Source organism: Tinamus guttatus, unplaced genomic scaffold (assembly GCF_059628265.1).
Source record: "Tinamus guttatus ecotype Peru unplaced genomic scaffold, ASM5962826v1 Tinamus_guttatus_pri_ptg001087l, whole genome shotgun sequence".
Lineage (NCBI taxonomy): Eukaryota > Metazoa > Chordata > Aves > Tinamiformes > Tinamidae > Tinamus > Tinamus guttatus.
This window is the reverse complement of record NW_028289621.1, coordinates 1,584,520-1,648,144: the sequence shown is the minus strand read 5'-3', so window position 1 is coordinate 1,648,144 and position 63,625 is coordinate 1,584,520. Positions and strand designations below refer to the sequence as shown.

At 49.3% G+C, this 63,625-nt stretch overlaps 5 protein-coding genes across 5 annotated transcripts in view; 3 read left to right on the top strand and 2 right to left on the bottom strand.

Moving 5' to 3' along the window:
- Positions 1-7,705, bottom strand: part of FOXO4 (forkhead box O4) — a 15,037-nt gene extending 7,332 nt beyond the window's left edge. Inside the window, exon 1 of the mRNA XM_088538440.1 lies at positions 7,313-7,705. Coding sequence (XP_088394566.1) covers positions 7,313-7,705 — 393 coding nt within the window. The remainder of the gene's footprint in view (positions 1-7,312) is intronic.
- A 1,096-nt stretch (positions 7,706-8,801) lies between these two features.
- Positions 8,802-11,929, top strand: SNX12 (sorting nexin 12). The gene is made up of 4 exons (XM_088538436.1): positions 8,802-9,012; positions 10,284-10,379; positions 11,118-11,242; positions 11,737-11,929. The coding sequence occupies exons 1-4, from the start codon at positions 8,848-8,850 to the stop codon at positions 11,837-11,839; spliced, it is 489 nt and encodes a 162-aa protein (XP_088394562.1). The 5' UTR covers positions 8,802-8,847; the 3' UTR covers positions 11,840-11,929.
- A 3,752-nt stretch (positions 11,930-15,681) lies between these two features.
- Positions 15,682-19,002, top strand: SLC7A3 (solute carrier family 7 member 3). Its single transcript, XM_088538533.1, has 11 exons — positions 15,682-16,055; positions 16,281-16,439; positions 16,510-16,690; positions 16,762-16,874; positions 17,221-17,443; positions 17,522-17,661; positions 17,744-17,846; positions 17,931-18,142; positions 18,353-18,519; positions 18,639-18,747; positions 18,865-19,002. Exons 1-11 carry the CDS (start codon positions 15,686-15,688, stop codon positions 18,996-18,998), a joined length of 1,911 nt encoding a protein of 636 aa, XP_088394659.1. The 5' UTR covers positions 15,682-15,685; the 3' UTR covers positions 18,999-19,002.
- Positions 19,003-23,649: 4,647 nt separating this feature from the next.
- On the bottom strand, positions 23,650-26,112 carry LOC104567522 (nuclear cap-binding protein subunit 2). The gene is made up of 4 exons (XM_088538453.1): positions 25,943-26,112; positions 25,578-25,759; positions 24,654-24,792; positions 23,650-23,949 (listed from the first exon to the last, which is right to left on the bottom strand). The coding sequence occupies exons 1-4, from the start codon at positions 26,027-26,029 to the stop codon at positions 23,851-23,853; spliced, it is 507 nt and encodes a 168-aa protein (XP_088394579.1). The 5' UTR covers positions 26,030-26,112; the 3' UTR covers positions 23,650-23,850.
- TEX11 (testis expressed 11) lies at positions 26,028-57,445 on the top strand. The gene is made up of 28 exons (XM_088538466.1): positions 26,028-26,105; positions 26,412-26,609; positions 28,563-28,647; positions 29,821-29,900; positions 30,359-30,439; positions 30,522-30,641; positions 31,528-31,608; positions 32,910-32,995; positions 34,800-34,857; positions 35,608-35,703; positions 36,573-36,654; positions 38,440-38,518; positions 40,087-40,238; positions 40,912-40,997; positions 41,891-42,028; positions 42,736-42,838; positions 45,176-45,300; positions 46,079-46,164; positions 46,740-46,793; positions 47,491-47,531; positions 48,735-48,821; positions 50,274-50,344; positions 50,866-50,985; positions 51,843-51,915; positions 53,320-53,469; positions 54,321-54,429; positions 55,367-55,487; positions 56,925-57,445. The coding sequence occupies exons 1-28, from the start codon at positions 26,028-26,030 to the stop codon at positions 56,994-56,996; spliced, it is 2,712 nt and encodes a 903-aa protein (XP_088394592.1). The 3' UTR covers positions 56,997-57,445.
- Positions 57,446-63,625: the final 6,180 nt, after the last annotated feature.

The window sequence follows — 63,625 nt, the reverse complement described above, 5'->3', positions numbered from 1 at the left end:
GGTTCTGAATTTCAGATTCCATTTGCTGCTAGGTATCACTTATGGCTACGGCCAGGTTTTAAGTCCCCTGTTGTGATGACACTGCTGGAGTGCAGGCCTTTCAGGGGCACCAAAGCTTGAAGAAAAGGGACCATCACTTCTGGCATCATAAATGGAAGTTTTAGTAACCTATTTTCTAGTCTTCCAGCTGAAAAGAAGCTTGAAACAAGACATCTTGAAATCAAGCTGGCATTCACAGCAACACAGACATGGGAAGCCCAGAACTTTCACTCCGTGCAGAGTCTCAAAGTGCTTTTACTTGTTTCTGTTAAAGTGACATAATGGCTAATACCTGTAGAAACAGGTAATTGCTGTCTCTCTCCTTCCTTCCTCATCTCCTAAGCCTGCCTCCCACTAACACAAGCATTTGGCCAACTATAACCTGGTTCAGAGAGCCAAACCAACCCAAAAGGGGCCCTATCCCCTCCTTGAAAATTCCTTTTTCCTGCCTGCTTTAACATATCAAACTTGCTCCCAGGGGGGTCAACCGCCAAGAGGGAAGGAGGGAAGGGAACGTCTGGCATTGGTGGAGGAATGAGCAAAAAGCAGGAAACTTGGGGGAGCACAAGGGACTCCACGGAGCGGCTCTCGACACCAGGATGGGACCCACGGGTGCTGCCCGGTCACAGCAGGAAGACTCCTCTACTCCCAGCTTTCCCACACTAGCACACAGCTCTCCAACAAGAAATGCATCTGCTGCAATGGTCTAACACACCTCACGTACAGGGGACACCCGAATCTCCAAGTAAATGAAAAAAATAACTACACTAAAATAACGGCGCGGGCGCGAGTCACAGCTGACTGCAGGGGAAGTGACAGAGCCGAGTCGTCCTGGCAACCCTGACGTATTTCCCTTCCCAACGTTAGGCAACTGGAGCTGCAAATCTAGGCGCAGCTTTTCGCAGGCCCAGCTCGGCTCCGGCTGGGATCTACCCGCACTGCCGGGCCTCGGCCACGCTCCAAATTTTAGCCGGCAACATCCAGCCACAGGGAAGCGTGGCTGGAAGGCAGGAGGCTCCGTTCCAACCCTCAGGAGCCCCTTCGGTGAGCGGACAGGACTGCTGCCTCTTAGAATCATAGAATAGAATAGAATCATAGAATGCTTAGGGTTGGAAGGGACCTCTAGAGATCATCTAGTCCAACCCCTGCACACGCAGGGTCACCTAGAGCACGTGGCACAGGGCTGCGTCCAAGCGGGTTTGAAGATCTCCAGAGAAGGAGACTCCACAACCTCTCTGGGCAGCCTGTTCCAGTGCTCTGGCACCCTCACTGTTAAGAAATTTTTCCTTAAGTTCCTGTGGAACTTTTGGTGCTTCAGTTTCCAGCCATATCCTCTTCAGACTTTTCTGATGTTCTGGAGGCCCAATCGTTCCTCTGAGCTTGTTGTGGGGACGCGGCGTGCCAAGTGCTGTGATGAAGAAACACCCGCCTGGGCCTCATCCGCCACGGATCAAAGACGATTCCCGAAAACCACATTTGGGCAGAACTTATGGAATTCATAGCAGATATTACACAGAGCTGAAGCTTGGCTGGAAACCTTCCCTCAGCCACTCACTTGACCCCTGCTCCCCATGCAGAGAACAGGACACATGGCAGGGCCTGAGCACGTGCCCAACACACACACAAACCACCTCTAATTCCCAAGTAGCCACCACGGCCTTGCAGCTTCTTTGCTGAAGATCCCCTAGCCCTGTTTACTGGAGAGGATCGCTCCTTCCCGCTGTGAGAGGCACCCGGTGTCAGCAAGCAGGTCCCCACAACGTGGGCACGGGAAGATCTCAGGATGAAGAACGAGCCCCGGGAGCTGGCAGCACAACCGAGCAGGCAGCTCGGCCCCTCCGGGCCCTCAGGAGGATACGGGAATCCCTGCAGCAAACGGGTGCTCCACGTCCAGGCCGGCCGCGCGCGCAGGCCTCGGCTCGCCCGCCGCAAAGCCGCCGTTTTCCTCTCGGCAGATCCCGGGCTGCAGCCGATACCTTGATGGGATGGACGGGAGAAATGGGCCGAACCTCTGCCCGCGGCGGCAGGCCTTGCTCCAAGCACTGACGGGATCAGAGGGAATGGGGAGAAGGGTCTTTTTGTGCCTCGCGTGGAGCGGTGAACCAAGGGAGAGCTGCTATCCCTGGAAACTGCACGCATGCCCGCATCCGTCTGGATTCTCACGGGCAAAATTTCAGGCTCCTACAAAAACCCATGGAAGCACCAGGATCCCTGGCAAAACACCTCCCTCGAATTAACGACAGAAAACACTAGAAAATTCCACGGCACAACCGTGGCTGCTCCCTCCAACACGTTCCCGCTGCTCGGAGGCGCGCACAGGACACGCTCCCGTCCCGGCGAGGGCCGGCGTCCAGCGCGAGGCCTCTAATTGTGCTCAGTTACAATTTGCCCTGGCATTCCTGGGAGGCGGCGAGGAGGCCGCCCCGCCTCGCGCATTTGTCAGTGCCTGTCTCGGCACTCGATCCAAAGGCTCCAAGATTTTTTTTTTTTCCAGGAAAAACATCTTCGCTGCAGAGATTCTGCAAAGTTGCGCAGGGTAAACAAGGGCCGTGGAGGCAGGCGCTGCGCTCGGGACACAGAAAGCTGCAGCTTATCAAGAACATTTTCCTTTCGTAATCTCTGGATCCAAGGAGAGTTCAGAGGGGAAAAAAAATATCCTAGTTCTTTAAATAGAAAGACTGCAGCCACTTGCCAGTTTGCTAAAACATGCAAGCGCATACACCAAAACTACCCCGGCTTGGGGAGCAGAGCAAACCTGCTGGAACAAGTCACACGAGCGCCGCGCGGGCAAGGGCCCTCGCTGAGAACTGCCTGGAAAACCCATCTCAAAACAAGCTGCCAGGGCACAGCGAAGAGCAGCAGTGAAATCTTGAAGCAGTTTGTCTTGCATTGCACAGGGCAGGTAGGTTTGCAATAAAAGGGAGCACTGCAAACACCTACATTTAAATATATATATACACTTGCTCTCTTCCATGCTTATTCGGGGCAATACGCATGGAGGGGTTGACGAGGGCTCTGTCACACAAAATAGCAAAGGCTGAGAACATGTTATGGTTGATACACTCCTACTCCACATTTTTAGTTTAAGAAAGTTTAAAGCAGGATAGTGTTACTTCAGCTTTTCATTTCCTCTTGCTTTATGGATTCAGGGCCTAAAGTTGGCTACAACTCAGGGGAAAAAAAAAAAAAAAAGAGAAAAACACCTCGAGGATCTTCTCAAAGCAGCATCTTGAAACGCTGATTACCCAAAGCGCAAAGGGAGCCCATGAAAAGCCTTTACAATTAAAGACATTCATTTCTGCAGAAGGTTTCTGGGTGAAGTACAAGGAGCTCCTGCTACTGCTGTGGGTCTTTACCTGCCCGTGCTGAGAGGCTGCAATTTTGGTAAGTCTTAGCCAAAGATCTTCTGAGATCTGCAGAGCCCAGTGGAAATGAGCAAACAGCTCATGTGGTTATTCTAGAAACTGACCACTGCTTTTTGTAGATGCACCTACAAAACACGCAGCAGCTGATTGCACAGTAGCCAACAAGGAAACAAATGATCAACTTTTCACCTTTTCCAAGGGAAGTCTTCATTTAATTGTAGATCCACTGAGCTGGAACACGTTTGCAAGGCGTAAGGACAGCCCAGCCGATCCTACCAGCCCCAGCACAGTGAGCAGGGTCTAGAGCATGGATTAGTCTGGCTGGGTCTTCTGGGATGGCCTTGCAGGAGCAGCCAGTTCAACATGATGCAGCTCCGTGTGTGCTCTGCCAGAAGATCCAACACCGTCACTTCCAGGAGCTGCCCAGAGCCAGCACTATGCTGGGAAGCCAGGGAAGTTGCTCTAATCTTACCCAGAACCGCAGGCTACGTGTGGGGCATCGCCACGCGGCTCAGGTCTCCTGATCCCGCATCAGCTACGGGCAACGCTCAGGCAGCTCGAGGACGTGCTGCTGCCCAGCGAAACAGGGGCCACCACGGAGGTGACAGCTCCATTCACCCAAGCAGAGCACCCACGGGTGCCCAGCGAGCACCACGTACTTGAGTTAAAGTCACGTGAAGTACCTGAATGCAGGGATGGCAGCTAAACCGCCTGGGCCTGTCCTCCTGCTTTGCCTGCTGCGCAGCATAAAGGAAAAGGTGGGATTTTTGCTAAGGTGAAACTTCTCTGGTAGGCGGAAAGGCCAATTTACAAGTCTTTAAATTCCTATAAAGGTGAAGCAAGCAGTTTGGGGAGAGCATGAGGCACATGCCATGGAGAAGGACTAGCCCCGCCGTGCTCAGGATCCCATGGAAGCTGCTCCCGTTCCTGGGACCGGGCGCCGGCAAGCAGGGCACACAAACCGCTTCGGAACCGAATAGAGCACGGCTTTATTCCGAAACCCTAACACCTTCCTCCCCCAAACAACCCAAAAGCCAGGAAAAAATATCCTCTTATCCACAGAGCAGCTTGCAGGGTGCCAAGGAGAGGATTACCAAGAAGTCCAGGGCCGAACTCCTGCTGGGCTGGGACACTCCTGCCTTTCTGCCCAGTTAATCCTTAACAGCAGCTGAAACGTAGCAGAGAAAAGGTAGGGTCAACACCCAGCACAACTGTCACCTCACGGGGCACTTGAGCCCGGTCAAGAACAGCAAACACCACCTTCCTCGAAAACACAGATTTTCCGGAATTCACACAGGTTACGCCCTTACAGTTTAACAGTTCTATTTCCCTCAATTGTATATTGGAGCGAACGGCTGTAAGCTTGAAGTAACAAGGAGTTTATGCATTTTACATTAACAAAAGTGGACAAAATAGTGTTTCAAGGGTGCCCTCCTTTTAGTTGTCAATTTAAATTTCTATTAGAGCTACCCTAAGAGGGCAGACCAGCACAGTCCTTCAACAGTGATACAGAGTTGTAGGAGCTGCAGATCATCTTTGATGTCTTTAGAAAAATGCAGCTATTAAGTTCACTCAGTCACAGAATGAACCGACTCGACTCACCCAACACCTTTCAAACCATACGTTTCTAACCTATCAATCTCATGCATCTTGGTGCAAATCTCTTAAAAAACATTAATCCCAAAGATCACTTTTAGTGCAAGCAAATAAAAGGAAAGGCCTCCAAGGAGAGGAGGCCACACAAGCTGTGCCAGGACTGCAGGGAAGCAGGAAAACGGAGCACAGGGAGCTCCTTTTGCTTCTCCCGGACACACAACTGCAGAGCTAGCAGTAGACCCCCATACACAGAAGCAGACTTGAACATTTAAAATAAAACCAGTTTATAAGGAATTTCCCCATGTCTTTAAATAGCTTAAGTTGTATTTCCACCCTAGTTTTCTGCTTGCTGGATAAAGCCAACAGTTCGAAGCTCTACCCACACGGTCAGCCGATTCCAGGCACAGCTGCCTTCTCCCATCTTCCCTGCCTGGAATTTTGTTCTTTTCCCTTGCCAAAGCCAGCCTGACTCAGCCCATTCGCAGGCTGCCTGACCACAGCTGAACTTCACCACCAGAAAGTCAAAATACAGCAAAATAGCAGTGCCAGAGCAAGGCCCTCTCCTCTCATGCTTATGCACAGAGGATTCTTCTCTCTGCCTCTCTACAAGTTAAAACACACGCTGAAATCCTAGAGTAAAACCCAAGAGACAATTTCATATTAAGGACTATAACAAAAAAAAAATCATCTCGTGCTTAATCAAGTTTATCTATTTCAGCATCCAGCCCATAGGATACTTCACTAAACTCCTCGAGCTTCCCAAAGGACAGCCTGGCACCCATTTAAGATGCCATTTTTTGGTCTGTTACCTACACTCAGAGCTAGGCCTTGCAACACAGAGTCCCAGGCTCTGCTTAACTCCACGTGCCAGCTCCACCAGCCCGAGATGCAGCAGACTTTATCATTTCACGTTCGCAACAACCAAAAAGTCAGGAAAAGAGGACACAGGAGCATTCCTGCTGCAAACTCCGGGCTGCCAAAGCAGATAGAGACACTCCTGAAGGGGAAACACACCAATGCACCGAGCTGTTTGACAGAATAATACAATTCCATGCAGCAGCAGCAGGGCCAGCACAGCTTGCCTTAGCCTAAGGAAGGAAAAACCGCCTGCCAGCGACACCATCCCTTCTGCTAAAGGAAAGGCAAATATGTACGAGCTCTGTCTCAGCCCTTGTTAAAGGGAATTCAACCTGCATAAAGAAGAAGAATAAAAAACGCAGAGCCGATTTTAGTCAAACAACTTGCTCTCTCTAGGAACCTGCAGCGAGCTGGCCGAACGGGAAAGGCGAAGTGTTGTACGTGAACCAACGCCAGCCTCAACGGGGACAGCGCTCACACACTCCTACCTTCCCCCGAGCAGACACCACCGTTCAGGCAACCGCTGCGTGGGCCTCCCCAGAACACAGAGCCAAACGAGGGAATCTAACAGGGAAAACTACCCACTCGCTCTGAAACCCCAGCTCCGGGAGCTGACTTGCTGCGTGCTCAAGCAGGCCTCGGAATGCCCAGCTGGAACCACGGAAATCCCAAACCATATGGGCTCAAGCTGCCACCGCGCCGCGCGCGGAGACTGCAAACACGGGCGGCGAAGCGCCCGGGTAATTCCAGTCCGCAGCAACAGGTCACACGCTTGAGATTCCAGGCTCTCTGGCATCCACCGTGATATATTAGGACAGCACAAGGGACTATTTCACAAGCCAGTTCTCGCGTCTCCCTTTCTCGGCGCTCCAGCTCGCTCGGCTACGCGGAGCGGGGACGCCAGGCGGCCACCTGCAGAGGACGGAAATGGAAGGGAGCTCCCGCAGCAGCGCGGAGCACGTGCCTATTGCCGGAGCAACGGGAGGGGAGAATATTGGGATTCAGATCCGCACGTTCCCAGGGATGCGATGGGAATGAGGGATTTCCCTGCTCCCGGCCCCGGCAGGGACCCTCAGCCACTCCGCACAGGAGCTGCTTGGGGACACAGCAGCCCTTCTGCAGGGAGGTGCGGGACGCCAGGAGCGCCAGCCATGAAATGCTGATTTCTCCGGTGCTTTAGCACGGCTGCTGCAGAGCCGCAGCGCTGCATTTAAAAGCCCGTGCGCCCATGTGCCGTCACACGAAGCCGCCGAGCGCCCGGAGCCCCTGCCCTTTCCTGGACGGCTGGCGGGACACGGCGCCAACCAGGAGCCGCCGTTTGCAGCGAGGCCACCCGGGGCCGGCCACTATCCCGTGCCAGGACCCGGGCCGAGGCAGGGCCGGCACGGGGCGCACCGGGTACAGCCTGCGGGACCCCCCCGTCCAGGGCCGCCTCCCGCCGGGCCCCCGCGCACCTTCCAGCCGGCGGAGCTGTTGCTGTCGCCCTTGTCCTTGAAGTAGGGCACGGAGCGGACCATCCACTCGTAGATCTGCGCCAGCGTGAGCCGCTTCTCCGGGGCGCTCTCGATGGCCTGGCTGATGAGCTCGGCGTACGACTGGTTGCCCCAGGCGTTGCGCCGGGAGCCGCCCTTCCGCGCCGCCGCCGCGCGCGCCCCCTCGGCCCGGCCCGGCCCCGCCGCCGCGCCGCCCGCGCCCTCCTCCGCGCCGCCCGCCGCGCCGCCCGCCTCGGCCGCGGGCAGCTCGGGCCGCGGCAGCGGCCAAGTGCACGAGCGCGGCCGGCTCTGCGGCTCGAAGTCGGGGTCGATGTCCAGCCCCGCGGCGGCAGCGGCGCCGCCCGCCTCCGCCATGGGCGCCCGCCCTCAGCGCCGCCGGGCGCCGCCGCCGCCTCCGCGCATGGGCCCGGCCCGGCCCGCGGCCCCTTTGTGAGACCCGGGCCCGCGCCGCCGCCGCGCCGCTCTGTTTACCAGCGAGCGGCGCCGCGCTCTGCGCCTGCGCGCGCGGCGCCTGCCGGGAGCTGTAGTCCCGGCGCCGCGGTGACGCGTGGCGCGGCGCGCCCTCCGCACTACAACTCCCGGCGGTGCCCGCGCTCCCGAGGGGACGGGGGGGGGACGGAGAAGGCGGGGCGAGGCGCCCAAAGGCGAGTGCGGCCGGCGGCGCGCCCGGAGGACTACGGCTCCCGGCAGCCCCCGCGCGCGCCGCGCTTACATAACGGGGGCCCCGCCCACGCCGCGCCCCCTCCCTCCGCGCTGCCTCTGCCACCGCCCCCGGGAACCGCCCGGCCCCGCCGCTGTCGCCGTGGCCGAGCTCTGGGCTTGGGGCTCCTTCCTCTGCAGCTGGGGCCCTGCCCGCTTCCTCTTGGCTCCCTTGCCACGGCCGCCCGGGCGGCGCGCCGGGGTTCGCATGCAGGTTCCGGGGCTACGGCCTCACCGCTCCATACAGTTACGGGGATTGGCCCAGCCCAGGACACTGTATAACGGAAGCCTTGTAGCCTCCCTAGAGCCGTGCTCCGCCTCCGAGCACCGTTCCCCGCGCGGCCGCTCGGCCTCGGGCTCTGCCCGACCCCACGGGCCGAGGGGATCCCGATTGAGCAGCGCAGGCGGCGGGACTGCAGCGAGAGCCACTCCCGGCGCAGGTTCCGGGGCGGCGGCGCGGCCCCGCGCTCTGTATAAGCACCACCGTTTTGCAGGGCGGGGGCCCGGGAACCTGAATACGCAGCCTTGTTTTCCAGGTGGCCTGCAGGCGGCGTCATGCGCAGGCGGGGCGGCAGCGGCGGCACCCGGGACCCTGAATAGATGGCTCCGTTTTGCAGGCGGCCATAGAGCGAAGGCTGCGCCATGCGCAGGCGGGGCGGCAGCGGCGGCGGCCCGGGACCCTGAATACGCAGCAGAGTTTTGCAGGCGGCCTGCGGGCGGAGGCGGCGCCGCGCGCGGTCGGGGCGGCGGCGGCGGCTGCGGCAGCGGCCGGGCGGGGCGGCGGCGGCGGCGGCACCATGTCGGAGGCGGCGGTCGCCGACACCCGGCGCCTCAACGCGAAGCCGCAGGACCTGACGGACGCGTACGGGCCGCCCAGCAACTTCCTGGAGATCGACATCTTCAACCCGCAGACCGTGGGCATGGGCCGCGCCAGATACACCAGCTACGAGCTCCGCATGCGGGTGCGGCCCGCGGCGCCGCCGCCGCCTCCGCGCGCCCGCCCGCGGCCTGAGGGGACGGCGGGAGGCGGCGAGGGGGACCCTGCGGGTCGGGGGTCCCGCGGGCCGGGGCCGCAGGGCAGGGCCAGGCCGCGGGGCCGGGCTCAAGGTCAGGGCGCTGGGGGCAGCTCCGCGGCCGGGCTGCTTCCCCCGGCGGCGGCCGCGGGCCGGGAGGGCGAGCGGGGCCCGGGGGCCCCCTGCCCGGCCGCGCTCGGCCCCTTCCTCGAGGCCCTGCGGCGCTCGGGGCCGAGCCGGTGCCTCCTGCAGCGCTGAGACGAGCCGCTGACGCGCCGTGTTGTGGTACCGGCCTTGCCTCCCGTTCCGCTGCGTGCTTCCACCGCTAGCTCTCCGTGGCCATTCAGGAGCATTAGCGGGTTGCCTTTTTTCTCTCTTGATGTTCGGTTTCCTTCGAGCTGCCAAACGGTGCCGGGCAGAAAGCCGAGAGCCCCATAGCCTCCCAGACACGAGCTCTTGCGCAGGTGCTCCCAAAGCAAGTGGTTTGGTTTTGCAGCCCTCGTGAGGACGGAGCTGCGTGCGTGGAGCAGCAGCTGCGCACAGCGGGCGCTGCCCTGTCAGCGGGCTCGGCGGCCTCCGTTCCTGGGGAGTTTCGGGGGACCTGAGGGGTGTCTGTAGTGGGGAGGCTCCGTAGCTCCCAGGCTTCAGATGCCAGCATGAGGGGAAAGGGGGGTGAACTGCTGCGAGCTGCTATCATGGCCCAGGCTGGTTATGGAAAAAGCGCTTTTCCACTTGGGTGTCAGTGTGTTCTTTCGGGAAGATTTTAGCACAAGGTTTGGCCTTGGATGGTTGCTGGGACAAGATTTCCTCCCTTAGTTCTTCCATGGAAACGGCAGTGCCAGGTGGGAGGTTCCTTAGCCCTGCAAGCTGCTCCGAAGCCTCCTTGAGCACCAGTCCAAAATGCTGTGAAATGTTGGGGGGGGAAATGAGGCTTTTCTGTAGCAGGAGCCCTGGTTCCAGCGCGTGCCCCGGGAGGGGAGTGTTCCTGAAATAGCAGCCTGAGGGGGAGGGAACGGCCGGCTCCAAGCAGCCTGGCAAGGCCCTGCCTGGTTTTGAAGGGCTTCGCTGCTTGTGTTGCGGATAACGGAGCTGGGTGTTCCCGTGACGCGTCCTCCTCCGGGCCTTGGCTTTCCAAGCGCAGCTTCAGGTTCCAGCGACGTCTTGAAATGCTATCTGGCTCCCCAGCCAACCTGCAAATTAACTGCTTCTCTTCGTTACAGACAAACCTCCCCATCTTCAAACTGAAGGAGTCGTGTGTGAGGAGAAGATACAGTGACTTCGAATGGCTGAAGAATGAGCTGGAGCGAGACAGTAAGGTGAGGCCCCGCTCGAAGCCGCTCCTGCAGCGGGGACACACGGGAAGGGTCGGAGCAGAAGTCCTGTTGTTTGGTGCTGCCCCTCTCCTCAGCTCTGGTGAGGCTGCACCTGGGGCATTGGGCCCAGGACAAGAGGGACGTGGAGCTCCTAGAGAGGGTCCAGCGCAGAGCAACGGAGATGATGAAGGGACTGGAGCGTCTGTTGTATGAGGACAGACTAAGCGAGCTGGGCCTGGTTGGTCCGGAGAAGAGAAGGCTGAGGGGATCTGATCATTATGTGCAAAGACCTGAGAGGAGAATGTAAAGAGGACGGGGCTAAACTCTTCTTGGTGGTGGCCAGTGACAGGATGGGGATAATGGGTACAAATTGAAACACAGGCAGTTCCACCTCCATGTGAGGAAGAACTTCTTTGGTGTGAGGGTGCCAGAGCCCTGGCACAGGCTGCCCAGAGAGGCTGTGGAGGCTCCATCTCTGGAGATCTTCAACTCGCCTGGATGCCACCCTGTGCCCCTGCTCTGGGTGTCCCTGCTGGAGCAGGGGGCTGGACTAGGTGATCTCTAGAGGTCCCTGCCAACCTCAACCCTTCTGTGATCCTGTGCCTTGCCCAAGTAGAAGCTGTTTGGGCTGCTGCTGGGGCTTTATCTCTGCCAAATGCTGGTGCTAGAGGTCAGTCCTGCACAGGGCAGGGCCCTCTCTTGCAGGGGGCAGTTCTGCTCATGGCAGTTCTGTGCTTTCAGATTGTAGTGCCACCGCTGCCTGGAAAAGCTTTGAAACGACAGCTTCCCTTCCGAGGAGACGAAGGCATCTTTGAGGAGTCCTTCATCGAAGAGCGGAGACAGGGACTAGAACAGTTTATTAACAAGTAAGTTCGGTGCCCCGGCCACGCCGCGTGCCTGCCCTGTTGAGCAGGAAGGAACCTTGATCCAGGGCGTGAAGCGCCCTGCTGAAGGGCAGCTCGGTGACAGAGTGACGTTTCTGAAGCAAGTCCTGCCTCCAGGGAGGTGCTCTCAGCCCTCTGTGCTGCGGGTGAGGTGCACCTTAGCCGGGGAGATGCGCCGCAGAGACTCAGCGGTGTGTCGGGATGCCCAGCTCGCTAGCGGAGGGATCGCTCGAGTGACTCCTTCCCCAGTTTGTTACACACTGATGCAGTGACCTTGGCCTGACCTGTGGCTGTTTCAAGGCTTCAATTTGATGTTGAAAAGCTCAAGCCCCTGGGCTTGTTCCCCTCAGGCTGGTCAGGTGTCCCCAGGTGTGATCGTAAACTGGAGCCGCTCTCTGTCTTGCTTGCTCCAGCAAGTGGATTTGGGGAGAGTTTCCTGCTGATTCTGCTGATCTCCACTTCTGATTCTCTTCCAGAATTGCTGGACACCCCCTGGCACAGAACGAGCGCTGCTTACACATGTTCCTGCAAGAGGAGACTATCGATAGGAATTATGTCCCAGGAAAAGTGCGCCAGTAGGAGCACCTGGCACTGTCTTCCTTCATTCCACCCTCCCTCCTGCAAAAATGACATTTATTTTTACACTAAATCTGTCTCTTCTGAACCAGCTTTTCCTCTCGAACCTCCCAGTTTGTTCAGTATTTTCCTCTTCTGTAACTGGCAGCAGTCTGTTCTGCTGGGCTGTGCTCTTGGCCCAAAGGTATGAAGATGTTTGCAAGCGAGTGCGTTGTCCTGCGCCTGGCGGCAGGCGCGTAGGTTCGGAGCAGGAACTCGCTCGTGGCGTTACGGTGTGTGAGCTGCCGCGTCCCTGTGCGGAAAGGTGACCTCGGCTCCCCTGCCCACGCAGCCCCCCGCGGCTCTGCGGGCCGCTCTGTCACTCGTCACGTTGCTCCGAGGTTGCGCCGAGCGTTAGAGTTTCGGTGAGGCCGCTCCAGAACAGCGAGTAGGTGCCTGGGCTCCCGCGTCCACCCCGTCCGCCCTGCATGAAAGCCCCGTTCTCCGCGGCCTGGCCCGGCCCTGCTCCCGGCCTGGCGCGCCGCGGGCCCGCGCGGTGCTGTCCCCCTGTCCCTCCCGGGTGGCCCTGCTGGCACGGGCTGAGCAGCGAGCGCCGCGGTGCCCTGCCTGGCGTTCAAAAACGCTGCCGCGGCAGCCTTGCCCGTGCAATGAGCCACGGTGCCCCCCTGCTCCTGCGTGCAGAGGAGGAAGAGGCTGGTCTGGCTGAGGAAGAGCAGCAGGGGCGACGGCGGCGCCCGGGCGCGGGGTGAGGCCGCCCTCCTTACGGGGCCGGCAGGCAGTGCCGGGTCAGCGCGGGATTAGGCGCTTGCTTACGAAACGGGATGAGGGCTGATGATCCTTCCTGTCCCCCGCGCTGTCACCGGCCAGGCGGTTGTGTCAACAGGAGACACCAGGCTAGTCCAGGAACCTCTAGGAGCTTGAGAGGGACCCCGGGTTCTAGCACGACTGCCCTTTTGGGGACCTTGCCAGCTTTCTGAGTGTGGCCCGGCCTCTGCTGTGGGGTCTGTTGGCTCGTGGGCGGCTGCTGGGCCCTCTGTGAGCGCTTGGGGGCAGCTGAGCCCGTGCTGGGCGCAGGTCCCCGGCGGCTCCCCCGGCTCCTGCCGAGCGCGTCCCCTCGGCCGCGTCCGTGGCTCCTCCGGAGAGGAACTGGCACTTGCGGGCGAGAGGTGGGTCCGAGAGAGAAGGAGAAGTCGCTGAAACCAGGAGGGAGCTGCCCGCGGGGCCGGCTCGGATGCCGCCGCGGGCGCCTGGTCCGTGTATCCCGCTGCGGGGCTGTACTCCACCAAGCTGTCTGCACCCTGTCCAGTGTAACGTCCCGGTTCCGTTCGCATTAAACCACTGTGAAGCCACCCTGTGCCTCGGCCTGGTTCTGTGGGGAAGGGGCTCGCCGGGGGTGGCCGTGCGGGATGTGGAATGGGAAAGGGACGGGAGGGGGCAGTGTGTGCCCGGCCACGAGCCCCCATATCCCCGGCACCGGCCCTGCGGAGCAGCGGGAATCCTTTGGATTCCCGCTGCTCCGCAGGGCCGGTGCCGGGGGGGACGCTATGGGGCAGGCCCCACACGCAGGGGGCAGGCGAGGGGGTTTCTCGCCCGCTTCCTTGCGCTTCGTTTCCTTCCTGGCGGGCTGGCGGCGGCCGCGCTCGCGTCTGCGTCACAGCCAGGCCCTGCGGGACGTGGCCCGGCGCTTCCCGCCACCCCGAGCGCTCCGGCTCCGCGCGGGAAGCCTGTCCCTCCCTGCCAGCCCGCGCTCCGCTCGGGAGGAGGCCGGGACACGCTCCTGGCTCCGGGCCCGCTGCAAGCGGAGGCTGTTGCAGCGCCAGGCGCTTCCTCGCTGCCGGCATCTCCAGCCCCGGGAGCTGCCTGTTGCTCGCTGAGTTTCTCTCGCGAGCAGCACGATGCTGCCCGGCGCTCGCTGCGTGCCGAGCGCCAAGGAGATGGGCCCGTGTTGCTGTGCCCATGCGGGCCACCCCCGTGTCCCCCATCGCTCCAAGCCCCCAGGGTGGGTTACGTCCTCCCCACACAGAGCTGCCTCCGCAGGGACAACCTCTCCCTCCTCGTCCCTTCCTGGGGCTGCAGGAGGTGCCTCTGCCCTCATTCCCCTTCCCGTTGGACTCGGATGCTGCCGAGCGCCTTTCAGCGCTGCCCCGGCTGCCGGGCTCCGTGCCCTGGGCTGCCTTGAAGCGGGGCCAGGCATGGCTTGGAATAAAATTATATGTGAAAACGCATTTTTTGACTTAAAAGAGGGCGGGCTGTGGGCAGCAGCAATAGCGGTGCTGGCGGGAAGGGGGCAGCCCCGGTAGAGATGGGCGAGCCCGGAGCTGCTCTGCGTGGCCAGCCCGGAACCGGGATCGGAACCGGGGGCGGGGCGGGGCGGCGCGGGCCGAGCTGCGGGGAGCTGCGCATCCCTCCTGCCCCTCGCAGCCGCACGAGCGCAGCGCAGCGCAGCGCAGCGCGCGCCACCGAGACACGCGGCACCGGAGCGACCGCGCCGAGCCGAGCCGCGCCGAGCCGCGCCGAACCGCCGGTAAGTGGCGGCGGGCGCCGCTGCCGGGTGGCGCAACCGGTTCGGCGCTTGCATCAGCCGCACGTGGCCGCCCGGGGCTCCGCGCTGCTCCCCGGCGGCTCCCGCGCAGCCGTCGGAGGCGGCCGCGGGGCCGGTGCCCCCGGGACGGCGCTTCGGCCCCGGCCGCGCCCGCGCGGGGCCGCCGCGGGCGGGAAGCCCTGGCGGGACGCGGCGCTTGGAGCTTCCGCCTCGCGCTCGGCGCGCGCGGGGCCGCCGCGACATCGCGCGGGGACAGCGGGTGCGAAGGAGCCCCGGGCTCCGGCCCGCCGGGCGTCCCCTCCTGTGGCTCACGGACCCCGCGCGGGGACCAGCGCGGTGCGCGGGGCTTGGCCCGGCGGGGACACCGGGGGCCACTTGTTGTTTCCCTAAAACCTGGCAAAAATCTGGCCTGAGCTGGGGAGCTCGTGGCGCTTTTGCTGCCGAAGGGGAGAGTGGGCCCGTTCAGATGGAGATGGAGTCCTTGGATACGAGGCGCATCGCCGGCTACGGGAAAGCAGCCGAGCCGGTGGCTACCAAAGCACCTCCTGTATCCCTCTGCTCCGGGTGTGAGCTGCTGCGGGTGTTTTCACGCTGACGTGCACAACGCGACAGGTTGTCAGTGCTGCTACAGGCACCTGCCTGAGACACGTCGCCTTTCCCAGGCAGAATGGGGAATTAGCCATCGGGAAGAGCGTGCCGGGGCCGGCTGATGCCGAGCGGCTCCCTGGCGATGCAGCTCCGATGCCGGGAGCCGAGGACTCGCCGTGTCCTGGTGACTCAGCCGGCTGCCGGATCCTCGCCGTGGCTGCGGGACGCGCTGCCCGCTCCAGCCGCCGTGCCGGGATGCGGGATGCGCCGGTGCTCGCGTTTGGCCGCGGGGCTCGCCAGGGAGCGGGGAGGTGCTCGGAGGCAGCGGGTGAACGCCGGGACGTGCCCGAGGGGCTGGACCACACGGCCTGCTTGTGCAACCGGCCCCTTTCCGTGATGCCATCGTGTCCATCCCCTCCTCGTGCTTCTGGTGCCTGGGACTGACGTGGCGGCTGCAGTGAGACCTGGGAGGGCTGGGGACTCTGCAGCCCCCGGGTGGGCTGGAGCCATCCAGGCTCTGCCCTGCCAGATGTCCTTGGCTTGGTGCTAACGGTGCCACTGTGAGCAGCTCCTCCACACTGGCACTGCTGTCACCGCTCGTGTCCCAGTCCCTGGGTGCTGCTGCCCGAGGTCTGCACTGGGTGCCAAATTTCATGCTCTTGCGGTCCCTTCTCTTCTAGGGCTTTTGAGCAGCTGGGCACCACCTGCACGAGGACAAGATGTTTGGGGGCAAAATGAGCAGCATTGGGAGGAAGCTGATCCGCCGGCGGATGGTGGATCTGAGCTCCGAGGAGACGCGTTTCGCTCGCTGCCTCTCCACGCTGGACCTCATCGCGCTGGGGGTGGGCAGCACGCTGGGCGCCGGCGTCTACGTGCTGGCCGGGGAGGTGGCCAAGGACATGGCTGGTCCCTCCATTGTCCTCTGCTTCCTGGTGGCCGCGCTGTCCTCCGTGCTGGCCGGGCTCTGCTACGCCGAGTTCGGGGCGCGTGTCCCCAAGACGGGCTCTGCCTACCTGTACAGCTACGTCACCGTGGGCGAGATCTGGGCCTTCACCACCGGCTGGAACCTCATCCTCTCCTACGTGATAGGTATGCAGCACCGGTGGAGCTGCTGGGGTGGCCCAGGCACAGCGGGGCAGGGTGCTGGTGGCGTGTGCCCATGTCATCCCAGCGAGCATCGCGGTGGTGGCAGAGGCACATGCCCAGGGTTGTGCTTGGGTGTTGCTCATTGGTGACCCTTGGGAGCGTCGGGTCGGTGCCGGGGGCGGCCGCGCGGGCCGGTGTCTCGCCGGGGCTGACGTGCAGCCATGCCAGGCACGGCCAGCGTGGCCCGTTCGTGGAGCTCGTCCTTCGACAACATCATCGGCAACCACATCTCCACCTTCTTCATGAACAAGACCACGCTGCACGTGCCAGGGGTGCTGGCCGAGCGCCCTGACTTCTTCGCCGTCATCCTCATCGGGCTGCTCACGGGTGAGCGCGTGCGAATGGGCTTGCGGGGATGGGGCCCGGCGCTGCCCTGCTCACGGCCCCGTCCCCCCAGCGCTGCTGGCGTTCGGCGTCAGCGAGTCGGCCCTGGTGAACAAGATCTTCACGGCGGTCAACCTCATGGTGCTGGGCTTCGTCATCATCGCCGGCTTCGTGAAGGGCGACGTCAAGAACTGGCAGCTCACGGAGGAAGACTACGCAAACAGCTCGCACCGCGGCGCGGCGGAGGACACCAGGTGAGGAGCGCGGCCGGGCCGGCCCCTTGGGATGCCCCGTGGTGGTGGTGACCGTCGTCTCTCCCTTGCAGAAAAGGGGCCTTCGGATCGGGCGGTTTTGTCCCCTTTGGCCTGGAAGGGATCCTGACGGGCGCTGCCACCTGCTTCTACGCCTTCGTGGGCTTCGACTGCATCGCCACGACGGGTAAGGGCGAGAGAGCCGAGCGGCGCTCAGCCCGCCTCTCGCAGCCGCTCCGCTTGGGAATCCTGGAATCCGCCGCTCGGTTATTTCGCAGCCGCGGGCGATGTTTTCCTAAGGAGCCGCGTTCATGCAGAGCTGCCTTTCTGCAGCGCCGGAGCCTCTTAATTTCCTCCCGCTCCCTCAGGAATCTGCTCGGCAGGTTGCTGGTGCAGAGTGCTCGGCCCAAGGCCGTGTCTGCGCAGGGCTGGGCTCCCTCCCGCGCGGTGCCGAGCGCGCCGGGAGCTGCCGACCGGGAACGCGGGAGTCCCGTGGGGCTGCGAGCACCGACGGCACCGCGATCTCTTTGCAGGGGAGGAGGCCAGGAACCCGCAGCGCTCCATCCCCATCGGCATCATCGTGTCCCTCCTCATCTGCTTCGTGGCCTACTTCGGCGTCTCGGCCGCGCTCACCCTCATGGTGCCCTATTTCCTCCTCAACAAGGACAGCCCGCTGCCCGAGGCCTTCAAGGAGGTGGGCTGGGAGCCGGCGCGCTACGCCGTGGCCGTGGGCTCGCTCTGCGCGCTCTCCACCAGGTAGGGAGGGACGGGGCCGCGCGGCGGGGCCGGCCCTGCCGCCAGGGCGCCCGCCGAGCCCCCCGCTCCCCGCCGCAGCCTGCTGGGCTCCATGTTCCCCATGCCCCGCGTCATCTACGCCATGGCGGAGGACGGGCTGCTCTTCAAGTTCCTCGCCAGCATCAACGGCCGCACCAAGACGCCCCTTTCGGCCACCATCGCCTCGGGCGTCCTCGCCGGTAAGGCTCCCGTTGGCCACCGGGCTGCCGGCCCCGCGAGCGGCTGGGGGAGCCGTGCTGAGGCCGCGTGCGCTCCTTGCAGCGGTGATGGCCTTCCTGCTCAACCTGAAGGACCTGGTGGACCTCATGTCCATCGGCACGCTGCTCGCCTACTCGCTCGTGGCCGTGTGCGTGCTCATCCTGCGGTGAGTGGCGGCGGCGCCGCGGGCCGGGGAATCTGCGGCGGGCAGCGGGCGCCGAGCTCAGAGCCTCCGCGTGGGTCTGCTCAGGTACCAGCCCGGGCAGCTGAGCTCGCCCAAGGCTGTGGAGATGCTGGAGCTGAACGGGAACGAGGAGGAGAGGGCGGTTATGAACCCGGCTGCCCTCGCCATGGGAAGCAAGCGCGAGGAGAAGCTGTCCCTGGGGATGCTCTTCAAGCCGCCCTCGGACACCCCCACGGCGCTCTCGGGCCGCATCGTCTACGCGTGCGTCTCGGCCATCGGTGAGCGCGCCGGGGCAGAGCATCCTCGCGCCACCCCGCTGCACGCTCCGGATGGCTGCCCCGTTCCTGGAGAGCGGCCGCGGGGCGTCTCGGCACGTCCATGCGGAGCCGGGAGGGACTGTGGGCGCGCGGGATGCGGCGGGTGACCGGGGCGCGAGGACAGCGGGAGCGCGAGGTGGGTGAGTGTCCTGAGCGCCGCCTCTCCTGCAGCTGCGCTGGTCACCGTCGTCTGCGTGGTGGTGACGCTCAAGGTGGGCGCGCTGAAGGCCGCCAGCGCCGGCTGGATCGTGGCCCTCGCGCTGCTGCTCGTCGCGCTCTTCATCCCCACCGTCATCATTTGGAGGCAGCCGCAGAGCAACACGCGGCTGAACTTCAAAGTGAGTGCGGCCCTCGGGTGCCAGCGGGTCCGTCCTGTGGATGCTCATCCCGAGTGTCCCGCAGGAGCCATCCGGGGCCGGGAGCACACAGCTGACGCGGCGCCTCTTGTCCCTCGCAGGTCCCTTTCCTCCCGCTCCTGCCGCTCTTCAGCATCTTCGTTAACGTGCTGCTCATGGTGCAGCTGAGCGCCGGCACCTGGGTGCGCTTTGCGGTCTGGATGGCCGTGGGTAGGTGCCCCGCGCGCGCCGGCCTCCGCGCGCCTCCAGCTCTCCGTCGGGCTCCGCGCCCCACGGGGCTGGCTTTGGGACGCTGCCATCCGCCGCATGGCGCGAACTGTCTTGCAGGTTTCACGATTTACTTCGGCTACGGGATTCGGAACAGCGTGGAGGGGAAGAGCGCCAGGGAGCCCCGTGACGCGGGAGAAAAGCCCCCGCGCTGCCCCACCTTGGACCCGAGCCCCGGCGCTGCTGCGGTCTGAGCTGGCCCTGTGCCCCCCTGCCCCTATTTCTGCTCCGTGACGCGCGCAGGGAGCGAGTCCCGGAGACAGGAGTCCTCACGGCGGAGCCCGCGCGGGTGCTGCCCCTTCCCCTCGCGGGGCAGCGGGTCCCCAAGGGGCCGGGTGCCCCGGGGCTGCCCTCCGCCGGCCCCGCCGCGGGGGGACAGCGACCCCGGCTCGTCCCGCCGCCGCACGACCTGCTGTCCGACCCGCTGCTTCGCCCGCCCGCAGGACGCCCCATGCGATAATGCAGCTCTATTTATTCTGTGTGTCCGTGCGGCCGTGGTCACCTCCGTGTGTCCCCAAAGAGCTGGGGTCCGGCCAGGCACTCTGCGTCCCGGTCCTGCACCCCCGTGCGCCCTGCGCTGCCCCGTGCCCGGCGCCAGCACCCGGCTCCGGCATCCACGCAAGCCTTGGCCGTGTCGCTGCATCGGTGTCCAAGCTCGTCCGCCTCTGCATAATTGGTGTTTTAATGTTGACTTTTATACCTATTAAACTAAACTTGTGGGGTTTTGGAACGCTTGGCTCTGGGGCTCCTGCCACGGCTTGTTTCCCTGCCTCCGCTCCCGGGAGCCCGCGGCCACGGAGCCGGCGCAGGGAGCGGCGCAGCCGGAGCGGGCGCGCTGGGACAGGGCCCTGCCGGCCCTGGGGAGCTGCTGCTGCTGCTGCTGCCCGGGGTGCCTGGCCGTGGCCCCCAGTGCCCCCCGCCTTGGTGATACCTCCCGGGAGCTTCGACAGAGGAAGCGGGGCCAGGAGCCGGGGCGCATCCGCGCCAGGAGATGGTTTCCCATGTTCTGCTCTGGTCTAAATCAGCCCTGACAGCTGATTTTGCAGAATAAACTAATTTGGGGCAGATGGATCTTGGCTGCCTTTGGCATCTCTCCGGGTTTCCTGGCAGCCGCCGCAGGTCACGGCACGGTCAGCAGCGCGGCCAGCCGCTCCGCTCGCCCCCGGGGACCAGCCTGTCCCCACCGCCTTGCTGGTCCCGCGGCGCCGTGTGCCACCACGGCCACCCTTCAGCGGCCCCCACGCGCGCCCGCGGCTGCACCCGCCTGTGCATGCCCGTGCCCTCGGGCGCGCTCGCATGCACCCACGTCCCGGCGTGCACGCACGGGCGCTGCCGCCCGCGCACGGCACGGACGCTCCCGCGCCAGCCCCGGGGCGGCCTCGCTGCCTTTCATGGGCCTCTATTAACTTCTTTTTTTCTTTTGCACAACTCAGCACATCAGAGCGGGGTGAATAATGAGGCGCCAGAGCCCAAGCGCGTTGTAGGCGCAAGGGAGCTGCCGCTCCCACGGGTTTAACCGCTGCCGTGCCGGGCCCGCGGCCCCGTCCTGCAGGGAGACGTGGGGACCACGCGGGCTCTGGGCAAAGTGGCCTCGGCTCTGGGCATCAGGGACCCCAGCGTGGGCAAGGGGTCCAGAGGGTAAACGGGCACCCGAGTGGCTGCTGCTGCTCCCCGCTGTGCGGGTGCCAGGCGAGTTGGGCATGTGGCCCGGGTGCCTTGTGCTTCGCTGCTCTCCCTGCTCCTCCTGCTGCTCCTTCTCCTTCCACGCGGTGATGGGTAGGAGGCTGCGCGGTGCCATCCCAGCTGCAGCACGGTGGCGTGGGCCCTGCTATGCGGGGAATCCGCCCCGGGGCTCCCGGCGTGCCCGAGGACGCTCCCAGGCTCGAGATGCTGCTGCTCGCTGCAGCACCAAGCGTGGGCCGTGCTGGGCTGCCCTCTCCCGCGGCGCTCGGCTCCGGGCAGGTCCTGATCCCGCCGCTTCCCGGGGCAGCGGCTTAAGCGCAGGCCCCATCATGGGGCTAATCGGGCAGGATTAACGTCCCAGGCTCGGCCTGCGCGGGCCCGGCAGGAGGACTCGCTGCCGCGGGGTCGCCGCGCTCTTGCTGCCCTTCCTTGGCGGCTCTGCAGCCGCTGACCCCGCTCCCGCTCTCGTTCCCGCTCCGTGCTGTGGCGCGGCCCGTCCTGGCGTTGGCTACGTGCCGTGATGGAGCTTGTGCCCAAGGGGAGGCCACCTTGGTCCCCCAGGGGAGTCTGTTACAGGACAGTGCGCGGGGAGGGTGGCCTGGAGGAGGTGGTGGAGGCAGAGATTTACGGCACCGATGGGCAGTTCCCCATCCATGGGAACCGCCTCCTGATGGACCATCCTGCTCCCGCTGAGATGGTGTCCGAGCGGCGCGGCCTTCCCGCTGCATTCACCACAGCCAGGACCACGTGAAGGGGGGCACGAAGATCCAGGTGGTTCCCACCTGCAGTGCAGAGGGCTGTGAGCGGAGCAGAGCGGTGGCGATGCCCTGGGTGCAGTGCAGAGGTGCCCGAGGGCTGGATCGGGATCCCAGCGGGGTCGGCATGGACTGGAGCGTCACACATGGAGCTAGGGGTGGCTCCAGTGGAGAAGGTGGTTGGGAAGAGGATTCATTTCTTGGGCTGTGACAGGGACTGGTCAGCAGAGCTGGGCAGCACATGGGGGTCTGCACCACGTCCCAGCAAATTCCCCCACTGCTAACCCTCGCTAGCTTGGAAACTTTCTCACCAGTTTCGGTCTGTTTGGGATTGTTATCCTGCAGGGGAGGGACTCCAGCAGTTGTAGTATTTGAGCTGGATCCTTTTATGTACATATTTGAATAAAAAGTAACACAAATCAATCTCTTTGCAAAGGTCACGTGTGGAAGGGAGTGGTGCAGAGCTCACCAGACCTGCTGTGGGACTTGAAGGCTCTTTCCCCAACCTGAAGAGAGAGGGACAGGGAGACCTCCGTGTAAAACTGCAATCTGAATCTCTTTTGCAGAGACAACAAGACTGATGCCTTCCCCAGTAATAAAACAGTCCAGGTGCCTGTTCAGACTGCACAGGCTTCCACACTCTCTGGTTTGCACGTAGGATAGAGATGCCCAGCAGGCCATGCCAGGTTCTCCCAGGAGCGAGCTGAAGCTCTGCCTTATACAACCCTACTCAAGGGTCTCGAATCTAACAGTCTAATAGCAGATATCCCTCCTCATCTTCCTCATGTTTTGCCTTTTCCTTGCTGTGTTTGCCCAGGAAATTCTTCATCTGTAATTCATGTCATTCACCAAGCAGCTCTCGCAGATGCTGGACAGACGACAGCTTCTGTTTCTCCCTCCCAAGTCAACATCCTGCTCCTTCTCGCTGCATCCAAGGCACAGGCTGTATCACAGCCTTGTCGTGTCGTGTCATTGCTCACATCTGCTGAAGGCTTAACAGGCAGTTCCCTCAAAACCTGTGACAGCTGGACACACGCAGCAACCTGACTTGCACAAACAAGCAGGTAGGAGACATTTAAAAAAATTAAGTGCAGAACCTCACTCCTTATCCCAGTTGTCAGCACAAAGGATGCCAGGGTAACCCCAGGGTGGCTGTAATTTTCAGCGTATGCCTGGTCTACATATGGGTGTGCATAGAGCAGACTGCATCATCTTGGATAAAACAGCTCAAGAGAAATTGTGACTATAGGTTATTGGGCCAGCTGTTATTTGCATAATGTAAACCCTATTTGCAATCAGAGTTTAACTTGGGAAACAGAATTGCCTGACCCAAGAGGTGCGTGGGGCAGATCAGAAAGGTCCAGTTCCTCTCTGGTCCCTTGTTTAGACCTCAGGCACAAGCTGGAGTGTTGGCCAAGCCCTTTCCACCCCTCACAAAAGCAGAAGGTGGCTCTTCACAAGCAGAGCACAAGAGAGTTTCTGGTTCCTTCTTAAGTGCACCCTGGCCCTTTGCATTGCTTTCTTGGATTCTGGAACTACACAGAGGATAGAGAAAGATTTCCTAAAACCTCCTGGTGTGAAACTTAAGGACTTGCCTTATTTCAAGCAGCTATATACTTTTCATATAGAACTTCCCTCTCATTTCAGCCAACTCCCGTAGCAAAACATAATGGGAGAAGTGAAAGCCAGTACCAAGAGGGAGGCCAAGGGAAAGACAGCAAGATTTGTGCTCCCTTTGGTGTTTCTCTGTTCACAACTTTAAAATGCCACCAGGGTATAGAATGATGGAATCATAGAATGCTTAAGGTTGGAAGGGAACTCTAGAGGTCATCTAGTTCAAGCTCCCTGCACACGCAGGGTCACCTACAGCACATGGCACAGGACTGCGTCCAAGCGGGCACGCTCCCCTGCTCCTGCCACACAGCTAAGGCTTTGATGCATGAACTGCAGCAAGTACAGGACTCACTGTTTATTTAAAAAATTGAAATAAAATTTAACAAAATCACGCCGAACAGTGAGGATCTGAAAGCCAGGCAGCACTGGGGTCATCACAAACAAAAAGGCTCTGCAGGCCTGACCAAGCCACGGGCTAGACGTGCAGACAAGCACCTCCGAGTGGACAGTAAGACCGTGTTACACTTCTCTCATCTAACAGCAATACTGCTTTTTAAACAGATGGAGACTGTAAAGCGGAGATCTGAAACCCCGGTGCATCTCTGCAAGGTGCCCAGGCACCCGGAGGGCTCCGATGCGGGGCAGCTTCCCAGCTGTTCCGCTTGCGAGCGACCACGGCTGCAGCCACGAGGCCTGCAGGAGGCCGCGCGCTCGGCTGCGACGCGCAGCGCGTGTCGCGGCGCACGGTCGGTGTGACAGGCTGCATCTCTGCATCTCTTCTCACCAGGAACCCTGCAGAGCTGTCCGTTTTTTCCCTTGTTGCCCTGTATCAGCACAGAACATCCTCTCTAGCCCAGAAGGAAGGGGGAATGAACACATGTATATCCACAGTCTAAGGAGAGTCACCTTTTGCTGGAACTTGTATCTCACTCCCTACCCCAATCCAAAATGCAAGTGCAGGGCTAGCTCCTACGAGCTAGGACCCACGAGGCAATTAATAGATTGCAGGCTGATGATTTGCCTTCTGCATCTGAATGATCTTGCCAAAGCCGCCTCTTCCCATGTCGTAGTCTGTCCGGTATTCATCTCGCACCTGGGGCACAGCAGTGACACACGTTAGGACCCAGCAGTGACACACGTTCGCTCTCTGTACCATTTCCAGAGAGATTTCAGAATCAGCATCCCTTCCTTGATCCATTGGTGGGGAACTGGAATTTGGGCTACAAGCACTTTGCCTTGTTTTGACAACTCTTTAAAGGAACCACCAAAAAAACTGCTGGTGGTAGAGAGAATGACCAATGAGACTGTAATAGACGGCTAAGGCCTTTTTAAGTGAAAAATAATGAAAATCCCAAAATATTCCAATCCGATTTTGCAGTCAGCTTTCTGGATCAAGAGACACATTTATCCCCCTCACCCTCCAGGAATCTGCAAGGGCATCTTACCTTCTCCCTGGGACATGCTGCTGGATTTTGGGGTTGGCAAAGGAGCTACACTGCCGCCTCCTCCCACCCACCTCCTTCAAACCCTGCATCATTTTAATAGCACTAGCAGCAGAATGGGGCTCATTCTGCCTGCACAGCCTGAAAGACTGGAGTGCCAGCCAGAAAATGGCTTCAGCTCTACTCTTAGCTCTGAACATCAGCGTAGCTCAGTTACCAAAACAACCTGGGAGCAGCTAAAATTCCTTACTGGGTCTTTATAGCCTGTAGTTTACCTTGAATAAGGCAAAACTGGCAAAGCAGCAGCTGCTTTTAAGGAAACCAGATTCAAGCTCTGAACTAGTGATGTCTTTACCTGTCCTCCGGTCTTTCCTCTCCCATACTGTCGCCCTTCCTTAAATCCTGCGTCCCAGTCCGTCCGGATGATGCGGTCATCTAGCCGAGTGCCGTTGATAAATCGCATGGCGTGTTCAGCATCTGCTCTCGTGTAGTATCTGAGGCACAGTGTAAGGAAAGCTGAACTTGCTATTTTACTGCAGGAAAAAGGAAAAAAAAAGGGAGAACTATTCTATTTCACAGAGGGATCCTGCCTCACAGCCTAAACACCGCTCTTTTCTATGGAATCAAAAACTGCATTTATATAAATACAAGTTGAAAGCAGCTCCAAATTCTTCCTAAAATGCTGCACTCTAATATTAGTACCTGCACAGACAAGAAGTAGCATTGGATCACTTATTTCAGAAGCAGATGAAACAAATGTGCAAAAGCTTTGCTACAGGCAAGAAATCTGTAATATATCTTCTTAGATTATATGAAACTGGACTGAATTTGAACAAGATCAGCAGGCCTCACGGGAGAGCTTTGCAAAGGCAGCTCCCAGTACAACTTGTACAAGCGTGTACCCCGTGCTTGGGAACAGCGCCACGGATTATTCTGCTAGTTTGTTCAGGTGTGAAGTTAAGGCGAGGAAACCAACGTGTGCTCTTACTCTGGCCACACAAGAGGTCAATGCTTGTGATTTCTTCCAGAGAAACTACTGTGTTAAAGAAACTGATGAATTAAAGGTGCTCTCTGCCACCTCCAAAAACACCTGGAAGTGACAGTACTTTTCACTCTCAATGCTGCACTAAGACCTGTCTTGGAAAGAGGATGGAAGGGGAAAACAAAACAGAGAAGATGGAAGAAATGTGCCTGACAGGGAGAATAAAAGTTTTGCTCCGTTTCATGAGAGGAGCCACTGCCAGAGCCCCCGGCAGCAAGTGGGAACCGGGAAGGATACTCGACGAAGCAGAAGCCGCAGGGAGTTTTCTTGATCTTGTCCAGCCCCATGACGATCCTCTTGACGTCACCGCACTTGGAGAAGAGCTCCTGGATCTGCTCCTCGGTGGTGTAGAAGGACAAGTTGCCCACGTAGAGAGTGGAGGAGATTTTCAGCGACTTCTCCTGCAGCTGCCTGCTGCCCTGGGGGCAGAGCGCGGCCCGAAGCGGGGTGAGCGGTGGCCGGAGCCGCCCCTGCCCCTCGGGGGGCACCGTGACCCCATCCCGGCGCCTCCCCCAGTTCCGTTACTCAGGCCCCGCCGCCCTCCCCCCCGCATCGCCTCAGGCGCCGCCGCCCCCGCGCGCGCGCGCGCTGCCGTGTCGCACCCGGAAGTGCTGGTCGCGGTACTGGCTGATCTCGCAGTAGGAGTCGCTGTTGAGGCCGCTCAGCGTGGTGTGTAGCAGCCCCGACATGTCGCCGCCGCCGCCCGGCAGGGCCCTGCTCCGGGGATCCTTCCAGAACCGGCACGGCGCCTACCGGACACGGCGCGCAGGCAGGCCGCGCGCCGCCTCATTGGCCGAGCCGCCTGCCACTCGCGGCGGGGAGGCGGGGCGTCCGCGGCGGGCAGCCAATCATTAGGGCGCTGCGCCCCGCGCGGCGGCAACGGCGGCGACAGCGGCGGCCGTGGCGGCGCGGGGCCGCGCGCATGCGCAGCGGCGGCTTCGCGGGCGGGAGGGAGCAGCGCGCATGCGCAGCGGCGGCTGCGCGGGCGGCGGGAAGGCGTGAAAAGCGCGCATGCGCCATGGCGCCGGCGCCCCTTTAGGCGGTGGCGATGGCGGGCGCGGTAGCAGGTAGCGCCCGCCCTCGGGCACCCGTCCCGGTGCTGTCGGCCGTTGCCGCCGCCTCACGCCCGCCTCTCCGCCTTGTATTACAGGGCTGGTCCGCGAGCTGCTGAGCGAGGAGGTGCCGTCGCGCATCGCCGCCCTCACCGAGGAGCTCTACCGGGCGGCGGGCAGCGCGACGGCGGCGGCCGCGGAGGGCAGCGCGGCTGAGGTAGCGCCGCCTCGTCCCGCCGCTAGGGCGCCCAGCGGGGCGGAAAGTCCCCGGTTCAATCGCTGGCGTCACGAGGGAGCGCGGCCGGGGATGTCCCCGGCGGGGAGGGTGCGGGAAGCGGCCGCCCCCGGCTCCGTGTCCTCACGGCGCCTCAGCGTCATCGTATAAAAACCCGCCCTCGCTTCCGCGGGGGCGTAAAAACATCACGGTGGGGGTGTAAAAACATCATCGAGGGGCAAAACTGAGTCCGACCCATCCGGTGGGCGGCTTTGGTGCTGCTGGCAGGTACCAGAGCAGGAAAAAACCCGCCTAGGGAACCCAGTACTGAATATTTGGGATGAGTTTATTTTCACGCATTTGAACAGTGATTCGATTCCTTTTATAATGCTTTTATTGATAGGGTTTTTCTCCCTCAATATAGTCTTTGTGCAGGAGTACTTATTCATAAGTTACTAAACTTGTGCTTTGGGAGAAACCTCTACGTTGACTAGAGCTTCGTCCAAAATAATAATGATGAGAGATGAATAAATCTGGAATAAAGACAAGAATAACAGAGATTTTCCCCAACCTTTTCCTTGAAAATTGGGTGTTGCAGGGAAATTCTGCAGTGATTATCCTGCAAGGCGGATGGTGTTTTTGGCATCTTAAATCTGTGACGAGGAGCGAGGTGGGCTGGCCAGTGTCACAGCGGAAAATATTTTCCATGTTGTCTGTAAGGAAATACATTTGCATAAAACCAGTATCCTTCAGTTCTTCCTGTTGGACTAGATTATTTTTACAGAAAGGAGAAATCATTTTGTAATTTGCTCTCTTTAAAAGGGGTTGTAAAATTTTACTGTGTGATTCTTGTGCAAGGCCCAAAGTTCCTTGTTAAACACGGTCTTTTTTTAGAGAAACATTTGAATTCAATTTTATGGTTTGAAGTGATGAAAAGTATTGATTTGGGATTGTTCGAGGAGCTTACTGCTTTCACATAAGACTCCATTATCTTTATAACCTTTCTATATACATGCTTAACATACTCATTTTTTTTATATGTGAAGGAGGTACTGTAAATGTTTGCCAACCAGCTAAAATTCTCAGAGCTCTTTTCCCATCCCTTTTAATTTTCAACATCTGCTTCAATTGTAAATACTGTGTTCTTAAAGCTGGCACGGAATCAGCCATGTTTTGCACAGCGATGTACTATTTTTGTATGTTTGTTTGTGAGAAAACTTCATTCCATACACCTATAGAGTAAGTTATAACATGCTTTGATAAGTTTGCAGAAGGATTTGGTGGAATCCTATGTTAGGACATTTGAGTAACATGTTGAATAAGCGGATTTTTTTTTTTTAGGAATGTATTTTAATGATACCAAACAAAGGACTCGGGTTGTTTCTGAAGTCCATCACATCCCTTACAGAATTACTTGTGCACAGTTTCACATTAGAGCTGGAGGCACTGATGGATGATGCGACGTGTACGCGGGTGCTGCTATCTGTCTTATGATTAATAGTTCTTTTTTGTTCCAGTTCGTATCTGCCTCTCATTTACAATCCTCTTATCCTAGTTCCTCTTAGAAATGGTCTCAAATATTTAGGTGTGAGATAGTCTTTTGTACGACTAAGAAGTATATCTTCTGCCATATGCTTACGAAATTCCTGCCAGTCACTTCTACGTTTTCTGAAATGTCTGATTTGTTGAGTTTTAGAGCAAGAAAACCCCTGTGGCCTATTCAGCAAGCTTGTTTTTAGGTTACTGTCCTGGATCTCTTTGTGGAGACAGTCAGTTCATGTAATAGTTTCATGGAAATCTTGCCCCTTTGAATCCACTGTTACACAAGGAAGCTACACAAACATGTGCACAGGCCATTAAAATGAAATACATTAAAGATGGTTCTTATTCCACTCATTCATTTCAGTGTGATCCAAATGAAGGTGAAATTAAATCTAATGGAATTCTCCCCTTCAGGTGGAGGAGAGCGCAATAAACCTGTGGAACTGGGCAGTCACCAAGCACTCAGGTTCAGTCATCAGTGATGAGCAAAGAGCTAAATGTATGTATGTGTCTGTGTCTTCCTAAAGGTTTTTTTTTGTGCTGAAATTTGAAAGGGAAAAACTCTGTTGACAGATACATATATAATACTATAGATTTGTTTGCATTTTTTTTAGATAAGATATATACATAAACAGCTCAGGAAGGATCATCCTGGTGTAATAATGATCTCGTGACACAGAATCATTGTAGAAATGCATATCCCCCTTTCTGTGCCAAAGCATCAATAAAAACGTGACCAATGGAAACTAATTTGCCTTCCAGTGTTGGTTTTAATCTGAAATTTTATAGAAATGATATTGATGTATATTTTAAACTGTAAGTCACTTAATTGATATAAAGTGAGACAGTTACTTTAAAGAAACAATCTCCTCAATAATTGCACACGGAAAACTTCAAATTCTTTTTTCCTGCTTTGCTTTTAGCCCAGCACACAGCTAATGGCTTTGCCAAGAAGCAGGAGAGAGCTTGGGGGAAAGCGGGAATAAGCTTTTCATCATTTTTCTCATCCGTTTTTTTTATGTAGATCTGCAGGATTATAATATCTGGCCTACATTTTTGTCTTGAGGGATTGTTGTTGAAATTATATGTAATTTGCAGGGAAAAATGATGTCAGGCAAAGGGAAAAGGATAATTCTACACAAAATAACTAATAATTGTTGTATAGTATAATGTTCTCAGATCTTATATCACAGCTGAAGGGCCAGGGAGAGGCCATTTAAAATATATTAAATGGTGTCTTTTCTATCACTTATGTGTAATGAAGGCCTGAAAATATTTCTGCCTTTTACTTTGAAAATGTGAAGTTTATTAATCTTGATTTCCCTATTTTGCCAAGGGCTATTTTGAGGCTCTCAAGACATGTTACTGTCAGCACCTGCAATGCAATTAAGTTTTTGAATACTGTCTTCCACTTAAACTTTCTCTCGGGAGTTTATTAGGCATTTTGAAGAGATTTTTTTTCCTCTCGATGCTTAAAAAAGAGTGTAACTAGCTTGGCTAAAACCACTAACTGCTTCAACCCCTGAAGCTTTTGAATTTTTTATCTTTTGTGATTTCTAAACAGCAAACAGTCTTTCAGATAGGTAAGGCTTGACATTCTTAAAAAAAAAAAAAAATCAAACAAGTTACAGAGTAATGGGAGCTTACAAATGTCTGCACTGTTCTCCTGCAGTGAGATTTGTTGCATGTAGGCTGGTGTGCCTGTGTGAAGGCAATGATCCTCCGGAGGGAACTATTCGAAGACAAATTTTGGTAAGAGAAATAATGGCAGGTGAGCAAGGGAAGTACAGAGGATCATCAAGGGAAATCTTCAAAGCCTGTTAAAATTGTTTAGAAGATAGGTCTGAATATAATTCAGAGGGATATCCATACTGAAGGTGGGCCCATGCTATCAAAGGGATACTTTGCTGAGCTACCGCAATTACGAATTTGCCAATAATGCATTGTAACATGATGTAATAAAATATTACAAGAGCATCATATTCGTTTATTTCAGTATCACATAGTCGTATTTTGAAGGAAATTCTAAGTCCTACATGCTGCATCTGAATGTACAGGCCTTCATTCAAATGTGAAGGGCACGTGGCACAAGCTGGGGAGCTGAAATACCCCTTTCCTACATTAGATTTGTGCCTCAACATGAAATCTGACGCTGCCCTTTTTTGAAAGCTACTAACTTTTCACAAAGCACATATCGTTTTCTCCTTCAGATGTCTATGAAAACTGGGAAAGGATGGATAGATATAGGAAAAGCTGAACTTGCAGATGAGTTTCTAGAGATTGCCATGGGGGTAAGTTATTTTCTGGTTTTAGTTTCTTAAAAACATACCTATTTATAAGTACCACAAGTGATACTTGGTCTTTGTTTTCCAGAGTATAGAAAAACTGTATGCAAAGTTGCTTAAGAGGAGTAATGATGAAGCAGATATTCATGTGCACAAAACTGATGTGGAGAAGGACCTCTTCAAAGTGCTCTCTTATCAGGCTGAATCAGTAACTATTTTTCTCAACTTTCTTTATAAGTCACTAGGAGCGTAGGGGGGAACTCTGACCCAATTATTAGACCTATAAATGCTTGGCGTTGAAGACTTGCTGAAGGATATATTTCCTTAGAGCTCTTAGATGTAAGATCTCAGATCTGATGTTTGCCTTCTGTGTTGCAATAATTTAATAATTTTTAATTTGCCTAATTTATCGCAGTCATTTCTGCCGTGTTGTTCCTATCCTCTAGTTCAGATTTGTTGCCCTGTGATTTAACTCGCACGAGTGTTTATGAAACAAACAGCTGCCTTTCTGAATCATAAACGTGTCAGTTCCAAAGGTGGTCTGCTTGACTGAAGAAGGAGCGATAGATAAGATAGATTTAGAGCATGGGTCCCTGTATGTGTGCAGTAGGGTAACATATACACAACACGAATGGTCATTTGAGAATGCTCATCACACTGAGCTGGTTTTTGCGGACAGACTGACTGACTGACAAGGACATGAATGCAGGATTCATCATGACTGTAGGTAGTTGAGGTTAATATCTACGAGTAGGTATTATAAGCTACACATGCAAAGTCTTCTGTAATTTAAAACAACTTTCTTGATTCTGCAAAGTCACGAACAGCATCACCAAATGTTGCGTGCCATGAGATGAAGGTCTTTCTAGGCATGGATACCTTCTCCCCCATGAACTTACACATGCTGGTGTTCACATATAAAAGCTTTTAATAGTGAGAGAATTTGGTATAAAATCACAAGATTTGGAAATAGTGTGTTCCATGACATGTTTTCCTTGAAGGGCCTAAATTATTTTTGTGGAGAATCAGCATGCTGATGAATTTTTAAGATAGATTGTTCACTAACAGTTTATTGACATGTTCCACTTTCCTAGGCGGTCGCTCAAGGAGATTTTCAAAAAGCAGTGATGTGTGTGCAGCGCTGCAAAGATATGTTGATGAGATTGCCAAAAGAGGTTAGTGAAATCATCCTTTCTGTGTCTTTCCAAAGTTTGAATATATTTTCCTCTCTTTATGTTAAGAAGACACATGTGTAATGGAAAATTTTGAAAAATATTTGAGAATTCTTTGTATATTTCTTCTGTGTCTTTTTTTTCTGTCTTTGTAGTAAAAATTTTGCATGAAACAGTATTTTTTTGTTCAGAGTCCATTTTTTTTTTTTTGCTCATAGTTTATCACTCAAAATAGAAAAAAATCCCAGCATTTTATTTGACATATTTCTTTTTTTTTTTGAATGATTATGAATGAGCTATGCCCCAGTATACCTGCAGTGTTATGTTAAACACCTTACATATTTTACATGCAGCCCTCTCAATGCACTAAATTCTTAAACTCCCCAAGTTCGCAATTAAACTTGGGAAAAATAAGGGTTTCCTCTCTGAATGGATTATTTTATTTTTCATGCATAGTAAGATTGTACTTTTGTCTTTGGACTACAGTGAGGCCTGAAATAAAATTGTTGAGGCAAAACATTGTTCTACCTGTCTCATTTTTGCTCGGGGGTTTGAAATTCTAACCTTAGTTTGCTGAGAGAAGTAGCTTTTATGGATGTAAATGGATATAAAATATTAGCAGCCAATTAGCATTTAGAGTAGCTTTTCAGTCTCCTTTTTGGACAACTTATGACAGTTGAAAATCGTCAGTGGGAAGACAACTTGTTATGAACAGACACTGTAGTGGGGCTGACTGGTAAAGCAAAAGCCAGAAGCGCTCTGACTAAACAAGAACCCTTGCTCTCCTGAACTTGTAATACAGACGATCCCTTTTTAATCCAGCAGAGACATGCTGGGAAAAAGCCTGATGTGGAAGAGGCAGAATCCTCTTCATCAACAATGTAAAAGCAAAATTAGTTTTAGAGCATTTATGAGAGCCCATGAGAGTCAGATTTTTTGGGTGATTTTTCTTTTAAAAATTATATTTTAATACCCAAATTTTAGACTTTTTTGTTCTTCATTTTTTATTATTTATATTTTACAGTTCTGGTGCTTTCAGTCTGATTTCTTGAGGATTTAGTCCATATCGTGTGTATAGAATTCCATTGTTACATGTGTGTCCTGCAGTGGTTGGTTAATGTTGCATCACTTTCTTGCAGAACAATGTGATTCCATTTTGCTTATGTTCCAATTACCCTCATATAAGGTCAGATGGGGTTGATAACAGTAAAGTAAAAAGCATTTTAAAAAACCCGAGACAGGAATGACATAGATCTAAAGAAGTTTTTTGCAACATCTTTATGGAAGGACTCTCTTTATTGCAGACCTGTTACCTATCAATCCTCTGTTACAACTTTGGCGTGGAAACCTATGAATGGAAGAAATATGAACAGAGCTCGTTTTGGCTCAGGTAGTGTGCAAAGTCAAACAAAATCTGGCTTTTGAGATGTGGGTACATGTGAAGGAAGAGGGAAACAAGGGAAGATAGAGGTTTATTGAAAAATGTAGGTATGAGAATGCTGAATTTACCTGAACTAAGTTGGCCAGGCAAGTACTTACCTTTTGTGATATTGTTTAGTTTACAGCACATTCTTTAGTCTGCTGCTTGACATTTAGGACTGATCTTCATATAGGTTCTCAGGTCACTAGACTGAAAGATTTATTTTCATGTGGAAATCATATCCATGCTTCCTCCTTACCACTTCCTTTTTTTCACCTTACTACTTCTTCCAAAGAGATTTCTTCTAGGAAGGGCCTGTTCCCAGCAATTACGCCATTTATAATACAAGAGTGAAGGGATTTGAGAGCTTCAGAAAAGAGTAGAGGTAACCTTCTGGCCAGTTTTAAATAAATTTGTTTTAGATGTTATTTGAATTTTTCCAGAAAGAGGTGAGTCACTGAGAGCAGGTCCTTGAGCTGCTGAAGGCAGCTTTGTTAGGCAGGAGTTCTCTCTGCTCCAGTGCTCTTGCCCATTTTCCTGGGTTGCAGCAGTGGTTCCAGCAGTTGCACAACCTGGCAAATGTGTTTATTTTCTTCCCAGTGACCTTTATAGACTTATTAAAAAATCTTTTCTAGGTGGATTGACTAAATCAGAAAATTGCAGCAAAAGTAATTAAAGCACTGAAGGGATTTGCTTAAGAGAAAAAAATGAAATGAGTAAAATCTGTCTATTTTGGCAAAGTGACAATGTACCAATTATTTGCAGATTTTGGGGGCATTTCAAATCTGAAATTGAAAAATAAATAATCATAGATGAGTTGGATAGGATCCAAATGAGTGACATGGTATTTAGGAATAAAAAAAATACGCTATCAGGAAGAATATCCTCATGCCAAGGACATAACTTGGCTCAAAGTTTGTTTTTATTTCTTGTACATTTTGTTTTAAATACTTAGATTAACCGAGAAATCAAATGATTTCACATCTCATTCAGAATATTCATGGTAACACACATTATCAAAGAGGATTTGTAGAAATACTTAATTATAACTTTGAAAATTGTTCTTTTTATTCTGTTCTTATGGAAAATTAAATCCTGAGTCCTGACATACTCATGACAACATTTGAGGAGGAAATTCACCTTTGCAAAGTGCAAATATTTTTTTCTGGACGAAGAGATTTAGCTCCATCTAGTGGGTTAAGATTTCTCTGTACTGAGGATGTATCAGATTAGGAAGTAAACAGCCAGTCATTCTCTTTATTCTCTTTCCTTTTTTTGTTTTAATAGATTTTCTTTTTTTGCAAAATTTGAAATCCAAGCTGCTGTTTTTGAATTGTTGTTTTCTCTTAGGTGATTTTCTATGCTGTAATATAACTTTTAGGAGGAAAAAAAAAAGCATAATCATGACTCCCAGGTTGTTTATGACTGCTACTGGCTTGCAGTAATATAGGGAGCAAGTCATATATAAATTTGTGTATGATTATTGTATGGCAAGTGAGAAAGCCTAGTTAGTTAAAAATGATAAAGACTACTGAAATGGTTGGATAGAAGATGCTAAAGAGGCTGAAGTGATTAAGTACAGTTTTTGATGTGAAGATTTAGAGAGAAAGCATAAGCCTGTGTTCCCCATTGAAAATGAGAACTGAAATTAGGTGGTGTGATTTAGGTGGCTTCTAATGGCTGTGAAGTGGGATAGGAATGTTGCACATATCAGAAAACTGGCTGAATTTATCTGTCAACCAAATTAATTATAACTTTCCCTTATCATTGGTAGCCAGAGTTATGAAATTGGGAAGATGGATGCAAAATATTCTACTGGGAAAGAAATGCAGGTAAGAAACAGAATAATGGGAGATTTTTGTTTGATGAGACCCACTGCATCGTTTGCCTCTACTGGGTGAAACCTGACAAGTGTTTCTCTGGCCTTTTCTTTAGCACTGTCTGCTGTGAAGTCTGGCAAAGTGGCAAGCGTGCTTGCTGTGGGCGTCAGGCTTAAAACTGAATCACTACTGAGTGCCCTTAATCACTTCTGAATATAGTATTTCACAGAGATTATACTATAGAAGAAGTAAGACCGAAACAGACCCTTAGAGGTCACGTATCTTTTCCTTCTCCCTCTTCTTTCAAGGCATCAGCTGTTACAGCTGTGTCATTTCTGATGGATCTGTCCGTCTTGTTCATAAGCCCATTACTGCTAGTGCTACCCACAGTGGATATAGAGTGGATTTTATTTGCTTCCCCTTATATAAACCAGTTACAGATTAGAATCCAGATCTCTGATTTTCCTTGTTACTCTTTTCTCTCCTTTAACTGGGGTTGTTTGGATTGCAGTGTTAAGAATGGACCCAGCATTCCTGCTGAGGCTTTGGAGTAGAGCAGTCACTTCAGAAGTCTGGTACCAGGCATAAACAAGGCTTTGAAGGCATTTCTTTGACTCAGAGAGATTTTATTTTTAGTAGTTTAGTAGTTTAGTAGTCTTAGTTTTAAGACTTTTTTGGTAACCTTAATGGGTGTTTTTTTTTCTTCCTGTTCAGATGAAGTTTAATAGGTATTTGGGTTTTTTTTTTCTCCCCTCTTTCCAGGCTAAAGTGCTGCGATTATTAGCGACTGCCTATTTGGAGTGGGACTGCAATCTGTACCTTGACAAGGCACTGAAAGCTATAAACTTGGCAAATGAGGTAATAGTGTGCTACAGTAGTTAAGGTGTGCAGTAATTAAAACTCAAACTTTTATTAACATAATCATATGGAACATATTAATCACAGGTAGAGTATCCTTGAGATCAGATAAGCTAGGGACTGAGGTGTATTTCCCTTGCTTTAGCTTTCAAACTCATAACAATGTTTTGGGGTTGGCAGCTTTCTTTGTAGAGAAGTCTTGCTGAGTGTGCACATGTAGATGTGTTGCTTCTCTGTGCTTCTATTTGATAGTGGAAATTGTACAAACAGAATAAACTTCAGTGAGGTTCATCTAAGGTTTAAAGCACCTCATTTTATGTGCCAAACTTTTCCTTTGCTTCTGGGCTACAACGGATACGTCCACACTATGTTTTGAGTCTCTATCTCGTTATTTGTCTATATGTTTGAGCAAGTACCAGATAGCTTGAGTTTTGGAAGCTGTGTAGCCACACGACATCAGCCTTATTTCAAATAACTAATTTAGCTATAGCACTTCATTAGTGTGATTGATTCTATTTCTCTGAGACTTGAAAAATGTGCTGTGCCAACTAGCATGAAGATATATAGATATAATATAGCCAGTTACTACCACAGTGTTCAATATAATAAAATATTTGATAAAATGTTGCACACACACACATTCCTTTCCCAATATGAGGACTGGGAGAAGTTTTATACTTCTGTCCCTTCAGGTTAGTTAGAGTAACTTAATTTTTTCTTATCTATTTCTTCAATTGTTAAAATGGGAGTCATTAAGAAAGGGAGCATATACAATTTTGTGATGTTTTTCTATGTTACGAATGCGCTGGACTCTCACAGGATCTGTATTCAACAAACAGCTAAGTAATTTATTGTTTTTCATTGTGCAGGAGCGTTTGCATCCAGCAGGGTTTTTTTTGAAAGTTAAAGTTCTTCTTAAAAGTAGAGCATCAGACGAAGACGTCAAAGCAGGTATCACATAGTTCTGCATAGGTTTCATAGTAAGGTCATACTATTCCATATCCAAGAAGACAGCCTGAGTTATGGATTAAAAAAAAAAAAAAAAACCTCTAACCTCTAACTGTTTTAGAGGATTTTCCATTAGCTGTTACAATCCTGGTTTTGGAGTATAGGCCACTGTAGTCAGGGTTAAGTTAGGAGTTATGCAGAAGTTGATGTCAATTTGAATTAAACACAAGTTTATTTCATTTTTTCTTTATGAGAGATCAAATATGTTTGCTGGGAAGGGGGAAGACCCTGAAAGCTTTTTGAGTGAAGACAGTGATTGATTTTAGACCTAGGGCCTAAGACAACTTAAAGAATTTGGAAGTGAATTGTCTCTTACACAGTCTGCATGGTAGGAAGGCCTCTAAAAGGCTGTCATGCATGTGTGATAGTGCAGGTTGTGGGCAGGAGAGGCCAAGTGGATATTAATGTGTTAGTATTAACCTGTGTTACCACAATTTCTTTGGTTCGTATAGGGCATATAGACTTCTTCCCATGTTCCTTAAGTTTATCCTTTGAAGCGAATTGATGTTGACGTGACAGAAGAAGAAAGTTTTCAGGGGGATTTTAGACTAGATAGAGTAGTGCTTCAGACAGACCTAATTTCCCTAAATAGCGAAATCTTATAGAGAGACTTTATGATCTTTTTAGTTGGAAAGCATAAGATAAATGACGGTTGCTCTGAGACATAAATATACAACAAGGTAAGGAATTTTTTGCACAGAAGCGGATGGTTTGAGTGCTGCCAGAGGGGCAGGAATGGAAATTCCACTTCAGACGGCGGCTGGGGAATCTCAGCCAGCTTTCAAGTGGACAGTTACTCAAAGTTTAGCATTGCAATAGTCAGCTTCTTTTTTGCAGCCTGAATTGTTCTGTCATAGTCTTGCCCATCAAAACACGCTCTGATTATATTTTGGTAGAAATAAGACACCAGTCATATTTTAAACAGGATAACAAGTATTTGTAAAGCAACAAACCTTTTTTTTTTTTTTTTTTTTGCCCAGTTAGTTACCTAAGCAGGATGTCTACCTTTTCACAGATGACTGGCAGAAATGAGACTGGTGTCTATGCACTGTAATTTCTCTTTCTTTTGAATAAAGGTTTCTGCTAAGTTTTAGGGGTTTGACTAAAATCTTCTTTTGTGCAGTTAAAATTGCTTAGGAATACACAGGTGCCATAGAAATGCTCCCTTTGTCAACTGTTAAAATTGTATCTCTATGTAGTACTTACCAAAGTTACCATTATTTAAATCTTGCGATTAAACCATGAAGCAATTTAAAAATCTTTAAACTTAAGCTAAGTGATCCAAAACTGATACCTACCTATGAGCACCAGGCAATTCAACAAACATTTTTCATTATCTAGGGCTACTGATGCTACAGGGGGTAGGTTTATGTAACTCCAGTTGCAGTGTGATGCAAACCCAACAGCCCGAGCACTCTTCTCAGTCATTTAAGTGGTTTCATTTAAATCGGGATGAGACCTATTGTTAGAGAGCAGCTTGAGGCAAAAGTTTGTGCTATTAATGCCTATTCTGTTCCTGCTTTAAAGAGACAGAGGACTGCAATTCCAGAGCTGTAGTACTAAATTTACTGTGAAGGGAAGAAAGGAAAGTCAAAATACAATGAAGAAGTCTTATTCTTCTTTAGTTTTAGAATTATTACATATTTTTAAGAGGCTGTAATACCATAAAGTAAGCAGCTAAGCTTTTAAGACAACTGAATAGTTTCAACTGTGCTGTGTTCTGTCTAGCTCTTGCAGAATTCCTGCACCGTGAGGTGTCTTTAGACTCCTGCTTGAATACTGCCAAATTGCTGCTGGAACATGGAAGGTATGAAAGCGTTGCTAGGTAGAACAAACACAGTATTTGGGCTTTTCAGCATATATATATATATATATATATATAAATACATATGTGTGTGCACATATGTTTTAAATATATGCAAGATAATACTCAAGTAACCTATGTGAAAGAAATAGCATTATCCAGTGTATCTGAACACTTGTAAATAATAGCAACCCATTTGACATAACAAAAAGGGAGAATTAGTAAATAATACAAATCATAAAGAACAACTGGTAGTGTGCAGAGGATTTAATAACCTTGTCAGGAAGCAGCAAGCACAGGGCTGCTCCAGGAGGGAAGATGAGCCAGGGGTGCTTGTAGCAGCTCACCAGGAAGGAGCCAGTCCCCCAGCATCAGGGCACAGCAGGCAGAGCAGGGTGCCACTAGCAGCGTTCACCACGGCTGAGTGATGAACCAGATCCAGGGTCCATCCAGGGAGTTCAGTCAAGAGACAGAACTGGAGACAAGCTGTCTGCAATGTAGGGCCTACGTGTCTCTCCAGGAGACAGTGCAGGGGCCAGCTGCACTGATGAGATTGCTCAGGGAAGGATGGGAGCATGAGCTCAGGGCTTAAACAGAGCTCCTGAACACCAAGAAGATGTGGGTGTGGGTCACAGATGGGGCTTGTCAGGGTAATTAAGGCCTATTGGTGCAGTTGGGAGCCTGACAAGTCTTTGCCTTTAAAGAACAGATTGTACATTGGGTTGTAGAACTCGATGCATTCCTTGTAATACTATACTTTTTTGTTGTTATATAATACTAATAAATTTTTGTATGTTTGCTGGGAGAGAGAAAGGCTGAGAAATACTTTGGCCACTAAGCCTAGCAAGAAAAAGATGACGAAGAAGTCTTGTTACATGGTGAAGCCTTGTATTAAATAAAAACTGACAGAGATAGTTCAACAGTTTTGAGAACCAGCCTGTCCTTTCCATACCAAGGTGACACAGATTGACAGCTGCAGAACAGGGTGTCATATAAGGCTGAGTGGAGGTCCGCAGTACCACAGTCTTGCTTTGGAATGATCAGGATTGTCCTTGAGCAATTTTAATATATATTGTGGGTCAGAAATGCAGTCTTGCTTTGGAATGATCAGGATTGTCCTTGAGCAATTTTAATATATATTGTGGGTCAGAAATGATCTTTCATATCGACTGACTAACCCTCAGAATGAAAGAGTAGTCTCCTAGAATCTTTCTTATGAAAAGCGATATAAGGAAGAACAAGCTGCTATAAAGAAAGAAATGAAATTTCACCTAGTCAGGTACTCCACCATAATTGCCTATGTATACACTCTTACCTTTCTGTAAATTCTTATTCTTTCATTTTGAGGGTTAAACTCTCTTGTGAATGTTGTGGAACCAGCATGAGCTCATAGGAAGTTACTTCTGAGTAGATGATCTGCAGCAAATCTGTATCTTGACTTTGTTTTAATGTGACTATGTGTCAATAGCACTAATGAGAAGCATGCTGGATGGTGTGAATACATTAGTCTTTAGAATTGAAAATTATCAGCTCTTTCTGTACAGCCTCTTAAAAATGCATCTGTTGAACAGGGAATCAGTTGGTTTTGATTTTCTAAAATCTGTTGCTGAACGATTTGAATCTTCCCCCGACCTTGGAAGAATCACCTTAGTCCACGTTGACTTCCTGTTGCAGAACAAGAGGGAGCTGCTTGCCAAGCAAAAGGTTGAAGAAATTATTATAGGTCTGTACCCATATTTTGCCAAAAGCTGGATTTAGTTCTTTTAAGTCTTTAATTCCATTTTTCTTTATTTAGTCTCATTTTATTTGTGTCTCTCTTTTCTTACTGTTTCTATTGTATGGTGACTCTGAACTCCTGTGGCAATCATGACAATCGTGGTTGAGCTCAGGGTGAATTCAATTGCTAGAACAATTATTCCTTCTTAGGCCAGGCTATACACACAATGTAGCCTCTGTGTGACCAATATGTGTGGGAATAGAAACATTCGCTATAAAATCTGTGTAATGTTAATACTTGGTCTATTCAGGACAGCATTCTTTAGTTTGTATTAAAACAGGTTGCTTAACCTTGTTTGAGCAGCTGAATTACAGATCCCTTTTTAGTGGCTTCTGCACTGAAATATTTTCTGACTGCTGGAAATCAGACAGTATTTTATGCAGCATCTAAATATAGGTTTAAGAGGCATACTGTCATCATTCAAGTATGAAAATACTTATTCTTTTGCTCACTGCTTTTTCTTTTCAGAAACAGGATGTGAAACACTGGATCCTGGCTGAAGCTATTGCAGTATCAGTGTTTCTTAGCTGTGGACCAGTCTTTCTCAGATAGTTCTTAGGTACTTCCCCCTGTGCTGCTTAAAGTTCTTGTAAAATGCTGATTTGCAGTATCTTTTCAGGTCATTATACTGGGAAACAGCTGTTGCCTGAAAACTTGAACCAGCTGCATATCATTTTGTGGGATAGAGCTGCCAAAAAATATGAGGTTTGAGACCAAGTAGTGTTGTTTTTATCCATATTAGTGAAAATATAGAATTGCTTTTCCTGAGTGTTTTGGTATGTTTGTTTTTGGTTAAAAGGTGAGTTAAGATTCCTGTTCCAGTGGGAGCTACTTTTATTTTCATCCATCTGGATGCTCTTTTCCATTACAGCCATAAGCTTCATGTAGTCTCATCTCAGGGGTTGTATGTGGACGCACTGTCATGACCAGAATGGATCAGCCAAGGGGCCTATGCAGTTCATCATTGTGGTTTTGTCTAGGGAAGGATGTAAAAATATTAAAATATGCTTTACATTGAACTGTTTACATTGAACATTTTAGTCTTTAGAGGCACTGCTGTGAATTGTTAAATGCCGCCTCCCATCTTGTTTCCAAACTGGACAGACAAGTGAGTTAAATGGGGAGTGGGCTCTGGAGAGAGAATTTGTTGTTTCTCCAAATACATTATGACTTTAAAAACTTCATTTTGTACCACAGCAGAAAGTGGATGTTGCAGTAGGTTAGTAATTTTTGAATTGGAGAGTGCAGGGATACTCCCTTTTCTAATGGGGCTGGCATAGATTTTTGAGCTGAAAGACCACACACTGTCATTCAACAGGCTCCAGGCTTGTCCGTTTAAAACGTCGAAACTGAAAATATTTTCCCGATGAACTTTAATTGCAAAGCGAACTGTCGGCATGCGCTTTTTGCCCGGGAGCCATCAATTGACTTTGGCAGTTTGCTACGCGACACATGCTTAATTCCCACCAGAAATTGTAACTCTTTGCTGCCTGGATTGCCCACCCAGCTTCTCAGCATCTTGTTGTGTTAGTATTGAAATTTTACTCCCAAATCTATTAAAATCTTCATTCCTTCATTAAGGATTTTTTTTTTAATAGGCAAAAAACTATTCTGAAGCTCTTCAGTGGTACAACTACTCTGCGAGCTTCTACACACCTGGGCAGATAGATCAGAACCTGGCTAAACTGCAGAGGAACATGGCTTCTTGCTATCTTCATTTGAAACAGCTTGATAAGGTGTGTGTGTATATATATGTATTTATTTCCTTTGTTCTTGTTATATCTACACCATTTGGGCTTGGTTTACCTCCTTGTTGCTGTACCTCTTCTGCCCTGAGAAGAGGGAACTGTTTTTGCCTACCTTACATGATGGACAGGGAGGTGTTGTTTATCTTAGATGCTACTGGGTTCTCTTGTACCATCTGTTATTCCAGTGAGAGGAACCATTCACAAGTCTTGTGATCATGCCTGTATATTAGATTTCTTCTCAGATTAGAACCTCTTTTCTCTTCTAAGAAAGATGAGCCCTAGCAGGAAAAGAGTTTTACTGCTAGAACATCCCACAACAGTTTATTTGCCCTTACCTCTGCAGTGAAGAAAGGCAGTTGCTTTCCCTAAAAGGTCTCTGGTTTGGGGCTCTTGTACTGCACACTTCCAAGTAACAGAAGGGAGTTAAATTTCTCAAAATCTTCAGGGTGTCTCTCATGTTCTGACTCTGAGTTTGAGGAAGCAGTTGTGTCATTGTCAACCTTCGGGTCCTGTGCTGGTCACTCTCGTTTTCCTTCCAGGGAGGATGCTGCCAAACCAAACCTATTAAGAAATTACATAAATATCAATGACAGTCATTAAAATGTTGTATAGTTGTCTCTCATCTGGCAACATCTATTACTGATTTCTAGATATCAAGATATCATTGGATTGAATTGTTATATTCTCTGTTATAGGCTAAAGAGGCAGTGAAAGAAGCAGAGAGGTGTGATCCAAACAGCATTTTTACTCAATTTAGTGTCTATAAGATTGCAGTGCTGGAAAATAATACTGGCAAAGGTAGAAGTAATGATAAGCATAATCTGTCTCAACATGAGTAATTGGTTGCTTCTTTTAGCTTTTAGAAACAGTATCTCTTTTGGCCTGCTGCTCATGGTATCTCCCAGTTTTGTGCTTCGCTTCTGACCATTTCTTTTTGTTAGAACAGTCTGAGCTGTATTTCAGTTTACCTGGTACCTTTCTCACTTCTTACTCTACTGGTTGCCTTTTCTCTCCTTAAAATCTTACCAGTCCTGAGCTCCCATTGCCTCCTTGTTTCTGTGCTCATTCTTCCAGAATTTTGTAGATGTCCCCTCTTCTACTTTTCAGTTGAGATTTAATATCACTCTCCCCGCGTGTCCATTTTTTTCTCGTGTCAGGTATTCTAAATAGTGTAATCAACTTTCAAGACTGCTCTGTTTATTCTATAACTTCTTTCCTCTGCAATTGCTAGAATTAGGCCCATATATTTTTTCAACTGATACCGACATTGTTAACCTTACATATATGTTTGTATTCTTATTAAAACAAAACAGGCAACTTCTTTACAAGCTGTATATGATGTCTACATGACTCCTGCATTGATAGTAAAGTTGTAAAGGGCAAATAAAATGCTTTTTTTAAGAGTGAAAAGTAGGACATCTGGAATTAGAGGCCAGCCAGCTTTCTTTCCTTTCCTGGGAAAATTCTGGAATCATGAAAAGATTTGTAAGCAGTAATAATACAGCAAGTGGGTGAATAGGAGACATGAATTTATCAAGGCCCAATCTTGTCAAACGAAACTAATTTCTGTGGTGCAGACCGGAACACATGGTTAGAGAATAATCCCAAAGAAAAATCTCATACTTCCTGTGACTAGTTCTCTGAAAATGTTAGCTCAGTTCCCAAGAGCAGCTAGGAGCATAGGAGTGAGAGCAGATGAACTAGGTCAAACCAAAGCCCAATATCCTTGTTTTGGCAGTAGTTGTGTGTGGATCTAGGGAAGGCTGTAAAAATAGGGCAAGCATATGATGTCCTGCTGAGTGCTTTCCCAGGCTTCAATTATTTGTGGCTGAGGATCCTAAATAGCAAGTAGAATACTAGAATTAAAAGGAAATAAGTAGAAAGCAGGAGAGGGACATTTCCAGGCCATTGTAAAATTCACAGTTCAGCTACATACAATTTTTAATTCTATTTCAATAAAGATTAGCCTTGAACAAGGAGCAGAAGCGCAAAGCAGATTTGGCCTGTTCATCTTGGCAGAGACATAATGGGGAGAAGGGTCTATGAGATCGTGACTGCCATGGAGAAGGAGATTCAAGAGTGTTTAGTTACTCTCTTTCATAACACAGAGAAACACAATATTGAAAGGACAACTACCAAAACTGTCAGGCTATAGGTTTAAAACAGCCAAAGGAGGATACGTTTTGCAAACAGAATGTAATTGTGGAGTTCATTGCCACAGCTGGATGTTTTCTGGATGGAGCCTAGGAAGTCTCTAATCTCATTGGCAGAAGCTGAAGTAGCATTTCAGGGCAAGAATGATTTTATAGTTACTATTTCTAATGCTCTTTTCTAAGCATTTACTGTTGAAACAGGGTACTGAGCTAGATGGGCCTGAACTGAACCATTATTGCTGCTCTCAATCTCTCTGGTCAAGCAGAGCCTGAAGTTAACAAAAGGCATCAGTTAGTGAGAAAGGTTACCAGAAAGAACATGAAGGCAAATTGCAGAATGAAACATCTCTGTAGACTCTTTCCAATGAATTCTGCCATTTCATATTTTAATGAGAATCTCAGCTCAAATAATGAAAATTGGTGAATATACTCTGTACTTATTTAGAATGCAGAGTAACATGCTGGGCTTATAAATAGAACATTTTCCGTTGAATTCTGTGGCAGTTAATTATTCTCTATACATCTTTTTAATGACAGCGTAATTTGTTCACATAATGTAGAGTGGGAACCACAGCACAGTGTGAACATAAAAGCAGCAGTACACTTAGCATGAGCCAAGATGTGGGAGCTTGGAACCGTGCCCAGACCATGTATTAGAGAAAGTCCTCTGTCTTCGGTGACAAACAGATATTTAGCAGAACAAAATTAAGGATGTGAGATAGTTGCATTTGTTTGACATCCTCATTTCCTTAGATCAGTAGCTTGGAAAGCCTTTTTGGCACCTCTCTAGTAAAGAAATGCTTAATTGTGGAAAAGAGCTGGCGTGGTCAGGATTTTTTTTAATCTTATTTTTTTCATATTAAAATAAAAAGGATTGTAGCCTTTCATAAGTCATCCAAAAAGCCTTGTTAAAAGTGTAGAACTTCCCTCTTCAACTACTTCTACCAAAATTTTCACTATTTTTTCCCTATATCTGTGGCAGCTGTGGAAGCAGTGATTGCAATGGGGAAGCTGACAGAAAAGGAGTCTCAGCATGAAGACAGGCTCTTAGTGGATGGAAACACAGGCACTGACCTCCTGAGTTTGGCTGCCCAAATTGCTTTAGAGGTGACGTTATCTTTTTTTTCTTTAATAAGAAAGACAGCTCTCCTATTTGTGGTATTTCTAGGTATTCTAGGTATTTCTAGGTATCTAGGTATTTCATGCATTTCTAAGTATTTCAAGCTTCAGGGACCAAAGTCTTACTGTGAGTAGTCCAATTGGTGTGTAAAACAAAGGAGAAAGTGGTTTCCCATGAAAATAGATTGATTTATTCAGGAAAATAAAGGTTTCTAAGTTGTAAATATTGGCAGCTGGAAATTATGTGGTACATTTCCATCAAGTTCTCCTCAGCAAAACGATACATTTTTTTTCCAGCCTCTGAGTTTTGCTTTCTGAGGTGCTAGGGGAACCTGTCTGCAAAATGTGCAGGAATAAGAGACTGAAAAATCAATTGTCCCTCCTGTTTGCCTGCGGGTGGTGACTGAGTGACGCCTGAACTGGCGGATTACATTGGCATAAATAGAAGACTTTGGGTTGCCTTTTAGGGCATTGTACAGCATTTTGAAGCATGAAACCTTTGCCAAAATGCAATGATCCATTTCTTGCCATCGGCTCTTTGTTCATCATATGACCTCTCTGCATTCTTTTTTTCTTGGCTCTGAGGTTATGTTCTGTGCAGAGTCCTTTGGTCTTTCCTGGTAAATAGACCAATAGGCTGCACAGACCTTCCCAAAGTGCTCAAAATGCTTTTTTTCCCCTTCTTTTTTCTTTTTTGTTTTGTTTTTGTGAGAGTGCTAACTGGTGTAGCATGGTTTATACAAAGCATGTTTTTATTTGGTTTCAGAATGAACAGCAGGTTGTGGCTATCAAAGCTCTGGAGTATTTATCTGAACGTTCACAAGATTGCCAGCAAATATTTGCAGCATTAAAGTAAGAATTTGAGATACTTGCAAGGAAAGAGGATTTTTTTTTCTTTTTAAGAATTTATAGTCAGGCGGAAGACAGAACAGAGTAGTTCAAAGATTAGTTCATGGGTTTTTTTGGTGCTGCAGGTTTACCTCAGTCCTGAACTGTAGCATCTATTTAATTGTAGCATCTAGCAGATATTTTAGCTTTCCCCCAAGAAGGTGGTATTTGTAGCTCTGCATTTTATGATTATATTGTGATGTGAACATGACAGATGACTTAAATGAGATGGCAACAGTGTACCTGGTAAAAATACCATTTCCTTTTTATCCTCTGATCAAGCAGTATTTTGTTAAACTGTTCTATCACTTCTATAAAAACAAATACTGTGAAACAAATATATTTCTTGCAACATTTCCTTAAATTTTTTTCTCAAAGTACATTTATTTACTTATTATTTAATTGGTAGGCAAAATGAGGTAAACTGAATAAGGCAGAAGGGTGGGAAATAGAATAATCTTATTCTCTATGCGACACTTCTGAGTCCTGTGAATTATATATTTTTTAGACTTGTCATTGTTCATTTCTCTCATATTTAGGTGTTTGGTGCGTCTTATGTTGTCAAAAGTCATGGCAGAAAATAAAGAGAGAAGGTGAGTCCATTTACAAAACTTTTCTTATGGTAGATATGCTGCATATATATATATACAGGACTTCCTTTCTTACAGGGTAATCATGAGATTAATTTTTATGCTGGTTAAAGATCCACCCACCTTTTGCTTTGACATATGGCATCACATAGGACCATCTCTTCCTCTTGTATAACCTTTTCTTTACATTCTTTTTTTTTTTTTTTTTTTTTTTTTCTTCCTCTTTCATTAATGCATGAGACTGCCAGATATTTTTTATGGGGAATGTGAACTAAATAACTACTATTGACAGTAGGAGGAGATACCTTTCAGAGGTTCTGGGTGAGAACTGTGTGAGCTCTTCCTTACTGAAGACTAGCCACTTAAAATAGGGTGCTGACTTGGGAGGAGGAGAACTATTTTGACTGACAAAAAAACAGGGTACAGTTGGTTTACCTTGCAGCCCCAGTGACTGGGAAAGTCTCCTGCTACACCTCTACAGTGATTTTTTTTCACCACTGTAGATCAGTAAAAAATTACTGCAAGTCTTCACCTCTCCTTTAGGACTTAAAATGCCAGAAGATTCTAATGACTAAAAGTCTGTCAGGGAAAGAATAACTGTATCCATAATTACCAGGTTGGTGTATTCCATCATAAGTAATGTATTTTGTCATGAGAAAATAAATGAAACTTTTAAAGTTTTATTTTCCTTCCATTTCAGAGATAAGGATATCGACTCCATGCTGACTTACTTGACCTTGGGTATGTGTTTGTCTAAATGTTTAGACTCTCTTCAGTTTAGGCTCTCAACTTCTGACTAAAATCAGTAAAAGTTAGGAGCCAAGTTAGACCTGGAGATCAGTGTTGCAGAGTTGGACCTCAATGCAAAAGCAGGTTTTTGTTTTTGCAGACTTGCAGGCTCATGTTGGAAGAATCATTTCTAGTAGAACTTGTACTTGACAGCTTCTGTCAGACAAAAGGGTTTTTCTTCTGGGCAGTTTTGCTTTAGGAAAGAGGAGTCTTTTGTAAGGCCACACATGCAAACAACAGATACTTGTGTGCAGGCCACCGTCTGGGTGGCCTCAAGTGACAGTCTCATACTCTGACTGCATTGGCCAGAACAAAGTTAGTATCTTGAGCAGCAGGGCTACCACAAAAGGAAGTAGTTTGGTTTTGTACTCTGAATTAGCAGTGTGAACTTAACGCTGGCCTTAATTAAATGCAAAGTGCTGTGTTTTTTATTGTTCTATCTGGCTAAAAGGGAGGATTTTTTTTAGATTAAATTAAAGCTGTTTGTTTGTTTGTTTCTTGTTCGGGACAGCTTAGAAATTTGCAAGGAATAATAGCAAATTGCTGACAGACAGGAGAGGCTTGTAGGAATTGGTGGCTACTTTAGTTATACTCTCCTTTAAAAAAAGAATCTCCTTGTTTGCACTGGAAAAGCTGCAGGAGTTTTCCAGAGGACTTTTTTCCAACTGAAATGTTAAACCACATGAAATCTTTTCACTTCTGTCTTTCTTTGTTAGACAACAAAGTTTCATGAAATCTTAGAACTTTTTGCTAGCCATTCTGGCAGTGACTGGGAGAAAATGGTGAAGAACTGAACTGAATGAAATACTGATTCTTCGAAGAAAGGCCCCCAATTAGTTATATTTGAAATATGTCTTTTTGTGCTATTAAAGTAAAACTCCTCTGCAGTATCCTTCAGTGTCAATATTTTTTTTTTTGAAAGAGCAAACTTGTTGGCAGCCCTATATATCTTACAGTAATTGCTGCTTGAGGCACATTTTGATGTTTTTACAAACCTCTCTGGTCAAGCATATTAGATTTAAGTTGCGAGAAGAACCTCGGGGATTATATGGAAGTTTTGGGAACCTGCTTTGTAGATGTAGTTCCTGTGTTTGGAAATGCTTTTATTCTGCTCAGAGAAGGCTATTTATTTATTGAACAACACAACTTCTGCAGCTCACAAGAGACTTGCCGAGCCTTTCACAGATGAGAATTTGACAGGAGACAGAAGGATCCTTGAAGCTCACTGGTTTAGAAAAGTTGGTAGGTTTCACTGTCAAATCTGAACTAAATCACCTCCATCTCCATCCAGCCAGATGTTAAGGAAGAAAAAAGTGTGTTAAAGATACAGCAGGTTTCTAAAACTTGACACCTTTGGCAGTCCCTGCCTTGACTAGTTTTAGAATTCTACTGTATTTCTCTGTCGTACAAAACTATCTTGTTTGTCTCATGCTTTAAGGCAGTTATCAGTTACCAAGACAAATATTCATACAAGGTCTGTATGACTATTGTGTTGGCTAGTGCATATTCACCACGGGACTTGTCTAAGTCCGTGATAAAATTTTGACCAAGACTCTGCTCTGTACTACAGAATTGCAAATTAAGATCAAGTAAATAAAAAAGGATTTTCTTCTGTGTCTGAAAGGAATACTGCTAAAAGTACTAAAGTACCTTAGTGCCAAATACTGAGTAGGCACTTCTCATTGTGGACAAAATGAGAGCTCAATATCAGTGCAGCAATATGATTAGTGCCTGGCCTGGTCGTGGTGCAGGATGAGCTTAACTCAGCCACCCAGACAGGCAGTCTTGATTACTCCCTTAAATAAGCAGGCCACATGTGCATATGAATATAAACTAAAAGTGTTATCACAGGTATGAATGCAGCTGCTGTGTAGCATTCACAGCCAAGATCCATAATGTGTCTCTGGTTCTCATTCAGCAGCCTTCGTGGTACCTTTTGGTAAGGGTATCATCAGTGCATTCCTTGTCTATGGAAAAAAATATATGAGCAGAGGATAACAGATTGGGAAGTGACAGAGATCAACAGTAACGAGCAGCAGTGTGAACGGGGCTGATCTGTGGTGACTGCTGCTTTCCAAAGCCACATTCTGGCTCACAGAATAAATGATTAAGGGAGACCATGAAAACATGTCTCTGGGAAGAAATTATGTGCAAGTTGGAATCCACAAAGTCACTGCAAAATCTAAACAGTTAGGTCAGGTTCTCATACATAAAAATCACATAGTTGTCTTTAGAGGGCTACATCTGATTCATCTACTGCTAAGCAGTGTATTTTTACAGTGTATTTTCTCCTTTATATAACCCTGCTGAGGTTACATGAAATTTTTGGGGGGGGTTGGTTTGGTAATATTATTCAACATTTTTATCCAGATTCTGATAAGAGTTTACCAGTATAAGAAAGTGCTACTTTTCTTTCATGCTCTTGTGGAGAGGGTATGTGCTAGAATGGATACTTGATTTTGATAAAATCATTAAAACAAAGGATTTGAAAGCATGAGTCATGTATGTTTAGTTAACAGATCACAAGTAATGGTATTTCTTGCCATTGTTAAATGATTTGGTGATAATACTTTGTTAAAGAAATTGAATCATAGAATGTGTAAACCACCTCTTACTAGAGTTTTAATGGATATAGCCCATAACATATTGAAGGTTTTAATTCTAGATTATTGTTCTAATTTTTTCCTTTATTAGCTTGGAACTTGGCTGTACAGTTCCAGAATTGTCCTGAAAAGATGAGGGATTTCTTTGTACTGTCTTTCAAGGTATTTACCCTCACTAATAGTGTCTTTGATTGAGGAATACTGCCATCCATCTAATTCCTTGAGAAGTTGCATCCATGTATCACATACATGGAGACTTGTCAGAAGAAAATCGGCCTGTTATACAAAAATCTAAGCATTATTGTCATATTTTGTTGCTTTAAACTGTCATTTAAAATTAGAGTTAAAAAATAACTTTCTAAAGAAAACTATGAAGTTTGGGAGCTGTATCATCAGTGTGAACGTGTTACACCAAGATACGCTCAAGTCCCAGTCTCCATACAGAACCTACCAGCACTGTGTTCTTTGCAGATGTTCTCTGCAGAATGGACTCAAAACACTGCTGCAACCTTTGGAATTGAACAAACTTTTTGTTTAATTATACAAGCAGTATTTCAATATGAGCATGTGCTCTTCAGGACTGATTACTAAAAATGCCATACGTGAAACTCAGCAACCATCCGTTTAGGAGCAATGTTGTTTTGTAAAGGCACAATTCTCATTACTTCTATTTTTGGGTTCAGTTGTCCCAGTTTTGTCCTTCTGACAAAGCTGTCCTGATTGCTCAGAAGACGTGCCTGTTAATGGCAGCTGCAATTGATCTGGAAATGGGGAGACAGCAGGACACAACACCTTCCGAGCAGGTAAGAAGTTGTTCTTTTGACTGATTCTTTACAAACCCATGAAATAAGCATTCAGTTCAACATTTTCTTCTTTTCATTCTAAGATCTTGGTTGTTTCGTTCAGAACAGATTGTTGAAAGTATGGGAACTTTTCATAATTAACTAGAATCAATATACCTAGTATGGGAACCTTTCATAATCAATTAGAATCAATAATCTAAATGCTCTTTAGACAATTGAAAATGATGGGTTTCTGTAAATAGGTTCTGAACAGATCTGTATCAGCAAGGGCTCAGGTTATTATCCTTTCTTAAAGGAGTTTTAGCCTTTAAGTTTCTTAAATGAGTTCACATACTTCATAGTATGTAAGGAATCTGTTCTAAACATAGGTTGAATAGACAGATGACTGCTGCATGTGTGGGACTGTAAAGTTACTGAAAATAGTTACTGATATGGTGAGGATAAAACTCAACTCGTTTTTATGTGTACACACTCTTTTTTCTGGAACTTGCTGTGGGAAGGAGGATATGGAGGTTATGGTTTCATTGCTTTTCTAGAGAGCAATGCACAGTAATTTGTGAGAATTGGATGTCTGTTGGTCTCAGTTATACTATTTTATGTTTGAGAGCTAAAAATAAGCAATATCCTACAGGAATTAAACATTTTCTGGAACAGGGTTTGTCTGAGATCTGGAGGTTTTGGAAAAATAAAAAACACACAGTAATAACTGGTCTAGATGATGCACTAATTAGACTGGTTCATCATTTATTATATAGCTAGGTATAGAGACCTCTTTGCTGCTGTCATTTGAGATACAGATTTCTTTCACTTTTAAAATGATGACCTAAAAATAACATCTTGAATATTTTATAAAATAGATGGAACTTTTGACTGAGGCCCTTCAACATCTAAAGGCATGCAAGGAGATCTGGAAAGTTCTAAAATTATCAGGTAAGCAAGAAAATATGTCTCTTCAGAGCATTTAACTCTCAGACTTTGCCACTGTAACTGTATATAGGGCATATGGAATTGCTGTCCCAGCTGATGAGTGTTGAAGCAGATGTGTGGCAATATGATTTAAGAACTGGCAAAGCCATCTGGACTTTTTATATATCATTGCTGGCTTTTTATTGTCTAGATAATGCGAAGTGTGGAACAGTTTTTCCAAGGGAAGTTGGTTGACTTTTTTCTCTCAAATTCCAGGCTTTTTGCTCTAGAGTAGATGGGTAGCAGATTTCCAATTGGATCACTCAGATTAAAGATGATGATGTAAATATTTTCCTTGACTCTGCTCTTGTCCTGTAGTAAGACAAGATGCAATTTTAATAATTATACTAGCCTCTTCATGGATAAGGCATTTAAAAATACCAGAAGCCCTAGTAATGTATTTGGGGAGTGCCAAAACCCATCCTCTGTTACTTACCTGTTGCATGTCAATTTAAATCAGACTTATCCCTGAAAACTGGAGTGTGTTCAGCCAACAACTAAGAAACTGAGTGACTCTTAGGGCAAGATGGTACCTGCTTCGCCTTTCAGCACTATAAAAGTAGAAACATTCATTAGGCATTTCTGTCTGGCCTGTGATCTGACTTCTTTTCAGTTACTGGTTTGGGACACTGTGGAGCTTCTGTTCTAAGTTGCGTTAGTATTTAACTTTAGTCGAGAAATTTATTTTATATTCATTTTCTTTCCTGTTTTATTGTTTCAGAACAAAAGGTTTGTTACACAGCCTGGATTTGAAATTCTGTTTGCCCTTTTGCACCGAAGGTCACTCTTCCCATTTTATTTCTATCCTGAAAATCCTAGGGGGTTGGTTGTCTAAGGTTAGGGACATTTTTTGCTACTCCAGAGATTTGTGGAAAGGCAGCCAGCTCATTCCTTCATCCTTCACTACATCTTGGCTAGTGTGTGGACAAGCCTATTGCTCTGGAAGAAGCTGTTTAAGGATTTTCTGAAGGCTCTTCTACAAGAAAGGCGTCAAGTATTATAGCAGAATTTGAAGCAATTGATAAGTTCTTTGACAAGTTGATGGTTTGAGCCTGTAGCCTTCTGTTCTCTCTTCTACTTGTCCATGAAAATGGCTTTTTTAGCGCCTGTATCTTGCTTGGGAAGGTTACATTAATTTAGCCATTTATAAACAGTCTGGATTTGGGAGCGCAGAGGTTGGCTGGGTTGTGCTTTGGACAGCTGAGGTGACTGTGCAAGCCAGTTCCTGAGCTCTACTTGCTGTACTGTTAAGTCTGAGTACCCTAATGACTTTCCTGCTTGTTGGAAGCAGAATTTATACCTTCCTGAATACCATGGAGCTTAAAATAAATGACTAATTTTATACGTGCCATTCTGTCTCTCCCATAGGAGATTTTGCTAAAGATCCAACAGACACGTTGTTGCTTCTTTATGAATTTGAAGCAAGAGCCAAACTGAATGATCCTGAACTCAACAACCTTATGGAGTCAGTATGGGAACAGCCACAAATAGAGATCAAGACACTGGAAATCATTGCATGTAAGGATTGCATTTGTGTTTTTATAGTTCTTTAAGCTGTGAAAAATAGCTTATGTTATTCTTTATGGTGACTAGGATTACTGTGCATCTTGCATAAAATCAGTGTAACCATATATACCTAGTCCTGAAGCAAAAATGCTTAGGATATCAGCAATATTCAGAGATGTGTATTTTGAAATATCATCTTATTACATGGAGGGTGAATTTATGGTGTCCTTCCATTTATAGAACCTGACACATTTGTCTAAGTTGTTAGTTGGAAAGGATTGTTCACATGAACTGTTGTAAACTCCAAACTAGCACTCCTCTAGCACTTCTCGGCTCTTTATCATGCTTTCAGCACGCAGTTCTAGTCACGCTTTCTTGAGAATAGAGTCTAAATGCCAAGGAAGATGTGCAAAATTTAGAGCTGCTATGCAAATCCTTGAAGGGATTCTGTAGGATTAAGCGCCTTTTTATATCCCTTGTCTTGAGAGAGTACAGGCCCAGACTTGGAAGATCTCCTGCCTAATTTTTCAACCCAGATTTTCATGTTTGAGGGGATTCACCCACCTCCAAAAAAGAAGGGGGGAGGCGGGAGGAACTATTAATTACTGCAGAACCTATTATCCTTGGGTTACTGCAACAGAAGACAGCAGAGGGAGTGCTTGTTAATTATTAAACATAGATGTTTTCTGTTGATGCTAGGTGTAGTAAGCAAGCTGCAGAGAAGCACTTGTTTGTGACCAGCACAGACATTAAGCAGATCTCTTTTTAGTTGTTGCACAGGATCTGGGCAACGTATGGCAGTTTAGTGAGCAAAGCTCTGGCTTAAGTTGTTTTTTTCTTCTTTATTTCCTTCTGTTTTCAAGCGTTAGCCATGGAGTCTCCAGCTCGGTATCCCTTACTTTGTAAGAAGGCTCTCAAGAGTGCACTGAGCCTTCACAGAAAGCAGCCTGCTGTTGACACTGTGAGATTTAGGTTAGTGTCATCACATACCTTTGCACGAGCCTGTGTTACTGACAGGTAATAAGACCTGCAGTTTGGAGAAGAAAAAAAAAAAAAAGGCTTTTATTTTATGGGCTACATTCCACGTCCTACTGGCCAACCAATGTACCTCTGAAGTACAACTGACTAAAATGTACTTAAGAGTACAGTAACAGAAATCTGTTCACTAAGTGTATTCTCCCAAACAGTGGTATTTCCAGTAAATCTACTGAAGAAGAAAAATGGATCCAGAAAGGGGCTCTTGCTGTTTCTTATGATGATGGTGTTTGTTCCAGGTGTTACTCTGCAGTAGTGAACTAGGTATTTAAAATAAAATGAAGTGTAGTGCTTATGGAATCTGAAAATAACCTGGTATCTCCTTCTCTGTGGGATAACTTGTTATCCCATAGAGGATTCTTTTTTCTTCTTCCTGAGTTACATACAGTAATTGCTGAGCAGAGGTTACCATTAATACTGCCTTTCCTCTCTACACTGAGAAAGAGAGAACTGTTTTGCTGATCCATGTGTTTGCTAATGATTTTCTGAGGAAGCTCAACGGGCAGGATACTGACTACTTAGTTATCCCCCAGTGAAATTAGGATAAGTGTCCTTATTTAACTTGCTGTTAGGTATAGCACCTCTACAGTATATTGTAAATCTATCTTTTGGGGTTACTATAGTGCTCAGCAACGAAAATAATTAATTGTTACTTTTATCTCGCATTTTGTATCATTTGTGCAAATGAGATCTGATACTAGAAAAATGTATGTTTTGGCAAAAAAAGAATGTGAGCGTAGGAATCATTGTAGTGGAAGTGCCAGGCTGGCAATCATGGTGGCCCAAGCTGGTGTGCTGGTGATACTGAAATGTGACTGTTTGCTCTGTGCATGTGCTATGAAATATTCCTCTTTTGCTCTGTTCTGATTCCCAGCAAGTGTTTACACAGTTTGATTAACCTCTCTCTGCCGCCCGGAGTAACAGACCTGGAGGCCTGTGTATTGCAAGAGGTGTGGGGCTACTTTGAAGATGCCCTGAGCATGGTCAGCAGCACAGTAAGTTGAACAGAAAAAAAAACATAATCCTGAGCACATTTAAAAACATATTGATTAGAACGGCAACAATTGTCAGACTGACATTATATACTGTTATATATATGTATGTATGTATGCACAACATATATGTAAATATATGCAACTAAATATATATAAGTTTTCACTGAAAACTACTTCAGTAGCAAACACAGTGAGAAGAACACAGAATAAATGACTTGGAAATTTATCACTGATTTGCATATTTCTCTGGATTTTATTTATTTAATTTTATTTTTGAGACATTGAAGGCTAGATTTTCAGTGCCTGTTTTAGAAACATCTTGATCTGGAATAACTAACTATCTTTCCTTTTGCTTTCTACCTTTGCACACTGAATATGAATATGTCCTTCCAGGCTTCAGTTAAGGATTCACTTAAATTCACTGCTCATCCTTCATTTCCCCAGTTGAATCAATTCCCCACCAATTCACAGCTTAGGGAGTGCTCCAGCTTCTCTCCATGGTTATCAGTAAGGGCAGCTTTCATCCTCGCAAACTATTGCTGCAGCTACAGAGAAAATATGAAAACACTGAGAACTGCTTCTGAGCTGCAGGGACCAGGCAGGTTTGGGGATATTCCTGCTGTCTGGATAAAGGGGAAAGCAGTGCAGCAGCTACTGCAGCCTTGCCTATAGGTACACCGTAGGAAAGCATGCTTCCTACGTAGCATCATTCTTGGGCACAGAAAATTGCATTCCATGGCCTACTCATAGGTAAGTGCCACATTATTTACCCATGTTGGAAGCAAACTGCTTGATAATGGTGGAAGGAATTCTGCCCTCCGCTTAGGAGAAAAAAAATCTTTTCTGCTGTAATATTAAACTTTTATGCACTCTTGATTAGTCAGATTTAAAGTGAAAACTCTATTTTCTGGTTAGCTGTAGCTTTGTTTGTTACTCTAGGAGGCTTACCCAGAGATGGAGATCCTTTGGTTGATGACAAGAGCCTGGAATACAGGGATATTTCAGTATAGCACTGGCAACTACAAAGAAGCTGAGCAGTGGTGTGGACTGGGAATGCGTTTCCTCAGCCACTTAGGATCTCTGAAGAAAAGCTATGAGGGCCATGTAAGTGGAAGCAGATGGGTGAGAGGAGGTGGGAATGGATTTGTTAGGAATAGTTAGTAGTGGAAGGGAGGACGTGAGGGTTTTTGAGGATATGGATCTGAATATGGATATGAAGAAACCACTACAATCAAGAGCTGGCTGCAACTTCTATACCATTTTAAATACATCACTTGAGAATAAGAATAGCTTTAGGTACTGATATAAAAATCAGCTATAAGCTCTGCTTTATATCAGTACAAATAAATCCGTCTTTGATAGGTCGCACTGATTTGTCTATATATATATATATATATATATATATATTATTTTTCTTTTGGTGCTTATATTCTCCAGATGATTGGTCTTTATAGTGAGGTGCTGGATAAGTTGGACAGAGCGAAAGGGCTTTTTCCACGTGAAGAGTAAGGACAACCACAGCTGCACAAAAGGAGGACAGCAGTCCCTCTTGGAAATGTTCCGTGGGATGAAAGCTCTGCAGGGGTCATAGGAGCATTGGAAAAGAAACCAGAATCTCCCTCTTGCTGCCAGTTTTAAAGTTTTGCTCTTTTCAGGAAGTATTTATTGAAGAAATGTAAGTATTTTCCTCTAGGGGATCATTTTCATTCTGTAGCAGTTGCAAATAAATACATAGCTTTCTCATGAGATGAGCCTGCTGTTGTTTAAATGGTTAGTTTAAATGTCTCACCTTAATAGCAGTGGCAGTGTGAACAATAAAAGTCTTTCAGGACCATGCACCTCCTCAGTGCATTGGCTGCCTTGCTACGTGAGTATTTATCAGGTTACTGTTTAGTGTCCAGCCCATTTCAATATGTGCAAGAATTCAGAGGTGTTTGCCAGGATCACAATTTAGTTAATAATAATTAAAAAAAGGCAGGTGCTCTCCAGCTAACAGAAAAAAAAAAAAAAAAGGCAAAAGCTTTTGAGTAGGCACTGCTGCTTATTGACCACTAGACATACACACCAGCTATAATTCACCATGAGTTATGTCCAGAACAGTGGCCACAGACAGGAAGAAATTGCATTAGTTCTCCTTCTTTCTGGAAGACTGATGTGCTCCGGGAGGAGAGCTTCTACTTGTGATGTGCTCAGTGGGAGGCCTAGGCCCTTCCTGTCAATAAATAATTTAAAAATTCAGCCGCACTGCTTATTTTCATCAAAGCTACAGGGCTGCCTGCTTTTGACAGGCAAGTAAACCGCATGTTAGTGATTCCTGCTTCGCCGTGTGCCAGGCACCACTTTGAGTCCTGCTGCTGGAAGTGGAAACCAGCCCTTCTCACCCCTGCATCCTCCTGGCTGCTCCGCAGCTGGATCCCCGCTCATTCCCTCCGGGCAGAGACACGCAGATGCAAAAGTCACTGCGGCTTTTACAGCAGCGTAAGTAGGAACGTGCTCTATGAGGCATCTTTTAGTACTACCCAGGTGAGCATCAGCTTCTGGGTAATAGTGCAAGAATGAAACTCCTCCAGGAGCAAATTGCATTGAAGATGGCAACGACAGAGGCTGTCAGAAGTTGGTAAACGTGGTGCTTACGGTAACAAGATACTGGGTGCTGTGGCTGAGGCTGGTGTGACAGCATGCTCCTCTCACAGCATGCTCTGCTTAAACCCTCTCTCGTTGCAAAGTGGGTTGAGGTTAAAAGAAAAGGAGATAAACTGAAAGGGAAGTAGTAACTCTCGCAGGCAGCTCCCTCCATGGGCAGAATTAAAGCACGGTGTTAACGACGGCTGTGATGTGGGCTGGGACCTTGCACCAGCTGGAAAAGAAACCCGAAGCCCTGGGGAGATCATAAGGTGAGACCTGAAACTAAATCACAGGGAAATACACCTTAAAAACCTGCAACCAGAATCTCAACAGCAGAGAAATGAATTATGGAGGAAAGCATCAGTCCTAAGCATTGCAGAGCCACAACTCAAGGTCAGCCCGCAGGCATGAACGTGAGTCTGGTTTAAACATTCCAGAAAGGAGGGAACCGTGAAGGGAGGGAGGGTATTTTGACTCCTGCAGTGCCAATTCCCAGAGAGGAAGACATCCCTTTCCTCCCCTGTAAGGAGGAATTGTAGGGCATGAAGCCAAAAATGCCTAATGTCCGGAAGGCCATTGGATCAGCCTGTCCTGCAAGTGGCAGCTTATCAGGGCTGCATCGGGGATGAAGGCCCATGTAACTCCAGACAGTCCTCAAGGACAGTTGGTAAAGGTTTTGGTATTGAAATTTATGCTTCCAACTCTACTAACACAACAAGATGCTGAGAAGCTGGGGGGGCAATCCGGGCAGCAAAGAGTTAAAATTTCTGGTGTGAATGGAGCAAGTGGTGTGTGACAAACTGCCAAGGTCAGTTCATGGCTCCCGGGCAAAACGTGCATGTCGACCGCTCGCTTTGCAACTGAAGATCGTCAGGAAAATATTTTCAATGTTAGTGTTTTGAATGGACAAGCCTGGAGCCTCCTGAATAGCATTTGCTCCTGGGCTCTGGCAGAAAAGGGCTACAGTGCCTATACTCTGCACAGCCCCTGCACTCCCTCATTCCAAAATTACTAAGGTACCCTAATACCTGCTTTCTGTTGTGACACACTTAAGTCATAACTGATTTGGGGAAAGGACAAATCATCTCCAGCCCCGGCTCCCCAGCTCACTCACCTGCTGCCCTGGTTGGAAGCAGACAGGAGGTGGCAGTCGATTATCGGCACCCGAACGCTAACGCAGCCCTGCTGAGAGCTGCTCTACCAAATACTGTAAACCCAGCATTATTTTATATCTTTTCCTGCCCATTATATTTGCTCTTAGAGAAAGGCAAACCCTGGCAGTGGAAATAAGACCATAAGGAGGCAGAGCTTTCACCGAAGAATTCAAAAATTAAAAATAATTGCATCAGTTGCTAGGACCAGGACACCCTCACGGCCCTAGGACAACCCAAAGGGGTTTCACTGAACCCCCCCGACTTAATGCAGCCTGTTCCGAAGGAGAGGGAGCAAAAAGATGTTTATTGTTTGCAGCGGAATGGGCCACCCTTCTCCGAGGGCACCCACGGGCACCCTGCACGGACGGGGAGACGGTAGGTGGCAATGTAAGGCCGTTGCATTCCATGGTACCAGCCGCAGGCAAGGGCTGGAAGAAGGGGAACGCGGCGCAGAGAGCAGAAATCGGAGCAGTTGTTTTACAGCACCAGAGCACAGCGCATGCAGAGGCCAGAGAAACAAACATCCCTGGTCTGGAGAAACCAAGATGGGCAATTCTTACCAGGCAGAACCAGGAAATCTCTTTTCCAAATACAAAGGGGGAAAAACTCATGCTGAGGCTAGTCAAGCAGCCACAATGTGGAATCAAAAGGTGGATGTGTTAACTAAAATTTGAAAAAAATCACCCTAAATCCCATGTGGTGTCAGCTGAGAGTGAAGAGAGTCTGCCAGATACTGATACCTCCTCATGGGAGTGGAAGCAGATGTTTTTTGGCATGGAACAAAATCTTTGTCATTTTGAAATACATCCTGATGAAGCTCCTGCAACTGCCCTAGTGTGTTTGTATGAGAACCCTTTGCAATTTTTATATTATATTATATATACAATAATATTTATATAATATATATTATCAGTGCTGTATATTTCTGTATAGCTAAATATGCATTTATAGCTAGCAGTACATGCAAATGAAGATTTGCTACAATGCAGTGACCTGTGTCACCTGCTGAAGGGCATCTGAAAAGAAGCACAGAAAGCCCTGACCATGGTTCATCATGATCCAGAAGAAACACAGTGTTCCAGAAAGAGGGAGAAAGCAGGGAGAACATCCGTGGTGGAAAACTCTTCTTGTATGGTCACCAACAGCAACGGGATTTTTTAATCTCCCACTTCATTTTACCATTTCTAATGCTCTTATATCTATCACTTATGATCATATTAAACAAAAGGGTCTGGGGTGGGGTGAAACAAATAACCAGTGTTCAACTGCCCCAACCATGTAAGTTAGTACATTAATAATAGCATAAGTTACTACATAATTAATAGCAATCCTCTATGCTGAAGCTCTTCCTTGCCATGGCCCTGTAAGAGCATCTCGGATCAATACAATATTCCCGGCACGGAGGCAAGGGGGGCCCTGGGAAGGATAACGGCCTGGCTACAGTCACAGGGCGGCCGCCTGTAGCCGTGACCGGGTGACCAAGTCTGGGCTGAAGATTGGGCCCCAGAGCCCTCCGAGGAGGTCTGGAGAGCAGGAGGGTCCCGGCTGACCCCTGCTCAACACGAGGGGCTCCTGGGCCGCTCCATCAGCCCCTCTCCTCCTTGCAGTAGGTAACCGGCTGCCCCTTGCCCTCAAACCCTGCTAAATCTCTGTCTTTCCTCACTAACGCGTCGCCGCTTCTCTCTTATGAGAGGAGCGTGGTGCTCATGAACGCTCCCAAACCATTCCGAGGCCAAAGCTGGGCTTTCCAGTGAGCATTCCCAACAGGATGCTTTGCTGCCAGCTCCCTGCATCCAGGCTGGTTGCTCCTGGCCTTGGTGTTTCTTGCACTGCACTAAATGCAGCTCTGGGCCCTGCAGCCCGGCCAGGAGGGCAGTGGGGTAGAAGCCGATTTAACAGCAGGGCTCTGCTAGGGATGCAGGATCACAGAGTGTTGAGGTTGGCAGGGACCTCTAGAGATCACCTAGTCCAATCCCTGCTCCAGCAGGGACACCCAGAGCAAGGGCACAGGGTGGCATCCAGGCAGGTTGAAGATCTCCAGAGAAGGAGCCTCCACAGCCTCTCTGGGCAGCCTGTGCCAGGGCTCTGGCACCCTCACAGCAAAGAAGTTCTTCCTCACATGGAGGTGGAACTGCCTGTGTTTCAATTTGTACCCATTAGCCCTTGTCCCATCACTGGCCACCATGGAGAAGAGTTTGTCCCCACCCTCCCTACATTCTCCCCTCAGGTATTTGCACATAATGATCAGATCCCCCCTCAGCCTTCTCTTCTCCAGACCAACCAGGCCCAGCTCACTTAGTCTGTCCTCATACAACAGACGCTCCAGGCCCTTCATCATCTCCGTTGCTCTGCGCTGGACCCGCTCTAGAAGCTCCACATCCCTCTTGTCCTGGCAGCCAGGACTCCACGCTCCAGCCCTCACACAGAATTAATTACTGAGCTGTACTCAAGACGAGGAGAATCCCCATTCCCTCATGGAAAGAGGGAAGAGCTGCTTTCTGTGCCAGGCTGGGCTAGGGGCCCAGCAGAAACCTGGGGAAAAGTGCTCATTCCCCTGCCCGTGCTCTCCATTCCGGCCTGCAGGATCCAGGTGCCCTAAGCAGGAATCAAGGTAATTGGAAGAGGCCCGAAGCTCCTTTAGAGTCTTGGGCAGCAGCTTTGGTGGAGAAGGGCCAGGGCAGTAAGAACAGGGAGGGGACAGCAAGGAAGCCGCGACCCCAACGAGCCTTGGCTGGTGGCAGCATCTCCAGGCTACTCATGCCACATGCTCTGGTTAATGGAGGCCTGGTTTAATGAGGCTGAAGGGAGCAAACACGAGCAGCCTGGGCCCTCCTGTTGGAGACAAGGGAAATACACAAATATTCCAGGCCATGGAGCCTTTGGTGCTGAAGGGCCGAGGAAGCGGGGACGAGGGGCCTTGCGGCCGAAGCCCTCGAACGCCTTCACCCTCCCCGTGCGGAGCAGACGGTTAATTAACCAGCGAGGGGCTGCGGCAGCGACGTGTTTCTCTGTGGCACAAGCTGCTTAGGGGCTAATTCCCTACAAGTGGTTTAGGGCAGATTAGGCTCTGGCCGGCGGCAGTCGCGGCCCCGTCTCGGCTGCAGGAGCAGCCGCTTCCTCCGAGCCTTCCCCTTTGCTTTGCGGCCCGCCCCAGACAACACATATATCTGTAGATTTATTTTTAACGCAGACACTCACTGTGGCAGGACATTTGTGAGCAAGTCGGGGCCAGTCCCCAGGGCCGGTCTCCGCAGGAAGGTCTCGACCCCAGGGCTCTTTGCAAGGCGCTTTATTAAAAACCCGTGTCCGTGGCAGGACACGATGGAGCCGATGCCTCCGGCGACACCGCGAGCAGCTGCCGCCCGAGCGCCTTGGTGGGAGAGGGGAAGGGCCGAGGGCGCCGGCGGGCAGCGGGTTTGGGGCTCTGGACGGCAGCTCTGCGGGAGCCCAGGCGTGTTCCCGGGTGCCGGACGCAGCTCCGTGGGCAGCGCTGGCTCCGTCAGGACACGGCCCATGGATGGCAGCGCGTTTCCTGCGGCGCTCTGCGCTCAGCGCAGCCTCCTCCACCCCGGAGCAGGGGGGACAGCCCCCACGGGCCTTTCGGAAGCAAGCGGGCGAGACGGTGCAAAGCCCCCTTCCAGAAATGGGGCTGCGAAGACACCCCATGCCCTGCAGCGGGTCCTTCCCCATCGGAGGCTCACGCCATGCACCGGAGCGGAGCGTGACACCAGCCCCACGGGCCCTGCGGAGCCAAGGAGAGCCGGGAGCTGCTACGTCCTATCTAAACACCACAGATCTAGATTCTATTTACAATTGAGCCAGCTTAAAAAATAAGTTAAAAAAACTGGATTTTATACCCGTTCAGTTCATTATTAACAAGAGGAGAAAAAAAATGGAATAATGGAGAGAGAGAGAAAAAAAATAATTAAAAAAAAAGCCAACACAGCAACACAATATGGTTTTGGTTTAACATCAGCTTAAAAAAATAGAACCAAAAGGAAACCTCTCATGCAAACACAGAGGGTGGTGTGTAAAACAATGTGCAATTTAATATGTAGCATCATCCATTCTCTTGCTCTGCAGCCTCCTGCTCAGTCTCCCCGCGTCGCTCGGCGGCGGCTCCGGGCCGGGTTCCTGGGGCCCACGGGGGCTCTGCCGCGGAGCCGGAGTCTGCGGTACCGTCCGCCGCGGAGCCGGTACCGTCTGCACCGCGTCCGGCCCGCGCCGCCTCCCCACGCGCCGCCGGCGCGGAGCCGCGCGCGGATCCTTGCAATAACACAGTACCGTTGAAGAGGTCCCTCAGGTTTCCTAGCCCACACATATATATATATAATATATATATAATATCTCTCTCTATAT

Bases quoted from the DNA above. Each gene is read 5' to 3' on its own strand.
- SNX12 (XM_088538436.1), top strand. From the start codon at position 8,848: ATGTCGGAGGCGGCGGTCGCCGACACCCGGCGCCTCAACGCGAAGCCG. The intron at 10,380-11,117 runs GTGAGGCCCCGC...CTGTGCTTTCAG, and splicing joins AGCTGGAGCGAGACAGTAAG to ATTGTAGTGCCACCGCTGCC. The intron at 11,243-11,736 runs GTAAGTTCGGTG...ATTCTCTTCCAG, and splicing joins CTAGAACAGTTTATTAACAA to AATTGCTGGACACCCCCTGG.
- SLC7A3 (XM_088538533.1), top strand. From the start codon at position 15,686: ATGTTTGGGGGCAAAATGAGCAGCATTGGGAGGAAGCTGATCCGCCGG. The intron at 16,691-16,761 runs GTGAGGAGCGCG...TCTCCCTTGCAG, and splicing joins GGCGCGGCGGAGGACACCAG to AAAAGGGGCCTTCGGATCGG. The intron at 16,875-17,220 runs GTAAGGGCGAGA...ATCTCTTTGCAG, and splicing joins CGACTGCATCGCCACGACGG to GGGAGGAGGCCAGGAACCCG.
- TEX11 (XM_088538466.1), top strand. From the start codon at position 26,028: ATGTCGCCGCCGCCGCCCGGCAGGGCCCTGCTCCGGGGATCCTTCCAG. The intron at 47,532-48,734 runs GTATGTGTTTGT...CAACTTCTGCAG, and splicing joins GCTGACTTACTTGACCTTGG to CTCACAAGAGACTTGCCGAG. The intron at 54,430-55,366 runs GTTAGTGTCATC...TCTGATTCCCAG, and splicing joins GTTGACACTGTGAGATTTAG to CAAGTGTTTACACAGTTTGA.
- LOC104567522 (XM_088538453.1), bottom strand. From the start codon at position 26,029: ATGTCGGGGCTGCTACACACCACGCTGAGCGGCCTCAACAGCGACTCC. The intron at 25,760-25,942 runs GTGCGACACGGC...CTCTGCCCCCAG, and splicing joins ACCGCGACCAGCACTTCCGG to GGCAGCAGGCAGCTGCAGGA. The intron at 24,793-25,577 runs GTATCCTTCCCG...ACTGTGCCTCAG, and splicing joins TGCGGCTTCTGCTTCGTCGA to ATACTACACGAGAGCAGATG.